Source organism: Mus musculus, chromosome X (genome assembly GCF_000001635.26).
Source record: "Mus musculus strain C57BL/6J chromosome X, GRCm38.p6 C57BL/6J".
Classification (NCBI taxonomy): Eukaryota; Metazoa; Chordata; class Mammalia; order Rodentia; family Muridae; genus Mus; species Mus musculus.
Genome location: NC_000086.7, coordinates 147,781,920 through 147,854,008, shown reverse-complemented (window position 1 = coordinate 147,854,008; position 72,089 = coordinate 147,781,920). Strand labels below are relative to the sequence as shown.

At 40.1% G+C, this 72,089-nt stretch overlaps 1 protein-coding gene and 1 pseudogene across 3 annotated transcripts; one reads left to right on the top strand and one right to left on the bottom strand.

The window, feature by feature from the left end:
• Gm6464 (predicted gene 6464) lies at positions 9,225–10,809 on the top strand (annotated as a pseudogene).
• Positions 20,893–64,356, bottom strand: Gm15128 (predicted gene 15128). 3 transcript variants are annotated; one of them, XR_878275.1, is made up of 8 exons: positions 64,266–64,356; positions 47,158–47,283; positions 46,359–46,438; positions 41,731–42,689; positions 28,798–28,879; positions 27,942–27,991; positions 24,739–24,881; positions 21,152–21,190 (listed from the first exon to the last, which is right to left on the bottom strand). XR_878275.1 is itself a non-coding variant. In XM_006529005.2 (7 exons), exons 1-7 carry the CDS (start codon positions 64,279–64,281, stop codon positions 21,154–21,156), a joined length of 1,350 nt encoding a protein of 449 aa, XP_006529068.1. In that variant the 5' UTR covers positions 64,282–64,356; the 3' UTR covers positions 20,893–21,153. The 3 variants fall into 3 exon arrangements, 1 of the variants encoding a protein (XP_006529068.1); XR_878276.1 differs by lacking the exon at positions 21,152–21,190 and adding an exon at positions 24,168–24,274; XM_006529005.2 differs by lacking the exon at positions 24,739–24,881 and having other exon boundaries at positions 20,893–21,190.
• Between the last annotated feature and the right edge of the window lie 7,733 nt (positions 64,357–72,089).

Genomic DNA, 72,089 nt, shown 5'->3' with positions numbered 1-72,089 from the left:
GAGATTACCAGATGGCGAAAGGTAAACGTAAGAATCTTACTAACAGAAACCAGGACTACTCACCATCATCAGAATCCAGCACTCCCACTTCGCCCAGTCCAGGGCACCCCAACACACCTGAAAAGCTAGACCTGGATTTAAAAGCATATCTCATGATGATGGTAGAGGACATTAAGAAGGACTTAAATAACTCACTTAAAGAAATACAGGAGAACACTGCTAAACAAGTAGAAGACATTAAAGAGGAAACACAAAAATCCCTTAAAGAATTAAAGGAAAACATAACCAAACAGGTAGAAGACATTAAAGAGGAAACACAAAAATCCGTTAAAGAATTGCAGGAAAACACAACCAAACAGGTGATGGAATTGAATAAAACCATCCAAGACCTAAAAAGGGAAGTAGACACAATAAAGAAAACCCAAAGTGAGGCAACACTGGAGATAGAAACACTAGGAAAGAAATCTGGAACCATAGATGCGAGCATCAGCAACAGAATACAAGAAATGGAAGAGAGAATCTCAGGTGCAAAAGATTCCATAGAGAACATCGACACAACAGTCAAAGAAAATATAAAATGCAAAAGGATCCTAACTCAAAACATCCAGGAAATCCAGGACACAATGAGAAGACCGAACCTACGGATAATAGGAGTGGATGAGAATGAAGATTTTCAACTCAAAGGACCAGCAAACATCTTCAACAAGATTATTGAAGAAAACTTCCCAAATCTAAAGAAAGAGATACCCATGAACATACAAGAAACCTACAGAACTCCAAATAGACTGGACCAGAAAAGAAATTCCTCCCGACACATAATAATCAGAACAACAAATGCACTAAATAAAGATAGGATACTAAAAGCAGTAAGGGAAAAAGGTCAAGTAACATATAAAGGCAAGCCTATCAGAATTACACCAGATTTTTCACCAGAGACTATGAAAGCCAGAAGAGCCTGGACAGATGTTATACAGACACTAAGAGAACACAAATTCTAGCCCAGGCTATATACCCAGCCAAACTCTCAATTACCATAGATGGAGAAAACGAAGTATTCCACAACAAAACTAAATTCACCCATTATCTCTCCACAAATCCAGCCCTTCAAAGGATAATAACAGAAAAAAAAACCAATACAAGGACGGGAACCACGCCCTAGAAAAAACAAGAAGATAATCCCTCAACAAAACTAAAAGAAGACAGCCACAAGAACAGAATGCCAACTTTAACAACAAAAACAACAGGAAGCAACAATTACTTTTCCTTAATATCTCTTAATATCAATGGTCTCAACTCCCCAATAAAAAGACATAGACTAACAGACTGGCTACACAAACAGGACCCAACATTCTGCTGCTTACAGGAAACCCATCTCAGGGAAAAAGACAGACACTACCTCAGAGTGAAAGGCTGGAAAACAATTTTCCAAGCAAATGGTCTGAAAAACAAGCTGGAGTAGCCATTTTAATATCGGATAAAATCGACTTCCAACCCAAAGTTTTTAAAAAAGACAAGGAGGGACACTTCATACTCATCAAAGGTAAAATCCTCTGAGAGGAACTCTCAATTCTGAATATCTACGCTCCAAATGCAAGGGCAGCCACATTCATTAAAGACACTTTAGTAAAGCTCAAAGCACACGTTGCACATCACACAATAATAGTGGGAGACTTCAACACACCACTTTCATCAATGGACAGATCGGGGAAACAGAAACTAAACAGGGACACACTGAAACTAACAGAAGTGATGAAACAAATGGATCTGACAGATATCTACAGAACATTTTATCCTAAAACAAAAGGATATATCTTCTTCTCAGCACCTCATGGTACCTTCTCCAAAATTGACCACATAATAGGTCACAAAACAGGCCTCAACAGATTCAAAAATATTGAAATTGTCCCATGTATCCTATCAGATCACTATGCACTAAGGGTGATCTTCAATAACAACATAAATAATGGAAAGCCAACATTCACATGGAAACTGAACAACACTCTTCTCAATGATACCTTGGTCAAGGAAGGAATAAAGAAAGAAATTAAAGACTTTTTAGAGTTTAATGAAAATGAAGCCACAACGTACCCAAACCTATGGGACACAATGAAAGCATTTCTAAGAGGGAAACTCATAGCTCTGAGTGCCTCCAAGAAAAAACGGGAGAGAACACATACTAGCAGCTTGACAACACATCTAAAAGCTCTAGAAAAAAAGGAAGCAAATTCACCCAAGAGGAGTAGACGGCAGGAAATAATCAAACTCAGGGGTGAAATCAACCAAGTGGAAACAAGAAGAACTATTCAAAGAATTAACCAAACGAGGAGTTGGTTCTTTGAAAAAATCAACAAGATAGATAAACCCTTAGCTAGACTCACTAAAGGGCACAGGGACAAAATCCTAATTAACAAAATCATAAATGAAAAGGGAGACATAACAACAGATCCTGAAGAAATCCAAAACACCATCAGATCCTTCTACAAAAGGCTATACTCAACAAAACTGGAAAACCTGGAGGAAATGGACAAATTTCTGGACAGATGCCAGGTACCAAAGTTGAATCAGGATCAAGTTGACCATCTAAACAGTCCCATATCACCTAAAGAAATAGAAGCAGTTATTAATAGTCTCCCAGCCAAAAAAAGCCCAGGACCAGACGGGTTTAGTGCAGAGTTTATCAGACCTTCAAAGAAGATCTAATTCCAGTTCTGCACAAACTATTTCACAAAATAGAAGTAGAAGGTACTCTACCCAACTCATTTTATGAAGCCACTATTACTCTGATACCTAAACCACAGAAAGACCCAACAAAGATAGAGAACTTCAGACCAATTTCTCTTATGAATATCGATGCAAAAATCCTCAATAAAATTCTCGCTAACCGAATCCAAGAACACATTAAAGCAATCATCCATCCTGACCAAGTAGGTTTTATTCCAGGGATGCAGGGATGGTTTAATATATGAAAATCCATCAATGTAATCCATTATATAAACAAACTCAAAGACAAAAACCACATGATCATCTCGTTAGGTGCAGAAAAAGCATTTGACAAGATCCAACACCCATTCATGATAAAAGTGTTGGAAAGATCAGGAATTCAAGGCCCATACCTAAACATGATAAAAGCAATCTACAGCAAACCAGTAGCCAACATCAAAGTAAATGGAGAGAAGCTGGAAGCAATCCCACTAAAATCAGGGACTAGACAAGGCTGCCCACTTTCTCCCTACCTTTTCAACATAGTACTTGAAGTATTAGCCAGAGCAATTCGACAACAAAAGGAGATCAAGGGGATACAAATTGGAAAAGAGGAAGTCAAAATATCACTTTTTTCAGATGATATGATAGTATATATAAGTGACCCTAAAAATTCTACCAAAGAACTCCTAAACCTGATAAACAGCTTCGGTGAAGTAGCTGGGTATGAAATTAACTCAAACAAGTCAATGGCCTTTCTCTATACAAAGAATAAACAGGCTGAGAAAGAAATTAGGGAAACAACACCCTTCTCAATAGTCACAAATAATATAAAATATCTTGGCATGACTCTAACTAAGGAAGTGAAAGATCTGTATGATAAAAACTTCAAATCTCTGAAGAAAGAAATTAAAGAAGATCTCAGAAGATGGAAAGATCTCCCATGCTCATGGATTGGCAGGATCAACATTGTAAAAATCTTGCCAAAAGCAATCTACAGATTCAATGCAATCCCCATCAAAATTCCAACTCAAGTCTTCAACGAATTAGAAGGAGCAATTTGCAAATTCATCTGGAATAACAAAAAACCTAGGATAGCAAAAAGTCTTCTCAAGGATAAAAGAACCTCTGGTGGAATCACCATGCCTGACCTAAAGCTTTACTACAGAGCAATTGTGATAAAAACTGCATGGTACTGGTATAGAGACAGACCAGTAGACCAATGTAATAGAATTGAAGACCCAGAAATGAACCCACACAACTATGGTCACTTGATTTTCGACAAGGGAGCTAAAACCATCCAGTGGAAGAAAGACAGCATTTTCAACAATTGGTGCTGGCACAACTGGTTGTTATCATGTAGAAGAATGCGAATCGATCCATACTTATCTCTTTGTACTAAGGTCAAATCTAAGTGGATCAAGGAACTTCACATAAAACCAGAGACACTGAAACTTATAGAGGAGGAAGTGGGAAAAAGCCTTGAAGATATGGGCACAGGGGAAAAATTCCTGAACAGAACAGCAATGGCTTGTGCTGTAAGATCGAGAATTGACAAATGGGACCTAATGAAACTACAAAGTTTCTGCAAGGCAAAAGACACCGTCAATAAGACAAAAAGACCACCAACAGATTGGAAAAGGATCTTTACCTATCCTAAATCAGATAGGGGACTAATATCCAACATATATAAAGAACTCAAGAAGGTGGACTTCAGAAAATCAAATAACCCCATTAAAAAATGGGGCTCAGAACTGAACAAAGAATTCTCACCTGAGGAATACCGAATGGCAGAGAAGCACCTGAAAAAATGTTCAACATCCTTAATCATCAGGGAAATGCAAATCAAAACAACCCTGAGATTCCACCTCACACCAGTCAGAATGTCTAAGATCAAAAATTCAGGTGACAGCAGATGCTGGCGTGGATGTGGAGAAAGAGGAACACTCCTCCATTGTTGGTGGGATTGCAGGCTTGTACAACCACTCTGGAAATCAGTCTGGCGGTTCCTCAAAAAAGTGGAATTAGTACTACCGGAGGATCCAGCAATACCTCTTCTGGGCATATATCCAGAAGATGCCCCAACTGGTAAGAAGGACACAGGCTCCACTATGTTCATAGCAGCCTTATTTATAATATCCAGAAGCTGGAAAGAACCCTGATGCCCCTCAACAGAGGAATGGATACAGAAAATGTGGTACATCTACACAATGGAGTACTACTCAGCTATTAAAAAGAATGAATTTATGAAATTCCTAGCCAAATGGATGGACCTGGAGGGCATCATCCTGAGTGAGGTAACACATTCACAAAGGAACTCACACAATATGTACTCACTGATAAGTGGATATTAGCCCAAAACCTAGGATACCCAAGATATAAGATACAATTTCCTAAACACATGAAACTCAAGAAAAATGAAGACTGAAGTGTGGACACTATGCCCCTCCTTAGAAGTGGGAACAAAACACCCTTGGAAGGAGTTACAGAGAGAAAGTTTGGAGCTGAGATGAAAGGATGGTCCATGTAGAGGCTTCCATATCCAGGGATCCACCCCATAATCAGCATCCAAACGCTGACACCATTGCATACACTAGCAAGATTTTATCGAAAGGACCCAGATGTAGCTGTCTCTTGTTAGACTATGCCAGGGCCTAGCAAACACAGAACTGGATGCTCACAGTCAGCTAACGGATGGATCACAGGGCTCCCAATGGAGGAGCTAGAGAAAGTAGCCAAGGAGCTAAAGGGATCTGCAACCCTATAGGCGGAACAACATTATGAACTAACCATTACCCCGAAGCTCTTGACTCTAGCTGCATATGTATCAAAAGATGGCCTAGTCGGCCATCACTGGAAAGAGAGGCCCATTGGACACGCAAACTTTATGTGCCCCAGTACAGGGGAACGCCAGGGCCAAAAAGGGGGAGTGGGTGGGTAGGGAATTGGGGGTGGGTGGGTATGGGGGACTTTTGGTATAGCAATGGAAATGGAAATGAGCTAAATACCTAATAAAAAATGGAAAAAAATAAATATCAATAAAGAAGAACATGACATTTGGTGGGAAATGGGAGTAAGGGTTTATTTAATAAACTCTATCACCTAAAAATAAAATTAAAATATTTTACAAATTAAAAAAAAAAAAGAAATACAAGAGAATACAGGTAAACAGCTAGAATCCCTTAAAGAGGAATCACAAAAATCCTTTAAAGAGTTACAGTAAAATACAATCAAACAGGTGAAGGAAATGACCAAAACAATCCAGGATGTAAAAACAGAACAAGAAACAATAAAGAAATCACAAAGGGAGACAATCTTGGAGTTAGAAAACCTAGGAAAGAGATCAGGAGTCATAGATACAAGCATCATCAACAGAATACAAAAGATAGAAGAAAGAATCACAGGTGCAGAAGATACCACAGAAACCATTGACACAACAGTCAAAGTAAACGCAAAAAGCAAAAGGCTCCTAACACAAAACATCCAGGAAATCCATGATACAAGAAGAGGACGAAAGCTAAGTATAATAGGTATAGAAGACAGCAAAGATTCCAACTTAAAGTGCTGGTAAATATCTTCCACAAAATTATAGAAGAAAGCTTCCCTAACCTAAAGAAAGAGATGCCCATGTACATACAAGAAGTTTACAGAATTCCAAATAGACTGGGCCAGAAAAGAAATTCCTGCCATTACATTATAATCAAAACACCAAATGCACTAAACAACAAAAGAATTTTAAAAGCAGTAAGGGAAAAAGGTCAAGTAACATATAAAGGCAGACCTATCAGAATTACACCAGACTTCTCACCAGAGACTATGAAAGCCAGAAGATCCTGGGCAGATGTCATATAGACCCTAAGAGACCACAAGACCCAGAAAACTCTTAAATATCATAGAAGGAGAAAACAAGATATTCCATGACAAAACCAAATTTACACAATATCTTTCCACAACTCCAGCCCTACAAAGGATAATAGATGGAAAACACCAACACAAGGAGTGAATGTACACCCTAGGATAAGTAAGAAAATAATCTTTCAACAAACTCACACAGACATAGTGCCACCTCTAACAACAAAAATAATAGGAAGTAACAATCACTTTTCCTTAATATCTCTTAATATGAAAATTAATATTACCAACATATCCTAATCAATTGAAATTCAAAAATATGTGGAATTAGAAATTAGTTGGATATCACCCAGTGGTTTCTCTAATTTGGTAAATGGAGAAATAGGTCCAACACTGTACAATCCATATACACTTTCTGCTTGTTTGTAAGTGACAGTATCTTGCTGTGTGCTACATAATGGTCTTGAAATCATGCTTCTCCTATCTCAGCCTCTTTATTAGTAGCATTGTTTATTTGAGGTTTTCCCACTATACTATGGTTTTCAGAACAGATTACTTATTTCAAACTTATTCACACAGCCAAAAGAAACAGACAATTAATTTGGAAGGGGGCTTGTAAGAGAAAAGCAAAGAGTGAGACATGATTTGCTTGATATTTATAATTATTGTATCAATTTTGAAGAAGAGGACTTTATAAGTTACTCTTATTCTGAAATGAATGCTTTTCAAAATCATCACAGCCAATGAAGCAGAATCTTACCCTCACCTAATGTGTGTGCCACTCTCCAAGCAGAACATTGTTCATTGAAACAGTTAATGGATGACTTCATACATAGACCATCTTAATACACATGCCATTTCTTAAATGAATGTAACATATTCTCTGTGGGCTGAGAATAACAAAAATCATTCAAGTCAAATAGCCTTGACCATAGCAGAAAATCTATCCCAAAATCATGCCTACAATTCATTCCTCGGCACAGCAGAAGTCTCAGCTCTTAGCTTAGCTGCTATGGAGGTAAAATCCTTTGGTGATATGAGGGACATTCAGGTACAGCCTATTACAATGAACTCCAATGTCCAAAAATTGTTCTTATTTTGGGTTTGAACCACAATAAGAGCAAAGATTTTAAGCTCTACTAAAAACAAAACAAAACAAACAAAAAAAACTTTATCTATGTATGTTCATTAAAAATTGTGATGTATTATTTTAAAATATCATACAGTTAATATATTTGACATTATTTAAAATTTATATTGAGAAAATATGTATTTTCAGTATTTTTGTAGACAAGCATCCAGAAAAGACTGTTCAATTGATTGTTTTATATGAAATAAATTTTATAATACTCATTTTTCTTGTCCTAATACTTTATAAATTTTAAAGAATATGATAAAAAATGAAAGGTATAGCAGGTATTGAATGGGCAGTCCCTGGGAGGAGTTGGGGTCCAAAAGGGAAAAAAGAATGTGATATAATGTCTATTTACTCAAAATATGTTTTTAAATGTTAACAAATTCAGATGAATTGAAATTATGTATATTTTCTCATTACAAATCAATAAAAGTTAAATTAAAAAAGAATCTCTTTCCTTTACACCTTCTTTAATACACTATCACCAAGCAGTACATTCAGCCTTTCTTATGTCTCTATAGAATAATTTTCTGAGTACAAAGACAAGCATGTATTTTTAGTGTACCCTGTACACATAGTCCTAAAAGTAAGGGCAGTTTTGAAATCTCTTGGCTTTGTAAGATGAAAGTAAGATAAGGTTGCCCATGTCCTAAAACGTCAGACCTTAGTGTTTAGGAAATACAATAGCAGAGAAGGGGAAACTTAGAGATGTGGTAGAAATCTGCCACATTGATTTACCTATATGAACCAGGATGCCATGTAGTTGACATACTGGATGATCTTGAAGTTTTCTAAGATTTTCAATGCATTTTGTCCTTTAGGTGATAGGTTTAGGTGATAGGAATTTTAGAACAGTATAATTGTTTTAGATGAATTTATAATGGTGGTTACATCTCATAACACTTTTATCAAAAGCCATAGAATGTATAATGAGAAGCACCCCTATTTTTGATTCAAAGTTTTGGGTGACGATGGTCTGTCAGTGTCTGGTCTCAGATTTGGAGAGTGGGGAAGACTGCATATGGAACATTGGGCTTTATGGGAAATGATGGTAGCTGAGAACTTAAAACTATTGTCAAAAACAAATGTTTTATGCTGACTCCAGGGACGGACTGGCTCAGGGCAGTGAGGGAATGAAGTCAAGAAAAACGGCAACAGAAAGCTGCAATGGAACAGTCTGCCTCTCTACCTGGGAAACCACAGTTCCCTGCGAGCGCAACATGTTTATTATATGGTCTCCAGAAGCCATTTCCCTGTCAAAGCCACAGAGAAGCCATTTCTCCCAAATCCATCAGATGCTGTGAAGCCTATATGGCCACATTTACCCCCCAGAGAAGTAGCTGGAGGCACCTAGAGAGACACTGTTGAGTTCAAAGGTCATGCTTCCGGTGCTTCCGGTCCCCATAGTACAAAGTGGCCGCATATCCTTGCCCCCACCGCCCCCCAAGTAGCTGGAGGCACCTAGAGACACTGTCAAGTCCAAAGGTCACGCTTCCCGGTGCTTCCGGTCCCCACAGTACACAGTGGCCACATGTTCCCCGAGAAGTAGCTGGAGGCACCTAGAGACAGTGTAGCGTTCACAGGTCACACTTCCGCTGCTTCCGGTCCCCACAGTACTTAAAGACCCATCAGTGGCAGGTGGCGTCACTCGTATCCTGAGCCTTGAAGGTGAAATGGCAGCGGCAGGTGGAGGCGTCAAGTCTGTGGCTGGTGAGGACTTGGCTGTGCCTTTCGACCCTGAGGGTAGCAGGGGCCCAGACATAGAACTTGGACATGGTAGACCCATGACGAGAAGCCAGAGAGGAGTCAGCCAGACCCCGAAAGGCCAGAAAGGGGGCCAAGGTGGCCAAGGCGGGAAAGGCAACAAAGGCCACAGCGGGCCCCCGCCTGAAACCCAGAGCAGTAGCAAGGGGAAGCAGCCCAGCCAAAACCTAAGGGCAGAGCATGCAGGCGGGCCCCCGCTTCCAGGAGCCCAAGCAGCGCCTACTCGGTCTCAGCCCCAGCCATCGTCCTCTGGGAGCTCTGGGCTGAGCAGCAGCCGCCATTTTGAACGTCCTGTGGGGAACCTAGAAGCCCCGGAGAGCACCCTCAGTAGCGCCACCACCACCGCCGCCTCCACCTCGCTGGGCTTTGTGGCTTTCCACCAAGCCCTTTGCACTGGCACTGGTCCTCGCAGCCATGTCCCCGTGTCCAGCCGTGCTGGGAGGGACCCGTCCACCCCTGCTGGCCGAGGAGGGCCACAGGCCAGGGCGCACGACGAAGAAGATGACAGTGATGGCGATGACAGTGAAGACCCCAGAGGTAGCAGCAGCACCGAAGGACTGGTTCTCCGCTCCCGAATCGTCCCTCATCCAAGCAGTGCAGCAGAGGTGGTCTTCCTTGAAGCTTGCCCTGAAACCCAGCGTGCCAGCTGGAATTTACATCCTCGACCCACTGCACGGGTTCCTGTTGCTCACAGCGGTAGCACAAGGTCCAGTTCCCAGAGAGGCAGCAGCCATGCCACCCCGAGCCGAGGCCGAAGCACAAGGTCCAGTTCCCAGAGAGGCAGCAGCCATGCCACCCTGAGCCGAGGCCGAAGCACAAGCTCCAGTTCCCAGAGAGGCAGCAGCCGTACCACCCCGAGCCGAGGCCGAAGCACAAGGTCCAGTTCCCAGAGAGGCAGCAGCAGTGCCACCCCTAGCCGAGGCCGAGGCCGAGGCAGAAGCACGAGGTCCAGTTTCCAGATCAGGTCCAGCCTGATCCGAGTGAGCCAGTCCTCCTGCAATAGGCCCGCAGTTCCAAGGAGAGCCTCCTGAGCAACCAGTCTCTCCTCCTCAGAGGCGCCCAGTTCATATGCGAGCCTCTTCCTCTTTCCCTCCTTGTAGTCTAGATCCCTTCCCTGGGCAGTATTATAAAGATGCCAGTTCGTCCTCCTCACAGTTCTCCTGTGTTTCAAGTTCCCATTCTTTCCCAAATAAGTCACAGATCGAGGATCCTCACCTGCATTAAGCTCTGTCTTGGGTCCTAGTCCTAACACCCTTTGGCAGGCCTTGATACCTGACCTGGATTACCTTGATTCTTCCTCTTCTGGAGAGTCAGAGGAAGAAATATAGGATGTTCCTCACTCTCTTACAGAGGAGGACATGTAGAGGATGCCCCTTATTCCCATACTCCGCCCTGGCTGTAATTCATTGTGAGGGTTCACACAGTCTCTTAAAAGGAATTGGCACTTACCCACTATTGGCTGTGCAATTATCTGGGAGGTTTCTAGAGTTTCTACCTATTCACCAGTAGTATGAGCAGTTTTGAAGTCCCCTGTTATTCTCACCACAACTATCTAGCACTTATAAGGTCTTTGATTCCCTTCAGTACCCCATTTTATCTTTAAAACAGCCTGGGTTGTTTGTTTGTTTTTTGGTTTGGGTGGCTTTTTTATTCCAAGTTGCTTTTCTGTAATTAAGTACTTTAATAAAATAAGTTCTATTTTAAAAACAAAACAAAACATGTTTATTATATAGATTTGAACAAGGAGGCAGAAATATTATATACAGATAAACAAGAAGACAGGATTTATAGGTTCAAGGAGATAGGTTTAGCTAAGGTAGGTAGGAGCTGTCTCTATAGGGGAGCTACATCTGGAGAGCTATGATGGACATATTTTGCATATGTTATCGACATTCATTCTCAGCCCCTTTATGCATTCCAGATAAGCTACATCTTCAGCCCAATGTGAGTCCAAGTTAATGTGTTACCTTTCTTTTCACTCTTGCTTTTTTTAAAACAGTATTTGATACACTACTTAGTTATAATACATAATGTATGACAGGATATTATTTACAGATTTAATATGTTTGTTCTTTCCTCCATGCTGGAACACATATTCTGTGGAGCCAAGATCTTTATTTTGTTGATTGATGTAGGCGAAGTGGTCAGTACAGCCATAGACACATGCAAAGCATTTAGTACATAATTTTTGGATGGATGGGTGGGTGGGTGGGTGGATGGGTGGGTGGATAGATGGGTAGGTGGGTGGATGGGTGGGTAAGTGAACACATGGCAAACAGTGGCTTGTCTTTGGGTTAATGGTTAAGTCCACAACGAAATGGAGAGAGCTGGTGGTGAGTAGCTGACAGAGGAGCCACATTTATCTGAGACCCTAGGTCTATCAGAGAACATAAGGGCTGAATTTGAAGAGGGGTTCATTTACCCCAACAGGATTTCAATACATTCAAATCTGACCTGTGTAGAAAAAAATATGTCTCATATGAAGGAGGGAAGGGGCCTGCTGGACTTTTGAGCTGACAATAATAGTCCCCTACAAACATATCTCTAGTAGATGTTGCTTGATCAAGACGGCAATGCTGTTCCCACTTGTGTAAAGGCAATGGAACCCGGGTCTTCTCTGAATGCCAGGGTATTGAGGTAGGATAGCAGGAAGGAGGATGGGATGGGGGGTCTGAAGGGGAAAGCGGGAAAGGGGATAACATTTGAAATGTAAGTTAAAAAATATCCAATTGTGGGAACTAAAAAAGGGGGCCCTGGGGAAGAGGTGGAAGGGGGGAAGGCCCACTCTCCGCCAGAGTTCCACCTATGCTCTGGACAGACAGGTGTGGGAAGGCTGCCTGACTATTTCCACTCAGCCCCTGGTGGGCATACAAGCCTCTGACCCATTTTCCGGAGGTGGTCAAGGGGCAGCTCAACCTAGGAGCCCCTGGGCTACTTTCCTAAAGCCTCGGGGTTATGGGAGAGAGGGATGAGGGAAGAGAGGTTCTCACACCCATGAGAGTGAGCACAGCGAATTTTGACTGGAACACAGGAAGGCCTTCCATCAGAAGATTAGAAATGGCTCATTAGGAGAACAGAAGTGGATGCTCACAGTCATCTATGGAATGGAACACAGGGCCCCCAATGGAGGAACTAGAGAAATTACTCAAGGAGCTGAAGGGGTCTGCAACCCTATAGGTGGAATAACAATATGAACTATCCAGTACCCCCAGAGCTCCTATCTCTAGCTGCATATGTAACCAGAAGATGGCCTAGTCAGCCATCATTGGGAGGAGAGGCCCCTTGGTATTGCAAACTTTATATGCCCCAGTACAGGGGAATGCCAGGGCCAAGAAGTGGGAGTGTGTGGGTAGGGGAACACGGCAGAGGGAGGGTATAGGGGAATTTCGGGATAGCATTTGAAATGTAATGAAGAAACTATCTAATAAAAAAAGAGGATTAGATAGAGAACACAAAGTAAGGATAACCCTCTTCCATTTCTAAAGAGAAGAAAAAGTAGATACATTTAAATGTTCTTTGGAATTATTCAAAGCTCAGATATTTTCTTACCTTAATTTCACATCAACTAAACTTATAGCTGCTTTGATGACTATAGAAGTATGCTTTCCACTTTCAGTATTTACGAATCAGAAAGCAAGCAAATAGACTTTATTGTCAATCACCAAGGAGAAACTTTACTACTCTGCCAAATCCATATTTCAAAAAAAAAAAAAAAAAAGATTTTTGCTGCTGATTCTATCCAAACCTGAATTGTCCTTTAGACAGCTGAAGTAATTTTCTAATAAATATATTGCCTCAAAAAAAAAAAAAAAAAAGGAGAAAGCCTATCCCATCCTCCCATCCTCCAAGTGCAGTGGGCCTTGATGAGCAGAGATATTCTATGGTTTTAGAGTTTTGATAGAGAAATGCAGGGAGAGAGAGAGAGAGAGAGAGAGAGAGAGAGAGAGAGAGAGAGAGAGAACGAGCAAGCTAGAGAAAAGGGAATAAGAGGGAGAGAGGAGAGGAGAGGAGAGGGGGACAGGGAGGGTAGGGGAAGGGGAGGAAAGAGGAGGTGGAAGGGGAGGGGGGAATAGGAGGGGAGGGGAGGGGGGAAGGGAAGGGGAGAGGAGAGGAGACATAGAGGAGAGGAGACATAGAGGAGAGGAGAGGAGAGGAGAGGAGACATAGAGGAGAGGAGAGGAGACATAGAGGAGAGGAGAGGAGAGGAGAGGAGAGGAGAGGAGAGGAGAGGAGAGGAGAGGAGAGGAGAGGAGAGGAGAGGAGAGGAGAGGAGAGGAGAGAAGAAGACAGAGGAGAGAGGAGTGAGAGGGTGAGAGTGAGAAGTAAGAGAGAGGTGAGTAAGAGAGCAAGGAGGGGCTGAACAGCCCCTTTTATTGTCTTTACTGTTGCTAGGTAATTGGGGAGGAGTTTAACCTGAATGTCAGAAGCTTGGGCCATTGCCTACATGACTTCTAGCCATGCTTCTCTTGTGGGGTCTGTGGTGGGCAGTAACTTAGGCAGGGGCAGGAGTTCCAGGAACATGAGGGAATGCCTACCTTGTCATGTAGATGAATTATCATGCTTCTGGGGTTCAGACCTCAGTTCAACTGGAGACCAGCCTGTCTGTGCATAGCCTAATGCACCACATCCAATAAAAACTAAAAATACAAACAAAAAAAAAATCAGCAAATGCTCTTAACTGCAGAACCATTTCTCGAGCTAGCCCCCCCCCCAACATTATATTTAAAAAACATACTTTGTAGAACAAATTTTCACCCTGGTAAAATTCCTGCTATCCATTTAAAAGGCACAAGAACAACTTTGGAATAATTTTTAAAAAAGGGAGGAATGGTTTATTTGGTAACAAGGAATACAAAGAAATTCTTTTTTTTTTTTTTGAGGTTTGCAATCACATATGATTTATTTAGTCAATTTTTTCCATTTTTTATTAGGTATTTAGCTCATTTACATTTCCAATGCTAAACCAAAAGTCCCCCATACCCACCCACCCCAACTCCCCTACCCACCCACTCCCCCTTTTTGGCCCTGGCGTTCCCCTGTACTGGGGCATATGAAGTTTGCAGTGATGGCCGACTAGTCCATCTTTTGATACATATGCAGCTAGAGACAAGAGCTCCGGGGTACTGCTTAGTTCATATTGTTGTTCCACCTATAGGGTTGCAGTTCCCTTTAGTTCCTTGGGTGTGTTCTCTAATTCCTCCATTGCGGGCCCTGCGGTCCATTCAATAGCTGACTGTGAGCATCCACTTCTGTGTTTGCTAGGCCCTGGCATAGTCTCACAAGAGACAGCTATATCTGGGTCCTTTCAGTAAAATCTTGCTAGTGTATGCAATGGTGTCAGCGTTTGGAAGCTGATCATGGGATGGATCTCTGGATATGGCAATCACTAGATGGTCCATCCTTTCGTCACAGTTCCAAGTTTTGTCTCTGTAACTCCTTCCATGGGTGTTTTGTTTCCTATTCCAAGAAGGGGCAAAGTGTCCACACTTTGGTCTTCGTTCTCTTGAATTTAATGTGGTTAGCAAATTATATCTTATATCTTGGGTATCCTAAGTTTCTGGGCTAATATCCACTTATCCGTGAGTATATATTATGAGAGTTCCTTTGTGATTGGGTTACCTTACTCAGGATGATGAACTCCAGGTCCATCCATTTGGCTAGGAATTTCATAAATTCATTCTTTTTAATAGCTGAGTAGTACTCCATTTTGTAAATGTACCACATTTTCTGTATCCATTCCTCTGTTGAGGGGCATCTGGGTTCTTTCCAGCATCTGACTATTATAAATAAGGCTGCGATGAACATAGTGGAGCATGTGTCCTTCTTACTGGTTGGGGCATCTTCTGGATATATGCCCAGAAGAGGTATTGCTGGATCTTCCGGTAGTACTATGTCCAATTTTCTGAGGAACCGCCAGACTGATTTCCAGAGTGGTTGTATAAGCTTGCAATCCCACCAACAATGGAGGAGAGTTCCTCTTTCTCCACATCCTCGCCAGCATCTACTGTCACCTGAATTTTTCATCTTAGCCATTCTGACTGGTGTGAGGTAGAATCTCAGGGTTGTTTTGATTTGCATTTCCCTGATGATTAAGGATGTTGAACATTTTTTCAGGTGCTTCTCTGCCATTCGGTATTCCTCGGGTGAGAAATCTTTGTTCATTTCTGAGCCCCATTTTTAATGGGGTTATTTGATTTTATGGAGTCTACCTTCTTGAGTTCTTTATATATATTGGATATTAGTCCCCTGTCCGATTTGGGATAGGTGAAGATCCTTTCCCAATCTGTTGGTGGTCTTTTTGTCTTATTGACGGTGTCTTTTGCCTTGCAGAAGCTTTGCAATTTTATGAGGTCCCATTTATCAATTCTCGATCTTACAGCACAAGCCATTGCTGTTCTATTCAGGAATTTTTCCCCTGTACCCATATCTTTGAGGCTTTTCCCCACTTTCTCCTCTATAAGTTTCAGTGTCTCTGGTTTTATGTGGAGTTCCTTAATCCACTTAGATTTGACCTTAGTACAAGGAGATAGAAATGGATCAATTCGCAATCTTCTACATGATAACAGCCAGTTGTGCCAGCACCATTTGTTGAAAATGCTGTCTTTTTTCCACTGGATGATTTTACCTCCCTTGTCAAAGATCAAGTGAGCATAGATGTGTGGGTTCATCTCTGGGCCTTCAATTCTGTTCCATTGGTCTACTTGTCTGTCTCTATACCAGAACTATGCAGTTTTTATCACAATTGCTCTGTAGTACAGCTTTAGGTCGGGTATGGTGATTGCACCAGAGGTTCTTTTATCCTTGAGAATAGTTTTTGCTATACTAGGTTTTTTGTTATTCCAGATGAATCTGCCGATTGCCCTTTCTAATTCGTTGAAGGATTGAGTTGGAATTTTGATGGGGATTGCATTGAATCTGTAGATTGCTTTTGGCAAGATAGCCATTTTTACTATATTGATCCTGCCCATCCATGAGCATGGGAGATCTTTCCATCTTCTGAGATCTTCTTTAATTTCTTTCTTCAGAGATATGAAGTTCTTGTCATACAGATCTTTCACTTACTTAGTTAGAGTCACACCTAGGTATTTTATATTATTTGTGGCTATTGAGAAGGGTGTTGTTTCCCTAATTTCTTTCTCAGCCTGTTTGTCCTTTGTGTAGAGAAAGGCCATTGACTTGTTTGAGTTAATTTTATATCGAGCTACTTCATTGAAGCTGTTTATCAGGCTTAGGAGTTCTCTGGTGGAATTTTTAGGGTCATGTATATATACTATCATATCATCTGCAAAAAGTGATATTTTGACTTCTTCCTTTCCAATTTTTATCCCCTTGATCTCCTTTTGTTGTCTAATTGCTCTGGCTAGGATTTCAAGTACAATGTTGAATAGGTAGGGAGTAGTGGACAGACTTGTCTAGTCCCTGATTTTAGTGGGATTGCTTCAAGCTTCTCACCATTTAATTTGATGCTGGCTACTGGTTTGCTGTAGATTGCTTTTATCATGTTTAGGTATGGGCCTTGAATTCCTGATCTTTCCAATACTTTTATCATGAATGGGTGTTGGATTTTGTCAAATGCTTTATCAGCATCTAAGGAGATGATCATGTGGTTTTTGTCTTTGAGTTTGTTTATATACTGGATTACGTTGATGGATTTCCATATATTGAACCATCCCTGCATCCCTGGGATGAAACCTACTTGGTCAGGATGGATGATTGTTTTGATGTGTTCTTGGATTTGGTTAGCAAGAACTTTATTGAGGATTTTTGCATCAATATTCATAAGGGATATTGGTCTGAAGTTCTCTATCTTTTTGGGGTCTTTTTGTGGTTTAGGTATCAGAGTAATTGTGGCTTCTAAGAATGAGTTGGGTAGAGTACCTTCTGTTTCTATTTTGTGGAATAGTTTGTGAAGAACTGAGATTAGGTCTTCTTTGAAGGTCTGATAGAACTCTGCACTAAACCAAGCTGGTCCTGGACTTTTTTTGGTTGGGAGACTATTAATGACTGCTTTTATTTCTTTGGGGGATATTGGGCTGTTTAGATCATTAATCTGATCTTGATTCAACTTTGGTACCTGGTATCTGTCTAGAAACTTCTCCATTTCCTCCAGGTTCTCCAGTTTTGTTGAGTATAGCCTTTTGTAGAAGGATCTGATGGTGTTTTGGATTTCTTCAGGATCTGTTGTTATGTCTCCCTTTTCATTTCTGATTTTGTTAATTAGAATGCTTTCCCTGTGCCCTCTAGTGAGTCTGGCTAAGGGTTTGTCTATCTTGTTGATTTTCTCAAAGAACCAGCTCCTTGATTGGTTGAATCTCTGAATAGTTCTTCTTGTTTCCACTTGGTTAATTTCACACCTCAGTTTGATTATTTCCTGCAATCTACTCCTCTTGGGTGAATTTGCTTCCTTTTCTTCTAGACCTTTTAGGTGTTTTGTCAAGCTGCTACTGTGTGCTCTCTCTAGTTTCTTTTTGGAGGCACTCAGAGCTATGAGTTTTCCTCTTAGAAATGCTTTCATTGTGTCCCATAAGTTTGGGTATGAAGTGGCTTCATTTTCGTTGAACTCTAAGAAGTCCTTAATTTCTTTCCTTATTCCTTCCTTGACCAAGGTATCATTGAGAAGAGTGTTGTTCAGTTTCCACGTGAATGTTGGCTTTCTACTATTTATTTTGTTATTGAAGATCAGCCTTAGTGCATGGTGATCTGATAGGATGCATGGGACAATTTCAATATTTTTGAATCTGTTGAGGCCTGTTTTGTGACCTATTATGTGGTCAATTTTGGAGAAGGTAACATGAGGTGCTGGGAAGAAGGTATATCCTTTTGTTTTAGGATAAAATGTTCTGTAGATATCTGTCAGATCCATTTGTTTCATAACTTCTGTTAGTTTCACTGTGTCCCTGTTTAGTTTCTGTTTCCATGATCTGTCCCTTGGTGAAAGTGCTGTGTTGAAGTCTCCCACTATTTTTGTGTGAGGTGCAATGTGTGCGGATGCTCACAGTCATCTATAGGATGGAACACAGGGCCCCCAATGGAGGAGGTAAAGAAGGTACACATTGAACTGAAGGGGTCTGCAAACCTATAGGTGTAAGAACAGTATGAACTTAACAGTACCCCAGAGCTCGTGTCTCTAGCTGCATATGTAGCAGATGGCCAAGTCGGCCATCATTGGGAAGAGAGGCCCCTAGGTCTTGGAAACTTTATATACCCCAGTACAGGGAAACACCAGGGGCAAGATGTGGGAGTTGGTGGGTAGGGAAGCAGGGTGGGGGAGGGTATAGGGAACTGTCTGGATAGCATTTGAAATGTAAATAAAGAAAATATTTAATAAAATAAACAAAACAGAAAAGAAAGAAATCAAGAAAGAAAGAAAGAAATCAAGAAATCAAGAAAGAAAGAAAGAAAGAAAGAAAGAAAGAAAGAAAGAAAGAAAGAAAGGCAATAACCCTATGTTCCTCCCTTTTTCAAGAGCTGAACAAATAAAAGGGAACACAATGACAGAAAAAAAAATAGAAAATACATACAAATATTTCACAATTGATAATATTTTTTAAAGGGTGAATACACATTTGCTCTCAAAGTAATTGGCCATATAAATGATATTAGGGCAGGGCAGGGCAGGGCAGGGCAGGGCAGGGCAGGGCAGGGCAGGGCAGGGCAGGGCAGGGCAGGGCAGGGCAAGCCAGAGCCAAGCACATCTACATTCCGTGGATCTTGGAGGCTGAGGCAGGATAACCACAAACTTGAGGACTGCCTCAATGATCGCTACATTTTTCAGTCCAATAATATAAATAATTTTAAGCCATTGTTGTTAATTTTGTTAAGGAAACAGTGCCAAAGTATAGACTTGAATTGTTCTCATGTCACTACACTGTATCTAATTATCCACAGAGAAGCCACTCAATGTGAGGACAAGACTTCCTTTGTTATTCTTAAAAGTACTGGCTCCTTATTTATATTCATGTCACTGTGCTAAAAAAAAGAAAAAGAAAAAGGAAAAAAAAAAAACAGAAAAAGCCGCACTTGGTGCTGCATGCCCTTAATCCCAGCACTTGGGAGGCAGAGGCAGGTGGATTTCTGAGTTCAAGACCAGCCTGGTCTATAGAATGAGTTCCAGGACAGCCACAGCTATTCAGAGAAACCCTGTCACGAAAAAACAAACAAACAAACAAACAAAAACAAACAAACAAACAACCGGATAAAAGCAACTTATGGAAGAAAGAAAGGGGTATTGTAGTTCACTTTTAAGGTTACAGAGTGTCAGGGTGATGAAATCAGAGCAATGGAACCTTAGGACAGGCATGAAAGCTTGTATTCATGCACTTTATCCTTTTCACACAGTAAAATCACAGCCCAGGGAATGCCACTCATACTGAGTGGCTCTTCCTACCTTAATGGACATACACAAGACCAACCTCGAGAAGCACATACCCTCTCCCAGTTGACTCTAGAGCTCATCAATAACTGAGATGAACCATCATACACACCTTCAAAAGAAATAAAATTACAGCGTCACTATTTGGAATGTATAGCTGGGAGCTGAGGTCCAAATCATATTTTCATGATTCATCCATGGCAAGATTATTATTAATTTCTCCAATTATTTATAGTCAGGAAAGGAATGGCATTTGTATTTAAATGTTTTTTGAGCTGGAGAGAGAGCACAATAGTAAAGAATTACCTGCCATGCTTAAGGCCCTGGTTCTTTATAAATTTCATTTATTTTTTTTAATTTTTTTAATTATATATTTTCTTCATTTACATTTCAAATGCTATTAGCTCATTGGTAGAGTGCTTTTCTAGCAAAAGCCAGGCCCTGGGTTCAGTCCTCAGCTCTGGGGAAAAAAAGACAAAATAACAAAAAGACCCTCCCCAAAAAAGGTAAATTACATTTTCTTTAGTGTTTATGTTGTGTGATCATATGTGTGTGTGTGTGTGTGTGTGTACACATGAAGAATGTTAGAGGACAATTTGTAGGAAAGAGTTCTCAGATTTGGGCAGGTTTGGTGTCATCAGTGTTATCTCACTGACCCTAAGGCCTGCCTGGGCTCCAGTCCTAGAACTGAAACAAACAAACAAACAAACACACACACAAACAAAGAAATAACAATGTTCACAACTCTTTATTGAATTTCATGTGTTTGCAACTCCAACAATAAAAGAAGTTACATGTAGAATTTTGACAAAAGTAAGAAAAAATTAAGTTGCCTTTCATGTTACAGTAAAATGGAAAAGAAAAAAAAAGCTTACTAGTGTAATACTCATACAGTTGAAGTCACTCACATGGATTGCTTTTGTGCATAAAATCTTCTTATCACTTGTATAGGTTCCAGAGCTTAAGGATTATGGTAAATTTCACAGTTTCTCTAACATTGAAAAAAAATCCCATGTATTCTGAAAATAGCTGATTTCTTAAAACAACCCCATTGAAACCAGCATTCATCTTGCTCATCTCCTTGTTCTTTTATGCAAACAGTGCTAAACACTTTTTCTTCAAATAGCTTAGTATGAACAGAATCCTGACATTTAATCCTAAGAAAGTACATTAACAAGAACAGTCCAAACTCGAACATTATATGAATGTACGTATGCTCTCAAGTGTGGTTCAGTGCAATTAGCTAGCTGCCAACGCCCGAAGGAAAAGGCAGTTTAGTCTTCAGGTCTTCTCATTCTACTATTGTTCATCCTGGTTTCTCGAAGATTCCTTAGTATAGTGTATCTAGCATGGAGCGACAGGTTAGTCTGTGAAAGAGAGAAAAATTCTTTAAGTTGGGGAGCTTAACAATTTAGCATAACTCCTGAAATTTGATTATTAAAAATAGACTAGAGAGCACAGTCTAGCCCACAATGAAATCCAGTACTTGGATTTGGAGGCAGGAGGGCCAGGTATTCAGTCATCCTTGCTACAATACTGAATTAGATAGAGCTCAGCCTGGGCTACCTGTGACTCAAAATTCTAAAAAAGAAAAGAAAAGAAAAAAGAAAAATGAACAAAGGAAGCAATTGAGCAGGCAGGGAGGCAGGCAGGCCTGTTGGTATTCACCTATAAATGCAGGTAATGGAAGTTTGAAATCTGATTGGGCTAAAAAGGGAGTTCAAGGTACCAGAAAAAGACAAAAGGAGCATACTGAGATGGTTTGAGAAGACTCTGGGCGGGGCTGATGTCTGTTTAAGTTTGGAGAATGTACACCAGCTCTCCTCGAGACTCCAGAATCACCAGTGGTTTGCCCAGTCCTTGGTCTACCCCTGAGGTCACTATGTACTTCACCCACAATAAACAGCAAAATCCTAGACCTTTAATAGAAGAACATATTACTACAAAGACCAAGCAATCGTATCTTTCACTGTAGAACAAATGGCAGGCTTAATTCTACATGCTCAAATTAAAATGACTGCCCTATATTCAGGATTTACAATCTATTATGTGAGAGCAATCCTAGATACCAATGTCTTCCTATTGGTCTTACTGTACAGCTGAGGAGAGTACCTCTAAGGCTGCCTTTAGTCATACTTCATTCCAGCTTCATCTTATATACATGACCACAAAGCCAAGGTTTTTCCTCATCATTCAGACATTCCCTTTTCATCTTAAAACCCAAGTTAGAAAGGGTTAGCATTGTTGTGAGATTGAGGTAGTTTGTATGTTTTCTGTTTTCCACTTATGAAACACACACACACACACACACACACACACACACACTTTATTTTTTCTGTTTTTATAAGAAAGAACATTTATATAAGAGTTTAGGATGTCCTTGGTCTCATGATTCTCTGCACTAGTCTGCCTTACTTATGTGTTACGTACGTCTTCCCCTAATATAATCAGAATCCTGATGGATTAGTATACTTTTCTTACGTCAGCTCATTGCTCAATGAAGAATGTTAGAAGGTTCTTTTAATTTCAATCCCTTTTAAAAGTCTTTTGCCATGTATTAATTTGCTTCTTTGCTCTAGTACATAGTCTACTAAACATGCTTGCTTTCTTTTGTGAGAATCACTCTAAGCCTGTATGCAGCTGAGCATTTAAGTATAAAGGATTATGGGCTAAATTTGTGTTTCAACAGAGGTTTGTTTGAAAATCAGTCTGGAGAGGGGGCTCAGCAGGTAGTTACCTGAGGTTATTTCCAGGCGCTTACATTAGGTAGCTCACATGTGGCTGCAGCTGCAGTTCCAGGGATCAGGAAGACATGTGGACATGCACATATACACATCCATGCTCACAGTGTGAGAGGGAGGATGATAGTGTAGACAGATAGATAAACAGGTAGCTGGATATATAGACAGACATACTGACTGACTGACTGAGAAAGAAACAGAGACAGACTCAGAGACAGATGCACAAAGACAGACAGCCAGACAAAGATAATTATAAACACACATAAAATAGGTTGGCTTATTTTTCCTAACATTTCTGTCTCTCACAAAGGCAGATAATGGGAAAAGATTTCATGTGTATTAAGGGGTTCTCATGTTTCCTATATGTAAAAGATAAAATTATTGATTTCAAGTTGACCTGAAATGAACATGGCTTCTTTAATATCTAATGAGTAAGCAATTCTGCCATTTCGTCATAAGTACCCGGTTAGTCTGCACTACAACATCGAAGTTTAGTCTCACTCTTTTTGGGTGACATGTTAGAGTCTTAATTGTGGTGTATTTACCATCAACAAATTCAGCATCAACTTCAGGTCTCCAGCAACTGTCAATTAAGGCACAATAATTAGTAAGTCACTATAGTGGCCTCCTATCAGATAAGCAACTTTAGGGCCTTCAACTTTGTGTCTGAAGGCCTCAGAAAAAAAAAGAGGTCTAAAAGGAGAAGGTGCAGTCAATTAATATCTATGCTCCCTGTAGAACCCATATTCTGAGTCATGGAGTATGTCTGCAGGCTTTTCTCTGCTGTTGAGAAAACTCAGGCCTCCAATGCATTAACTGTGTGCTTTACCACTGAATTATACTCCTAACGCTAGGTATTATTATCAATTTACTTTACATCTTTAGGTGAGTTTTCACCTGTTAGATAGGAATCCAGTTCTACTCCTTTTTATGTGTAGTATATTTTGGAACAAAAGTAATCTAAACGTCCATAGGATGAAAATAGATTTGTGAGTGTCTTGGACTAGGATGCAGAGAACATGGGGCAAGAAAGGTCTGCATGAAGAGTGTCTCAGTCGGAGCATGGCAATTTGGAGGCAAACAGTGAAAATGTTCAAAAATTACATCAGGATGAAGACTGCACACCTCATAATCTACTAAAAGCCACAGAACTGTGTAGTCTAACTACATAATATAAAAATTGTAGCTTAGTAAAATTCATCAAAGCTGTGCCTTATAATTTTACTTCTTGGTAGGTGGAGGCAGTGTCTTAGTCAGAGTTTCTATTCCTGCATAAACATCATGAACAAGAAGCAAGTTGAGGTGAAAAAGGTTCATTTGGCTTACACTTCCATACTGCTGTTCATCACCAAGGAAGTTAGGACTGGAACTCAAGCAGGTCAGGAAGCAGGAGCTGATGCAGAGGCGATGGAGAAAATTCTTTACTGGCTTGCCTCCTCTGGCTTGCTCAGGCTGCTCTCTTATAGAACCCAAGACTACAAGCCCATAGATGGTCCCACCCACAACGGGCCTTTCCCCCTTGATCACTAATTGAGAAAATGCCTTACAGTTGGATCTCATGGAGGCATTTCCTCAACTGAAGCTCCTTTCTCTGTGATAACTCCAGCTGTGTCAACTTAACAAAAAACTAGCCAGTACAGTCAGATTGATCAGGAGCTCATGAATATCCTTGGAAACAGTGTTTGAGGACAGCGTAGTCTATGAAACCCTCTCAAAAAAAAAAAAAAAAAAGAACAAAAATAAGAACAACAACAACAACAACAACAAAACACCAACCAACCAACCAACCAAACCAAAGAAACAAAGCAGTTGCTTGCTGTTATGTACAACTATACCTAACTACTTTTCTGAGTCCTAACTTCAAAAGTGTTAACGTTTCCTTTCCTCATTTATATTACTTTTTAAATAGTGCTTAAACTCCTAAGCCTGTTCAGAGAGTCTGGCCACTCTTATTCTTTCTCCGCATACTTCCCCACACAGCTGATGAGTATGTAGGCTTTCTTGGACCCTATGTTAAAAGTCAGGAGGACTTCCTTTCTTTTGCTTCTCCATCTCCCTCCTCCTGGCAGCTGCTGATTTTTGCAACTCATCTGCCCTGTCTCTATGTCATTTTTCTAACTCATAAAATGATTCTCAAAGTTAAGCAAAAAGGAAGAAAATTACAAAAATGTTACCTGGAGTGTTGAGAGTGCAGAGAAGTGGTAGAGCACTTGCTAGCTTGTGTGAAACCGGAGTCCCATTCTTAGCATCATAAATACTCCAATGAACATGGGACCAAAAATTGAAAGTAGGAGCACATATCTAGAATCCCCTAAACCTGGAGATTGATGCAGAAGGATTTGCATTTAATGGCAGCCTGATTAGATAGAAGGTTGAAGCCATCCTATAATATCACGACCTTGAGGTCTCTCACCCAATAAAAAGACAATGGAAAAAATGTGGTAGCACATACCAAGAATCCCTCAAACCAAGATTTGGGGCAGGAGGATCTTGACTTTAAAGGTAGCCTGGTTATACAGGAATTAGTACAAAAGCCAGTCCGGCTTCCTTTGATATTTGTTGCAAAAGGCCTCAGGTATGGCTGCTAGTGGGTCTGGTTTATGCTTTGTTATAATAGGGCTTCATGTCAGTAATCAGTACAGAAAAAAAAATTGAGACATTGTCTCATGTATCCAAGGCTGGAATTAATATCATTATATACATGAAGATGGCTTTGAACTTTGGATACTATTGCCTCTACCTCCTGAGTCCTGTGGTTGTAGACATAGACCAGTAAACCTGCTATTATGCATTTCTGGGTAACGAACCAAGGGATACATAGACATTAAAAAACTGGACTATTTCCCAGTCTAAGAAGGAAGATTTTACTGGGGAGTTAAATTAATCCCAGGGAAAAGATTTATCATATACAGTCTCACTTTGCCATAAAACAACAAATGTCCAAAGGCTGTGTTGCTTTTGGAATAGTTATTTTAGTTGTTATAGTCAGTAGTTCTGCATAACCAAGTTACTTTCTGTATTGTTATAAATACTGTTACTTTTAGGCCTTGAGTGGACTAAACAGTGTTTGAGGAGGGGATGAAAGTTCAATGTTAGTTCAATGTTAGTAATATTTATAAATTAGATCAATATTACATTCCTTCCTCCCCTTCCTTTACCTCTCCCTCCATCCTTGCCTCCCTCCCTTGCTTTTGCAGTGCTAGTCATGGAACTCAGCACTAAAAAATTCTACACAGGCTCTCTACTGACTACTTTCATATTAGTTTCCTTATAAAAATTTCCCTCCCTCCCTCCCTCCCTCCCTCCCTCCCTCCCTCCCTCCCTCCCTTCCTTCCTTCCTTCCTTCCTTCCTTCCTCAATATATCACCAAGCTGTAGTGGTAGTACATGCCTTTAACCCAAGCACATGGGAGGTAGAGACAGGCATATCTTTGAATTCATAGCCAGGCTGGCCTACAGAGTGAATTCTAGGACAGTCAAGCCTACATAGAGAAACCCTACCTCAAAACTAAATAAAAGAAAACAAAGCAACATACCAAAGAAAAAACCCACCGAACCCTTCCCCCAAATCAAAAGCCAAAGGAAAACAATACAACAATATATTCCTGGGTTAGCCTAATACAATCTATAGGACAAAGATAGAAGTGGAAGTCAGGAAGGACAGTAAGAAGGTTGCAATTTCAGCAGAAATATGTCTTAGTTTTGTTGAAGACAGAACTGGTCTCTTACAGGAGGGAGAGAGAGGTAGTTCAGGTTTTGGTTTTAAAAGAACGGACTCTGACAAGCAGCAAGATTCTGCCAAGAGCTAGAATGATCTAGGAAGTAGATACTTCCCCATAACCTTCTAGCAAGAGGGAACTCAGGGCAAAACTACAATTTCAGGCATGTGTGTCTCTAGCAGACAGCAGCCAACAAACCTGGACATGCAACCTACCAAGCTGGGAGATGATGAATGGGTCTTGTACTAAAGTGTTAAGTGAGGTAATGGTAGATGCCAGGCAGGCATGTTTTGCGGCATACTCCTCATGTGTGGGGGTGGTGAGAGGGCTACTAATGTTTTATCTCTTTAAATAACTCGAGCTTTCAAATCTGGTTGTTGAGCTACTGGTTGAGCTTAAGCCTTTAGAGAAATTTTTAGTCTGTGACTCATTTACTTCAGTTGACCCTGGGAACATTTTTTTTTTATATTGTACTAAATTCTCCACCTAGCGACATTTTGACAGCATTTTCATTTTGTGTTTTAACATATGATACATCATGATCTTTGATTGAGCATGTTTTCTAATATGTTAGGCTCTTAAAACTGCAGGTCTGAGAATGTTTTTTCTGGAGACCAAGAACATCAGAAGAGATTTATATTTCCTGGTTTCTTAGTATCTCTTAGTCCTGCCTAGAAGCTCTGCAGGAAGAAGTGACTTGAGACTGTGAGGATGTGCCAGACACCTCATATTGGGTGCCCTACTGGACTTACAGTTGTATTTCCCTACTTATACCTCACACCATCTTTTGTCCTAAGTTCTTAAACTAGTCCCCAGACTACCATTTCAATGGTCCTGTGTCGCTGGATGCACACCCTTCCTCTATAGGAACCATGCATTCTTCTAAGCTGGCCACAATAAAATGCTTCATCCTAACCCTCCCCTGCCACCCCAAGGCCCAGGAATTTCATTTTTCAAATCTGCAAGACAAGATCTAGAAATCACCTGTCTTTGGAGGATACTGAGTTTTCTTACCTGTCTAAAGCTGAGTTCACCAAGAACTGAGAAAGGCTGCACTCCCAAAGACACGACAAACATTTCCTCTATAACTTACCTGTCTGAATAATCAACCCCTTTCCACTCTTGCTCCCTGGTTGTGATTATCCTTTCCCTACTCACCAAGACTGAATCTACTGTCTACAGCTATAGAAACTGTTTAAGCAACAAATGGTAATGAGCATTCTAGCACTGTAAGAATCATACCTTCTCTGTAATTGTAGGTGTGGAAAGGCAATATGGACAGTAAAATACCCATATATATTTATAGAAACACAAACTGTGTTTGAATATATCTTCAAGCTTTTATTAATTGTATGATTTGGGTGAAGTTAAAAGCCAAAACAACACAAAAGAAAACACCCCCTTCCTCGGCTGGAGTAGAGTTCATGCACAGTTCCGTGATATATCTTTTCACTCAGTGTGTGCACGTGATGCTACAATTCGTTCCCAGTAGTGCCAGAAACAAGCAACAACCAGCACTAGTTCCTCAGTTTCAATGTATCCTTCTGTAATATGGAAATGGTAGTATCTACCCACAAAGGCCATGTGCTGATTTAATATTCAAGGCCCTTTTTAAATATTTTTTCCTCTAAGCACTATACAAAGTCTGTGTAAAGTTACCTGTCAAAACTTTCATCACTCTCTTCAGCACTGCTGTAGCCGTCTTCTAGCTAAATGGAAAACATTGAGATAAACGATTGAAAATACATCCTTACTCAGTACGAGGTGATTTTTAAAAAATTCTCAATAGCAAGTCTTAGCATTTAAACAATATTCCCTTCTTTCCTTGGTTGTTAATATTCTTAACTATGGGCTTGGCTATTTTGTAAAGCTTCTGTATCTTGGTTAACCACAACAATACCCAAATTTCACCCCTATAACTAAAGTAAGTTGCTTTTCTATATTCCTGTCTCTCTTATTATTTCTACTCCCCAGTAATGGCTAGTCAAGTCATAATGATCCTCTGGCATTCTGTAACTTAACATTGACTGGCTAGTCTTGCAATGGCCAAGATCCCATCAAAAGGGAAAATTTTCTGTCCCCTTCTCCCTTTCCCACCCTCTAACTACTCTTGTTTCTAAGAGGGCTTCTGGCTCTCTAATGTCTTGAACTAGAAATCTCCTCACTACACATCCTTTCCCAAATAAAGCCTGTGCTATTATAGAGTCCCTTGCTCCTGTATTTCACTTTTATTCTTACTGATCTTACAAGTGTAACATTCAATTTCTGATATTGTACACACATGCAAGAACATCCAAGGCAGTGTGCCCTTAGAGATAAATCAGTCTAAGACTGCTTAACATGTCAGAAAACTGTAGCCCAGAAGGTGACATCCCCAAGTCACAATCATGAATACAAATAAATACTAAAATTTTGACGAAGGAAAGAAGATCCAAAAGAAGAGCCTAGTTGAAAGAAAATAATACATGGAACCTCATAGAATTTTGAGGTAGAAAATAGAAAGTATTGTACTTACCCCTACATTCAGTTCAACTGTCTCATTTCTTCGATGTTCCTGTACCCATAAATAGTCAGTCCTTTCTCTTATTGCAGACGATCTGGTATATGTCATAAAGGGTGAAAAATTAGAAAAAAAAATTAAAAACGCCTATTACTAACAGATTTCACATATGCAAATGATTTATTTAATTTCATGTATACATCATATCTGTGCTGATGGATATTCCTCTAGATACATGCAGAGTCAAGAAGAGGGCAGCATGTTTCCTCCATTATCACTTTCCAACTTGTAGGTGGGTTTCTCCTTGACAGTATACCTTGCATTTTCTTGGCTAGTTCGGAAGCTAGGAAGGCCCAGTGACTATCCTGTCTTCCCCATTTCAGCAATTGGGCTAGAGGTTTGTGTAGCATCACTGATTCATTGTGTGGATGATGGGACTTGAACTCTAGTCTCCATGCTAGTACATCAAGTGCTCTAACTCCTAAGTTGCCTCTCTAGACCCCTGTTTAAAACTTCTGCATTACAAATTATTTATCTTTAGAGTATTAATATGTAATCAGTTATAGCTGTATGCTACATTTATGAATTGTGCAAGCAAATGGATGAATACACTAAGAAATATTAGTTTGTGGATTATCTGAACCTGTAGATGTGATTGTATAACCTCAGAAACCATGAAAGTACAAGGGAACATAGTGGGAGTAGGAACTCTAGAGAGCAGTGAAATAGGACAAGGGTGCTATGAAGGGATAATAAGAAAACAGGGTTGAGATTTAACTGAAAAGGAGGAAGGAAACACAGATCAAGAAGTAAGGAACCCTAAATAACACCAAGAATGGTTAACCAAAACATCAATTTTGTTTACTTAACATACATATGTTGTGTCTGAACCTGTGCTCTGAGCAGAACATGGACACTAACTCCATACCGAGTCACACAACATCCAAAAGAAGGTCAATTCCCAGGTGTTCTAACACACATATGATCATAGGAATTCAGGAGCTAGGTCACACCAGGATTTCAGGATCCCAAAGGCAGCTTGACTCCCAGGAGCTCTGACACACCCACAATCAAAAGAACTCAGGAGCTTGGTCACGCCAGGATTTCAGGATCCCTGAAGCACCTTGATTCCTAGGATCTATGACATCCCCAGGATCTCAGGATCTCAGGATCTCAGGATCTCAGGGTCTCAGGGTCTCAGGATACCAGGATACCAGGATACTAGAGACAGCAAGAATCTGAGGAGTTCTGACACAACCGGGAACACAGAAGGGACAGGCTCCTGTCCCAGAGAGAGCAAGGGCAGGTAGCACTAGAGATAACCAGAGGCAAGCATAAGATCATAAGCAATAGAAACCAAGGTTACTTGACATCATCAGAACCCAACTCTCCCAACACAGCAAGTCCTGGAAACACTATCATACCAGAAAAGCAAGATTCAGATCTAAAAATCACTTCTCATGATGATGAAAAAGGACTTTAAGAAGGATATAAATTAACAGCCTTAAAGAAACACAGGAGAACACAGGTAATCAGGTAGAAGCCCTTAAAGAGGAAAGACAAAAATCCCATACAGAATTACAGGAAAACACAACCAAACAGGAGAAGGAATTGAACAAGGCCATCCAGGATCTAAAAATGAAAACAGAAACAATAAAGAAAACACAAAGGGAGGAAATGCTGGAGATAGAACACCTAGGAAAGACATTAGGAGTCATAAACACAAGTGTCAGCAAGAGATAGAAGAGAGAATGTCAGTTGCATTAAATACCATAGAAAACATTAACACTGTCAAAGAAAATGCAAAATGCAAAAATCTCCTAACTCCAAACATACAGGAAATCCAGAACACAATGAGAAGACCAAACCTAAGGATAATAGGTATAGAAGAGAGCAAAGATTCCCATCATTGTAAATACCTTCTACAAAACTATAGAAGAAAACTACCCTAACCTAAAGAAAGAGATGGCCATGAACATAAAAGTTGCCTACAGAACTCCAAATAGATTGGACCAGAAAAGAAATTCCTCTGGTCACATAATAATCAAAATACCAAATGCACAAAACAAAGAAAGAATATTACAAGCAGTAAGGGAAAATATCAAGTAACATAAAAGGCAGATGTAATAAGAATTACACCAGACTTCTCGCCAGAGACTATGAAAGCCAGAAGATCCTGGGCAGATGTCATATAGAACCTAAGAGATCACAATGTCAGTCCAGGCTACTATACCCTGCAAAACTCTCAATTACCATAGATGAGGAAATCAAATTATTTAAATGGCAAAAACAAATTTACACAGTATCTTTCCACAAATCTAGCCTTACAAAGGATAATATATGGAAAACTCCAACACAAGGAGGGAAACTACACTCTTAGCCACATAAGCATAATTCCAATTCTAACTACTAAAATGACAGGAAGCAACAATCACTTTTCCTTACTAACTCCTTACATCAATGTACCTAATTCCTCATTAAAAACATAGACTAAGAGACTCCATAAGTAAATAGGTCCCACCATTTTGCTTCATAAAGAAATCACAACTCAGTGACAAAGAAAAACTCTACTCAGAGTTAAAGGCTGAAAAGAAATTTCCAACTAAATGGTCCCAAGAAAAAAGCTGGAGTAGCCATTCTAATACTGAATACAATTGACTTTCAACAAAAAGTTATCAAAAAAGATAAGGACACTTCATACTCATCAAAGGAAAAATCTACCAAGATGAACTCTCAATTCTGAACATCTATGCTTCAAATTCAAGGGCTTCCACATTCATTAAGAAATTTTAGGATCTTGGTTATGGGATTCCACAGAAAGTAGTCTGCACAGGTTAGAGTGTGGAATACAGAAGCTAACAGCTTCTGAGACAGATGAGAGCCACAGAACTTCTGAGGCAGCACCATTTTCAGGCTCCAGACATCCGGCCAATTCCTGGCCAGAGGACAGGTGTCCGCCAGGCCTGGGAGGCCTTTCCCTCAGGATCCGTGGAAGCCATCTTGGTTCCGGGACTCTGAAGAAAGTAGTCTGTACAGGTGAGAGTGTGGACTACTGAAACTAACAGCTTCTGTGACAGGCCAAAGCAACACAGCTTCTGGGAAAGGTCCTGTTTTGGGCCTTCATCTTCAGCCAAGAGGAGGTCCAAACACCAGATAACAGTGGACTTTCCCTGTAAGAGGAGAGCTTCCCTGCAAAGACTGCTCTGACCACTGAAACTCAGAGGAGAGAGCTAGTCTCCCAGGTCTGCTGATAGAGGGTAACAGAATCACCAGAGGAACAATCTCTAAATGGCAAAAGGTAAACATAAGAATCTTACTAAAAGAAACCAAGACCACTCACCATCATCAGAACCCAGCACTCCCACTTCGCCCAGTCCAGGGCACCCCAACACACCAGAAAAGCTAGACCGAGATTAAAAGCATATCTCATGATGATGGTAAAGGACATCAAGAAGGACTTTAATAACTCACTTAAAGAAATACAGGAGAACACTGTTAAACAGGTAGAAGACATAAAAGAGGAATCACAAAAATCCCTTAAAGAATTGCATGAAAACACAACCAAACAGGTGATGGAATTGAATAAAACCATCCAAGACCTAAAAAGGGAAGTAGACACAATAAAGAAAACCCAAAGTGAGGTAACACTGGAGATAGAAACCCTAGGAATGAAATCTGAACCATAGATGCGAGCATCAGCAACAGAATACAAGAGATGGAAGAGAGAATCTCAGGTGCAGAAGATTCCATAGAGAACACCGGCACAACAATCAAAGAAAATGGAAAATGCAAAAAGATCCTAACTCAAAACATCCAGGAAATCCAGGACAAAATGAGAAGACCAAACGTACAGATAATAGGAGTGGATGAGAATGAAGATTTTCAACTTAAAGGACTGGCAAATATCTTCAACAAAATTATAGAAAAAAACTTCCCAAATCTAAAGAAATAGATCCCCATGAACATACATGAAGCCTGCAGAACGCCAAATAGACTGGACCAGAAAAGAAATTCCTCCTGACACATAATAATCAGAACAACAAATGCACTAAATAAAGATAGAATACTAAAAGCAGTAAGGGAAAAGGTCAAGTAAAATATAAAGATGGGCCTATCAGAATTACACCAGATTTTTCACCAGAGACTATGAAAGCCAGAAGAGCCTGGACAGATGTTATACAGACACTAAGAGAACACAATTTCCAGCCCAGGCTACTATGCCCATCCAAATTCTCAATTACCATAGATAGAGAAACCAAAGTATTCCAAGACAAAACAAAATTCACACATTACCTTTCCACTAATCCATCCCTTCAAAGGATAATAAGAGAAAAAAAAACAATACAAGGAAGGAAACCACGCCCTAGAAAAAGCAAGAAGGTCAACAAACCTAAAAGAAGACAGCCACAAGAACAGAATGCTAACTTTAACAAAAAAAATAATAGGAAGCAACAATTACTTTTCCTTAACATCTCTTAATATCAATGGACTCAACTCCCCAATAAAAAGACATAGATTAACAAACTGGCTACACAAACAAGACCCAACATTTTGCTGCTTACAGGAAAGTCATCTCAGGGAAAAAGATAGACACTACCTCATAATGAAAGGCTTGAAAATCAATTTTCCAAGCAAAAGGTATGAAGAAACAAGTTGGAGTAGTCATTCTAATATCTAATAAAATCAACTTCCAACCCAAAGTTATCAAAAAAGACAAGGAGGGACACTTCATACTCATCAAAGTTAAATTCCTCCAAGAGGAACTCGCAATTCTGAATATCTATGCTCCAAATGCAAGGGCAGCCACATTCATTAAAGACACCTCAGTAAAGCTCAAAGCACACATTGCACATCACACAATAATAGTGGGAGACTTCAACACACCACTTTCACCAATGGACAGATCATGGAAACAGAAACTAAACAGGGACACAGTGAAACTAACAGAAGTTATGAAACAAATGGACCTGACAGATATCTACAGAACATTTTATCCTAAAACAAAAGGATATACCTTCTTCTCAGCACCTCACGGGACCTTCTCCAAAATTGACCATATAATTGGTCACAAAACAGGCCTCAACAGATACAAAAATATTGAAATTGTCCCATGTATCCTATCAGACCACCATGGCCTAAGACTGATCTTCAATAACAACATAAATAACGGAAAGCCAACATTCACGTGGAAACTGAACAACACTCTTCTCAATGATACCTTGGTCAAAGAAGAAATAAAGAAAGAAATTAAAGACTTTTTAGAGTTTAATGAAAATGAAGCCACAACGTACCCAAACCTATGGGACACAATGAAAGCATTTCTAAGAGGGAAATTCATAGCTCTGAGTGCCTCCAAGAAGAAACGGGAGAGAGCACATACTAGCAGCTTGACAACACATCTAAAAGCTCTAGAAAAAAAGGAAGCAAATTCACCCAAGAGGAGTAGATGGCAGGAAATAATCAAACTCAGGGGTGAAATCAACCAAGTGGAAACAAGAAGAACTATTAAAAGAATTAACCAAACGAGGAGTTGGTTCTTTGAGAAAATCAACAAGATAGATAAACCCTTAGCTAGACTCACTAAAGGGCACAGGGACAAAATCCTAATTAACAAAATCATAAATGAAAAGGGAGACATAACAACAGATTCTGAAGAAATCCAAAACACCATCAGATCCTTCTACAAAAGGCTATACTCAACAAAACTGGAAAACCTGGACGAAATGGACAAATTTCTGGACAGACACCAGGTACCAAAGTTGAATCATGATCAAGTTGACCATCTAAACAGTCCCATATCACCTAAAGAAATAGAAGTAGTTATTAATAGTCTCCCAGCCAAAAAAAGCCCAGGACCAGACGGGTTTAGTGCAGAGTTCTATCAGACCTTCAAAGAAGATCTAATTCCAGTTCTGCACAAACTATTTCACAAAATAGAAGTAGAAGGTACTCTACCCAAATCATTTTATGAAGCCACTATTACTCTGATACCTAAACCACAGAAAGACCCAACAAAGATAGAGAACTTCAGACCAATTTCTCTTATGAATATCGATGAAAAAATCCTCAATAAAATTCTCGCTAACCGAATCCAAGAACACATTAAAGCAATCATCCATCCTGACCAAGTAGGTTTTATTCCAGGGATGCAGGGATGGTTTAATATACGAAAATCCATCAATGTAATCCATTATATAAACAAACTCAAAGACAAAAACCACATGATCATCTCGTTAGGTGCAGAAAAAGCATTTGACAAGATCCAACACCCATTCATGATAAAAGTGTTGGAAAGATCAGGAATTCAAGGCCCATACCTAAACATGATAAAAGCAATCTACAGCAAACCAGTAGCCAACATCAAAGTAAATGGAGAGAAGCTGGAAGCAATCCCACTAAAATCAGGGACTAGACAAGGCTGCCCACTTTCTCCCTACCTTTTCAACATAGTACTTGAAGTATTAGCCAGAGCAATTCGACAACAAAAGGAGATCAAGGGGATACAAATTGGAAAAGAGGAAGTCAAAATATCACTTTTTGCAGATGATATGATAGTATATATAAGTGACCCTAAAAATTCTACCAGAGAACTCCTAAACCTGATAAACAGTTTCGGTGAAGTAGCTGGATATAAAATAAACTCAAACAAGTCAATGGCCTTTCTCTATACAAAGAATAAACAGACTGAGAAAGAAATTAGGGAAACAACACCCTTCTCAATAATCACAAATAATATAAAATATCTTGGCGTGACTCTAACTAAGGAAGTGAAAGATCTGTATGATAAAAACTTCAAATCTCTGAAGAAAGAAATTAAAGAAGATCTCAGAAGATGGAAAGATCTCCCATGCTCATGGATTGGCAGGATCAACATTGTAAAAATGGCTATCTTGCCAAAAGCAATCTACAGATTCAATGCAATCCCCATCAAAATTCCAACTCAATTCTTCAACAAATTAGAAGGAGCAATTTGCAAAATCATCTGGAATAACAAAAAACCTAGGATAGCAAAAAGTCTTCTCAAGGATAAAAGAACCTCTGGTGGAATCACCATGCCTGACCTAAAGCTTTACTACAGAGCAATTGTGATAAAAACTGCATGGTACTGGTATAGAGACAGACAAGTAGACCAATGGAATAGAATTGAAGACCCAGAAATGAACCCACACACCTATGGTCACTTGATTTTCGACAAGGGAGCTAAAACCATCCAGTGGAAGAAAGACAGCATTTTCAACAATTGGTGCTGGCACAACTGTTTGTTATCGTGTAGAAGAATGCGAATCGATCCATACTCATCTCCTTGTACTAAGGTCAAATCTAAGTGGATCAAGGAACTTCACATAAAACCAGAGACACTGAAACTTATAGAGGAGAAAGTGGGGAAAAGCCTTGAAGATATGGGCACAGGGGAAAAATTCCTGAATAGAACAGCAATGGCTTGTACTGTAAGATCGAGAATTGACAAATGGGGCCTAATGAAACTCCAAAGTTTCTGCAAGGCAACAGACAACGTCAATAAGACAAAAAGACCACCAACAGATTGAAAAAGGATCATTACCTATCCTAAATCAGATAGGGGACTAATATCCAACATATATAAAGAACTCAAGAAGGTGGACTTCAGAAAATCAAATAACCCCATTAAAAAATGGGGCTCAGAACTGAACAAAGAATTCTCACCTGAGGAATACCGAATGGCAGAGAAGCACCTGAAAAAATGTTCAACATCCTTAATCATCAGGGAAATGCAAATCAAAACAACCCTGAGATTCCACCTCACACCAGTCAGAATGTCTAAGATCAAAAATTCAGGTGACAGCAGATGCTGGCATGGATGTGGAGAAAGAGGAACACTCCTCCATTGTTGGTGGGATTGCAGGCTTGTACAACAACTCTGGAAATCAGTCTGGCGGTTCCTCAGAAAATTGGACATAGTACTACCGGAGGATCAAGCAATACCTCTCCTGGGCATATATCCAGAAGATGCCCCAACCGATAAGAAGGACACATGCTCCACTATGTTCATAGCAGCCTTATTTATAATAGCCAGAAGCTGGAAAGAACCCAGATGCCCCTCAACAGAGGAATGAATACAGAAAATGTGGTACATCTACACAATGGAGTACTACTCAGCTATTAAATAAATGAATTTATGAAATTCCTAGCCAAATGGATGGACCTGGAGGGCATCATCCTGAGTGAGGTAATACTTTCACAAAGAAACTCACACAATATGTACTCACTGATAAGTGGATATTATCCCCAAACCTAGGATACCCAAGATACAAGATACAATTTACTAAACACATGAAACTCAAGAAGAATGAAGACTGAAGTATGGACACTATGTCCCTCCTTAGAATTGGGAACAAAACACCCATGGAAGGAGTTACAGAGACAAAGTTTGGAGCTGAGATGAAAGGATGAACCATGTAGAGACTGCCATATCCAGGGATCCACCCTATAATCAGCATCCAAACGTTGACACCATTGCATACACTAGAAAGATTTTATTGAAAGGACCCAGATGTAGCTGTCTCTTGTGAGACTATGCCGGGGCCTAGCAAACACAGAAGTGGATGCTCACAGTCAGCTAATGGATGGATCACAGGGCTCCCAATGGAGGAGCTAGAGAAAGTAGCCAAGGAGCTAAAGGGATCTGCAACCCTATAGGTGGAACATTATGAACTAACCAGTACCCCGGAGCTCTTGACTCTAGCTGCATATATATCAAAAGATGGCCTAGTCGGCCATCACTGGAAAGAGAGGCCCATTGGACTTACAAAGTTTATATGCCCCAGTACAGGGGAACGCCAGGGCCAAAAAGTGGGAGTGGGTGGGCAGGGGAGTGGGGGTGGGTGGGTATGGGAGACTTTTGGTATAACATTGGAAATGTAAATGAGCTAAATACCTAATAAAAAATGGAAAAAAAAGCCAACTTTCACGTGGAAACTGAACAACACTCTTCTCAATGATACCTTGGTCAAGGAAGGGATAAAGAAAGTAATTATGGACTTTTTGGAGTATAATGAAAATGAAGTCACAACATACCCAAACTTATGGAACACAATGAAAGCATTTCTAAGAGGAAAACTTATAGCTCTCCCACAATACCTCTCCTTGGCATATATGCAGAAGATGTTCCAACCGGTAAGAAGGACACATGGTCCACTATGTTCATAGCAGCCTTACTTATAATAGACAGAAGCTGGAAAGAACCTAGATGCCCCTCAACAGAGGAATGGATACTGAAAATGTGGTACATTAACACAATGGAGTACTACTCAGCTATTAAAAAGAACGAATTTATGAAACTCCTAGGGAAATGGATGGACCTGGAGGGCATCATTGTGAGTGAGATAACTCAATCGCAAAAGAACTCACATGATATATACTCACTGATAAGTGGATATTAGCCCAGAAACTTAGAATACCCAAGATATAAGATACAATTTGCAAAACACATGAAGCTTGGGGAGAACGAAGACTAAGGTGTGGATACTTTGCCCCTTCTTGGAATTGGGAGCAAGGCACCGATAGAAGTAGCTACAGAGAAAGATTTTGGAGCTGAGACGAAAGAAGGATGCACCATCTAGAGGTCGCCATACCCGGGGATCCATCCCATAATCAGCCTCCAAACGCTGACACCATTGCATACAATAGCAAGATTTTGCTGAAAGGACCCTGATATAGCTGTCTCTTGTGAGAATATTCTGGGGCCTACAAAAACACAGAAGTGGATGCTCACAGTCACCTACTGGATGGATCACAGGGCCCCCAATAGAGGAGCTGGAGGAAGTACCCAGGAAGCTGGGGGATCTGCAACACTATAGGTGGAACAACATATGAACTAACCAGAACCCCTCAGAGCTCGTGTCTCTAGCTGCATATGTATCAGAAGATGGCCTGGTTGGCCATCCGTGGAAAGAGAGGCCCATTGGTCCTGCAGACTTTATATGCTTCAGTACAGGGGAGTGCCAGGGCCAAGAGGTGGGAGTGGGTGGGTGTGGGAGGGTGTGGGGGACTTTTGGGATAGCATTGGAAATGTAAATGAAATAAATACCCAATAATAAAAAATAAATAAAATAAAATATTATGTATACTGATGAGCTGGAAAAAAATAAATTCCATAAGTGAAAGTATGACTCTACACAGTGCATGCCAATAGCCATAATATTCCTTATATTTTGAAAGTTTGAAGAAGTATGTAAATACTAGAAACTCACAATTGAAGGTATACTACTCAGTCAGCTTTAAAAATGTGCAACATTAAGGAGGTAAGAGAAAAATCAATAAGGAAGTTGTCTCAGTCCCTAAATTCCTTCATTGTGTCATTGTAGATAGTCCCTATTTAGACTTCTATGTAAACAAACCATGAAAATATTTTGCTGTTTGTATCAGACACTATCCTCTTATCAAAATGTTTTGAAGATATTTTAATGCTGGTATTCCATGATAACATTATTTAAAAATATTGATATCCATGTTAGTAACAATTGATAGTACTTTCTTAGGGTCATGGTATATTAGGTTTTGAGTCCTTATTCTAGAGGTAACTGTGAAATTACCATGTGAAAAAGAAAGAAAGAAAGAAAGAAAGAAAGAAAGAAAGAAGGAAGGAAGGAAGGAAGGAAGGAAGGAAGGAAGGAAGGAAGGAAAGAAAGAGAGAGAGAGAGAGAAAGAAAGAAAGAAAAAGAGACAAAACAACAGAAACTGTAAAAATCGAAAAAATAATCAGATCCTACTACAAAAGCCTATATACAACTAAATTGGAAAATCTGGATGAAATGGAAAATATTCTAAGCAGATACAATGTGACAAATCTAACCCATCTACACAGCCCCATAACCCCTTAAGAAACAGAAGCAGTCATTAAAAGGATGTGGAGAAAGAGGAACTCTCCTCCATTTTTGGTGGGATTGCAAGCTGATACAACCACGGTGGAAACCAGTCTGGCAGTTCCTTAGAAAAATGGGACATAGTAGTTACTACCTGAGGATCCAGCTATACCGCTCCTGGGAATATACCAAAAAGGTGTTCTAACATATAACAAGGACACTTGCTCCACCATATTCTTAGAAGCCATATTTATAATAGCCAGAAGCTGAAAAGAACCCACATGTCCTTCAACAGAGGAATGAATACAGACATTGTGGTACATCTACACAATACTACTCTGGGTATTAAAAACAATGACTTCATGAAATTCTTAGGCAAATGTTTGGAACTAAAAAAAAAAAAATAATCCTGAGTGAGTTAGTAACACAACCACTAAAAGAACACATATGGTATACACTTACTGATAATACCCAAGATATAATTCATGTTCGTATTACCCAAGATATAATTCACAGACTACATGAACCTCAAGAAGCAGGAAGACAAAAGTGTGGATACTTCGCTCCTTAGAAGGTGGAACAAAATACCCATGGGAGTAGTTACATACACAAAGTGTGGAGCTGATGGAAAGGCTATCCAGCGACTGCCCCACCTGGGGATCCATCCCAAATACAGTTACCAAATCTAGACACTATTTCAGGATGCCAAGAAGTGCTTGCTGACAGGAGCCAGATATAGCTGTCTCCTGAGAGGCTCTGCCAGTGCCTGACAAATACAGAGGGGGATGCTCACAGCCAACCATGGGACTGAGCATAGGTTCCCCAATGGAGGAGATAGATAAAGTACGGAAGGAGTTGAATGGGGTTGCAGCCCCATAGGAGGAACAACAATATGAACCAACCAGATCCTCCAGAGCTCCCGGGGACTAAACCACCAAACAAAGAGTACACATGGTGGGAAGCATGGCTCTAGCTGCATATGAAGCCGAGGATGGCCTTGTTGGACATCAGTGGTAGGCCTTTGGTCCTGTGAAGTCTCGATGGCCCAGTGTAGGGTAATTGGAGGGCAGGTAAGTGGGAGTGGGTGGATGGGTGGGGGAATACTATCATAGAAGCAGGGGAGGGTGGATAGGATGGGGGTTCTGGGGGTGATTGGGAATGGGGACATTTAAAATGTACATAAAGAAAATATCCAGTAAGAAATTAAAAATATTAATAAAATACTTATGTCATATATGTGCATATTCAAACTACGTGCCAGCTCTCAGCACAAAGATCATAGACTACCTAACATAAACCCTGTGCTAGGTACAGGAAACCTGCTCTTCAAGTGTTAGACACAGCAATAGAAGAGACTCCCAAAATAATATTGGCTACTGCTGTTGCCCTGTTTGCTTCACATAATTTGAAGGCAAGTTTCTACAGCTAAAGACAGCATACACTTTGGAGAGTGGATTTGGAGAAACTGCTGTAAGATATACTTGTTGGGCTTAGACATAAATCACTTGACTAATGTGTACAGGCTCTATCACAATTTGCACAACAACATACAACCTCACACACATACAAACATGCACTCTCTCTCACACAGATACATACACACACATACATGAAAACACACAAAGAAGGAGAGATAATTTGTCTGATGAAGCCTTTAAGGCTCCTAAGGAAGGAAATAAAGGAAAGAAACAGGTTGATTACCATTAGTTATATCCTATCATATCAATTTCGTACAATTTGTTGGTATATTTTCTTGCTTACTAGCTTGAAAGATGCAAAAGGAGTAGCTACTCTGAGTCGTGCATAGGCCTAGTAAGAAAGGCCAGAAACTGGGAAACAATCTTAGGCCATCGCATATGCATGTGAGTTGATATCATGAGCCACAAAATTGTTCCCATACACTCCTGAATTGTACCAGTGTCTGAAAGACTATCCTTTCAGGGATCATTTCTATAGTTTGTTACCAGACAAGTTTCTCCTACTGTGTGCAGCAGTGTCTGAATTGGGAAAATACTAATTTAGTTATTAAGACACAGAAATTCTTATACTTTTCTATATCATTCCAAACATTGTACTAACATTGATAAAGTACTGATTTTGTTTCTACCTGTCAATTTCTGGCTCAGATCCTGGTGGTGATGCATCCCTTGGTCCATTTCTTCCTCTTGGACCATGGTATCTTTCTCTTTCATGAAGCATCCATGACTGGATGCTACTAGATCTCAATGAGGTGTGATAACGATCTCTCCGTGACCGGATGTTATGAGCTCTCCATGACTGATCATTATGGCCTCTCTGTGACTGGTTGTCATGACCTCTCTGTGACTGGTTGTCATGACCTCTACGTGACTGGTTGTCATGACCTCTCTGTGACTGGTTGTCATGACCTCTCTGTGACTGGTTGTTCTGACCTCTCCATGACTGGTTAAGATCTCTCCATGACTGGTTGTTATCAGATCTCCATGACTGGTTGTTATGAGCTCTCCTTGCATGGCCGTGATAAGCTCTCCCTGAGTGGTCATGATGAGATCTGCCATCATGGTTGTGATGAGCTAATCCTGATTGGTTATCATGAGCTCTCCCTCTTTGGACTTGATTATCTCTCTCTGTGTGGCCAGGATGAGCTATCCCTGAGTTGTTAGGAAGAACTCTCTCTGTATGGGTAAGATGATATCTATCTGAGTGGCCATGTTGAAGCCTAACTGCATGGTTTTGATGTGGTCTACCTGAGTAGTCATGAAGTGGTCTACCTGAGAGGTCAGGATGTGGTCTCACTGAGAGTTGATTGTGTGGTCTATTTGAGAGGTCATGTTGTGGTCTATCTGTATAGTTATTAGTTCTACCTGAGTAGACATGAGATCTCTCTGACTGAACAGGAGCTCTCCTGAATCGATTACGTGATCTTCTGGAATCGTGGCCATGAGATCTGCCAATGTGGTGGTCATGAGATTGGGAGAGGCCATGTAAACTCCTGAAGAACAATTGGATTCTTTCTTGTTGTAGCTGTCTCTCTTCTGATTGGTTTCCATTCCTCCTTGTTAGACTTTCTAGGTTGACTTGTCTTGTCTGCAAAAGATCCCAGTTATATAATATAAATGAGACAGTCTATGATTAGATTAAGCCATAAGTGTATTTTTAAAGCCCCTCCTTCCTTTCTTCCTTCCTCTATTCCTCCCCTACTTTGCTTTTTGAGAGGTCCTAATTATATTGTTTAGGTTAGCCTGAAACACGTGATTTTCACGAAGTTTGGATTTATAGGCTTGTGCCACCACATCAGCTTCTCAAGACTATTTCTATCAGTGATTTTATCCTAGAATGAATGACAATACTTTTATTTAATAGTTTACGGAGCTATCCTATATACCATGTCACTTTCACAAGGAAAATTACTTGTATGTATCATAAAAATAATGAAAATTAGCTGTCTTGTGTATTTTACCAACTAAACCATTTGACATCGTACTTGAGAGTAAAGAGATATTTTGGGGGGAACTTGCAGAATTTCATGATAGCCAGTAACTTACTACATATACAACTGTGATCTTGAACTTCTAAACTCCTCCATCAACCTCTTCAACACTAGGATTAAAGACACTTGCCACTACAAATGGTACTATATGGCAATGAGGTTTGAACTCAGGGTTTTATGCATGCTAGCTAAGTACCCTACCAACTGAGCTACATCTACATTTAAGAATGTTCTGTAATACAACTCCTTAAGATCAAAGAAAAATAGTCGAAATTATTCTACTGAGTATTTCTCTACCCAGTGGTCATTAAAAATTTATATTTGAATGTAAACAAATATTTAATTCTAGGGAGAAAAAATAAGTGAGTGGAATAGAAATGCTATAAAGGTAGCAAAGAGTTGGCTTGGTACAATTCAAATAAATGGATCTGGTAATAGCTTAGCTTTATTTTCATTCTTTTTATCTCTTTAACCAAAGAGGTATAATAGTGAGTCACTCGAAAGGAGACAGTAAAAACTTTGACAGTGTCTATGATAATCCTTAAGAGTAAGTGAGCAACATTATACAGACAGTACTAAAAAAGGTAGCTTTACACTAGTATATTTTGCTTAGAAAGCAAAAGACCCCTATATTTGGTATTTCCATGTCCTGCTACAACACTTCTGAATGGTCAAAGTAACTGACATTAGGAAGAAGGTGCTACAACAAGGACTATTTAAATGCAAACTTGCATACTATTGTAAAATAATCATTTGTGTAAGGAATATTTTCTGTATTGGGATTGTAGCTCAGTTGTCCAGAACATACTCAGCATGAGCAGGGCTGTGGTTCTCATAAGAAATCATTTACATGAAATTAGGTACTACATGATTTGTAAACTTAAGGAAAGAAATACTAATTTTCTTTTAATAGTGAAAACTATTGTGTATTTTGTCCATGATATGTGTGGGTGTGTATGCTGTGGTGTGCATGCAGAAGTCAGAAGGCAACCTTGCATGAACCTACTTTCTCCATCCACTTCTACAAGCATCCCAGAGATCCAACTTAATTGGCTAGGCTTTTGTGACAAGAATCTCTCAAAATATTTTTATATAGTCAGGGTGTAATATCTCTTGCCTATATTCCCAGTACTTGTCTCAATGCTATCAGAAATTGGTTTGCATGAATGGTCCACTATCCCCACTTTGGTTTTCTTTACTTTTCTCAGTGATTTCTGGTATGAAATTCTTGAATGGTTCAAAACTATTTGCAATGGATAGATGATTTCAATTTCAATATACTTTAAAATATTTTCAGTTGGGAGTATCTTGGACGACAGCAAAAGGGAACATATTTTTTCTTTCTTTCTATATTTATCACTTGTACCCCAAACTTTGGACAGGGGATCTAGTTAAATTGGTAGAGTCCTTGTCTATCATACATATCTCCCTTGACTTAAGCCTATACATTCCATAAAACTAGGCGAAGTGTCTATAATTCCAGAAGATAGAAAGGAGAGAATCTTGAGTTAATGTCATCCATATATAGGCAATCTGGCTTTCATGAAATATCATTTCAAACAAACAAAGACAAAAATCAAAAACCCTTTAAGGAATCTAGGATGTTGCTCATTGGTTGAATACTTGCTTAGCATGTGCAAACTACTGGGTGCATTCCATGAAAATAAACAAACAAAACAAACAAAGAAAAACCCAAACCTAAACCAAATAAAACCAAACCAGAAGTAGTATCACAAATATCATCCTGCAAGATCTAGACCTCTTTTGGTCAAATTCAATTCTTCAAAACAGAAGGAAGTATTTCATCTCTGCAATACAGAATGGAGACTATGCTAAAAAATGTAACCTATTCCTTCACAAAATAATTTTCCCTGAATTACCACTGTGTGTGTGTTTGTGTGTGTGTGTGTGTGTGAGTGTGTGTGTGTGACAGAGAGAGAGAGAGAGAGAGAGAGAGAGAGAGAGAGAGAGAGAGAGAGAGAGAGAGAGAGAGAAAGTGTGAGTACACATAATTTTGAGCTTCAAGGAGCTTGAGTGAAGGTGTCATCAGGTGTCCTGCTCTTACTTTCCAAATTACTACCTTGAGATAGGGCCTCTTACAGTACTTGGAGCTAAGTCACAGCTAGTCAGATCCTATATCCATTCCAACAACACTGGGATTACAGGTGTACCCTTGACCAAGACCAAGTTCTGCTTTTTGTGTGGGTTCCATGTCCCCATTCTCCTTTGCAAGTGCTCTTACCCTGCAGACAATTTTCCCGTTCAACCACTGTTTAACACCAGATGCTTATATAACAGCTTAAGAATAACTAGTTCTTACTGTTAAGCTGAACTACTGATACATATCAAAATTCTTGTCCCATGACCCAGTTACCTATGCCAGTTTAGAAGTACAGGGAAGTATAAATTTTTCCTCTGGAAAGTTCCAGAATGTGTTTCATATCCCATTTCACTTAATTTCTATCTTCACGTGATTTTTTAATGTGTATAGGTTTGTGTGTGTGTGTGTGTGTGTGTGTGTGTGTGTGTGTGTGTGTGTTTATGTGTGTGTTTTATGTGAGATTATGCCCCATGTGTGTGGTGCTTACAGAAACCAGAGGAGGGGTTAAAGCCCTTGAAACTGCATTTAAGTTATAGGACCACTGATGTGGGTGTTGAGAGCTGAACTTGGGTCATCTGGAACACTAGCAAGCACTTTTAAATACTAGGGTATCTCTCTACTCCAGATTTCTGGTTCATACCATTAGTTTTTGAGGGTAGTAAACTATTTTTACACTATAGCTTAAGATAAAAATTTATATGAGGACAAAATGAGAATAATATTTACAATTAATGACAATCACAAACTATCTATTTTTGTACCTTATAAATTCAAAATTCCCAATGATTAAAATAAAAAATAAAATGTTTCCTGAAATAGTTGAAGGGGCCTTCCTCCTGCTGCAATACACTGCCCACCCCATGATGATCAAGGTTTCTGACCCTCTTCCTTTTGTACACTGCCTTGATCATAGTGTTTTTTTACAAAGAAAAGTAATTATGATACCTAACATATAACACCTTCTTTTAGTTTCATCACTGGAAGACTGAGACAGGACGAACATCAGAAATTCTTTACCAACCTAGGCTACATAGTAAGTGATATACTACCTTGTACTATGGAACTTGTAAGACCTTGTCTTCAAAGAAACAAACACACTCATCTCTAAAAGAACTATGTTACATCTCAGACTCTTGATTTCTGTTAACCCTTAGTGTTCACTTACCAGATGAAGTAGAGGATGATTTGCTGAAAATCTTTGTCTGAAAAAATGGCCATTTCTTCCCCTACTGTCACGTCTGTGTCCTGTGTATTATTTTGAGAAAAATTATTTTCCATATTTTCAGCAGTGAATTCAGTATCTTTTAGAAACAGTTTTTAAAAGATAGGCCTTGTTTTGAAAAATGACTTAGTATTTCAACATTCTAACGTTGTCTGCTTGTCTCACTGAATGCTATACAAGAGTGATTGTCCATTCTATCTATACTCAGCATTTCAAAGTGGCAGTCTTCAGTTTATGTGGAATTCAACATTTGGTTGTATATGGTACCAAACTGGAAACCTATCTAGAAATAATATAAAGACTACGACAACATAAAAATTCTGTTACAATATGTTCCCTACTCCAAACAATACTGTTAGGTTTAAAGAAGACATTCTTCCCATTCAACCTTATTCCATTCACTCAGTGACATTGTTTTCTAACAAAATGTCTTTGCTATAGTGATTAGGCTATTGATCATGCACTTAACACTCCTGTATTGCCTCCCAGTAGTGGATCAACCTGGCAAATTTAAAACAATTACCGCCATTGTTAATTTCTACCCCTGCTCTCCATTAGAAAAGCAGCTCTTATAAATGAAACATATTTTTTTTCATCTGAACTGGAATTAAACTCTTACCAACCTTGTACAAGTCCATGTCTGAAAAATATGAAGCATGTAACATAATATAACATTAGAACAGTGCAAGTTCAAAAATCTGCCTGCTCGTTTTTACCACCTGTGCTGTTCAGTGTACTTTACCTCTCCCTCGCGGATGTCCAGGGAAAAATGCTTGCCCTCTGGAGCTTTCTGACTGTATGTCATTCTCCTCATTGTATTCTTCTTCAGAATTAGCAGCTTCTAGATATCTCAGCTGTCTAATTTCGTCTGTACAAGATATTACAGAAAAATTAAAGAAATGAGAAGTCAAATGACAATAACGTCTTCTTAGCCAGAAATTGACATCATATTTCATCATATTATGGAATATATAGAACTGTTAATCCTTTAAAAATCCTAACACTATAGTAAAAGAAAGAATAATTTGTAACAAACTTGCACAACGATAGCAAGATTAAGAGGTTTTATTGTTTCTCTTTACACCACACACACACACACACACACACACAAACACACACACACACACACACACACACACACATTAGCAGGTGTGTTAGAAAGAAATGTTAAGTCTCTTCTCCTGGAGCTGGAGCTAGAGTTAGAGTTGCAGGCAGGCATGAAGCAACCAGCTTATATGTAGGAATTGAACTCTGATCCTCTGAAAGAAAAAATACTCTTGAAAAAAAAGTTAAATGTTTCTTAAAATTTAATTCTTGGAGAATTTCATACAATCTATTTTGATCATAATCACCCTCCTCATCCCAGATCTAACTCTTCTTCCTTACCCATTCAACTGTGAATCCACCTATTTTTAAAACTCATTAAGTCCAATCTATGTTGCCTATATACTCTTGGATATGCAGCTATCCACTTGAGTGTGGGTAACATGCTAGCATCACAACGTTAAAGAATACAGACTATTCCCATCTAAGCAGCTAACAGTTGCCAGGAGAAATTTCCCAGCTCTCCTCAACATGCCAGGAGCTTGTTTGACTTGAGGTACTGGTTGTTCTAGCACTACAATTTCTCCATCTCCATGAGAGTCAACAAGCTATTTCAAAGTATTTATCAGTTTCCACACTAATCTTAAATTTGAATAAGAGCTGATATTTTATTTGGTCAATTGACAATGATCCTGTGAAAGGCATCCCTACAACACAGAAACCTTTGAGAAACATCAAACATATTTAGCAATAATCAGCAATTCTACATGTTACTGAATCAACTAGGGCAATTCAGCAGCTTTTCTATATACCATCAATAAACATACAGATAATAAAAATGTGGTATATGTACATTATGCAATATTATTCAGTTGTAAAGAAAAATGATATCATGGAAACTTTGCAGGCAAATAGATGAAGGTAAAAGAGATCATTGTGAGTAAAGTAACTCAGACTCAGAAAGATTAATGTTTCATATTCTCACTTTCTGTCTCTTCTGAGGTTCCTAACTATAAATATGCAGATATGAATATATATCCTAGAGTAACTACAGAGACTTAGGAAGGCAAAAGTCATCCCTCCAATAGTAGGAGCATGGAGAAGCTAAAGAGAGGAGGCTGTTAGTATCATAGAAATGATCTGATCAGGGAAATTCAAAACAGATCTCTAATTACTGAAAATGAGTGAGGTAAATATAGAAGGGGTACAATAACATTAGAGATGTTTAGAAGAAGCACGAGGAATAACTTGAAACTATGTAAAGAAACACTTATGACAATATAATTCTCTGATATATATATATATATATATATACACACAGACATACATATATACATATATATAGACATACATATATAAATATATATATACACAGACATACATATATATGTGTGTATATATATATATATATATATAATTTAAATGACACATTTTCATCTAGTTGAAAATGCTACTTGTAAGAGCCAAAGACAAGCAAGCAAATTCACTAACTCCCACTGAGAGAACCCCTTTTTTGAGGTCTTTGTCAGGGTTGTTCAAGAAACTCCCAAAATATTTCAAGCTGTTTCTATTGCCCTTGATTGCGATTGGGAGTGTAAGGAAAGTCCATATTGGAGAAGTGAACATGCACATTAGATGCTGGCCCAGAGACCTCTGAGTTGGAACTGACCTGAAAGCCTCCTCCCTGAGAACTTGCACTCATGGTACTATAAGGACATACAGGTTTCCAATGGATGGAAGCAACCAACACTCCTACCCACTTATGATACCTAAATTCCAGACCAATCAGCATTGCATAATAGCACTGGCAGTATAGTTTTAGCACCAATCCTTGCAGTAATCAACTGCTCTTTAACTGGACTTAAAGACTCATTCAACAGGTGGGAAATCACGGTTGGTACGTTAAACTAGCCAAGTACCCAGGTCTAATGAAGCCATGGATTGTGAAGAAGAATGTACAAATACTACATTACTTAACCAGACAAATAATTTCTTTTTCAACGTTTTTTATATACCCCCAGAGAAATAGAGTCTGTTGCAAAGAGAGGACAAAAACTTCTCTTTGTACCAGATTGAAACAATTACAGAAAACTAGAAGTAATCCAAGAATTTCTTGATCCCAGTCTAATGCATTAATACACCAATAAAACAAAGTGCCTACTTGAATATTATGCAACTTCAGGCAAGAGAAGGATGAATGGTTTTTAGAGCCAGAGGTATAATGAGTTTGCTCTCATAATGTATCTCCCCGGAATGCCAGAAGTGAAATTCATAGTCTCACCAACCTGACTTATAGGAGACCTGAACAAGAGTGTCGCCAATGGACATGCTAATGTGGACATTGAACACTCAAGAGAGCTTAACACTACCTAAAGAACTTTAGGCAACTGAAGAACACTGAGAGGAAGACAAAGTCTCCTCCCCAGGGAAGAGCACACCAATTGTTTACCACAAAGCAAATGGTCAGCCCTAAAAACATAAACATAGAAGATATATTAAATAGACTTTTCATGTTTCATTTATATTTTAGGAATACACATTAACACATATACATACCTGTGATGGGGTAGGGAAAGAAGGAGTTTAGTGACAACTATTTAATGAATAAAGAGTACAATATACTTGGAAACAGCAAAGAGGAGTAATATGGTAGGTTTGGTAGGAAGAAAGGGAAGGGAGAAATAGTGTAATTATAATGTCGAAAACTGTTAAAATATATGGAAAATATTAATCTGAAGCAAACAAATGTACAATCTAAACTGATGGATGATCCTGGCATTACCAGTGATAAGCACAATCTCAGCACTTAGAAGGGTAAGGCACATGGGCTTCTACACATCAAATTATCTCAAAAATGTGAAAGAAAAATAAATAAATTCAGCAATATTTCAATTGAAATGAAAGGAAAATGATTATTAAAAATGGTATCTACGTTCCCATATTAGAAATGTCTGATGACTAAAAAGAAATATTTAAAATTGATTCTTGAAAATATATCAAGTATTTTAACAGTGACATCCCTTTAATTTTTATAAAATGGTTTATTTATTTTTTAGATCCTGCTAGCTAGACAATAAAATAGAAGGGGACAGAAATACTTCTGTTTTTTTTCTTATAGCTTCTGTTTGATGGCAGGATCCATATGTCACAGTTGGTAAACACTTGCCATGCAAGTTTTAGGACCTGAACTGGAACCTCACAACCTTCCCTTTTGTGAGGACCTGTGAGATGGTTTAGTGTGTAAATACAGTTCTTGCCATGCCTGACCCTTGTGACCTCCGTGTTGAAAGGAGAGGAGCAGCTACTCTAAGTCAAACTCTGACTACCACAGGTACACTGTAACATGACACACAAGCCCTGAACACACACAAAGCAAATTAACAGAAAACTTGAAAATGTTTGAACCAAAGGGTATATAAATTATGAACTTTTAGAAGGAAAAAAGACAGGAGAAGCCCTGGGACTTACTGGACAGTCAATCTAGCCTAATCAATAAATTACAAGTCTCAGGGAGAGACTTCTTTCAAAACAACAACAACAACAAAAACAAAAAACAAAACACACAGGAAGATGGCTCCTGGGGAATAAGACTCAAATTTGACCTCTAGGGTATTTTCAATCTTGTACAAGAATTCCTACACATGTAACAGCTACCGTGTACACACAAACATGCTTACACACATGTATATATACACCTGCAAATGAACTTGTCTACACACACACATACAACAATTTGTTAGGAAAAGTGCAAAAGAAAATTTCTCACATTATGCAGTTTGTATTTGATTACTACAGTAAATGAAATTGATATGAAATTGAAATAGTTTTTTTTAACAGAAAACTTTTTTTCTCAAATGTATCCATGTGGCCTGTGAAAATTACTGTATATTATTTGTGACCCAGGAACAGCACACAACTCATTTCATAGGAGATAAAGGTAACACAAAGCACCAACTTCCTGGTTTGGTGGCTTACAGTAACAAATTCTGACACTAGAGGGCAGAAACGAGAAAAGGAAAACAAGGGGCAGCCGGTGCTATGCAGACAGATCCTGTCTAACTAAAAATAGGAGAAGATACAGGATCAGAGATCAAGTCCAAGTAGATCAAGGACCTTCACATGAAACCAGATACACTGATAGAAGAAAAGTTAGGAAAGAGCCTCTAACACATCTGCACAGGGGAAAATTTCCTGAACAGAACACTAATGGCTCAGGCTCTAAGATCAACAATTGAAAATGTGACTTTATAAAATTGAAAAGCTTCTGAAAGGCAAAGGACACTGTTAAAAGGAGAAAACGGGAACCAACAGATTGGCCAAAGATCTTCATCAACCCTACATTCTATAGAGTGCTAATAACCAAAATATACAAAGAATTCAAGAAGTTAGACTCTAGAGAACCAAATAACCTTATTAAAAATGGGGTACAGATCTTCTGTATTCATTTCTTTGTTGAGGGAAATCTGGGCAGTTTCCAGCTTCTGGCTACTATAAATATAGCTGCAATGAACATAGTGGAGCATGTGTCCGTATGACATGTGGCAGCACCTTCTGTGTATATGGCCAGGAGTGGTATAGCTGGATCTTCATTACTATGTCCTATTTTCTGAGGTCCTGCAAGACTGATTTCCATATGGGTGGTACTAGCTTGCAATCCCACCAGCAATGAAGGAGTGTTCTTCTATCTCCACATCCTCACCCACATCTGCTGTTAGCTTAGCGTTTTTATTATTGGATATTTTCTTCATTTACATTTCAAAAGTTTTCTCTTCTCCTGGTTTCCCCTCCAAAAAACACCATCCCCCTACTCAGCAACCCACCCACTCCCACTTTCTGGCCCTGGCATTCCCCCAAACTGGGGCATAGAGCCTTCAAAGGATAAAGGGCCTATCCTCCCATTGATGGACATCCTACTAGCCCATCCTCTGCTGCACATGCAGGTCAGCTGAGTTTTTGATCTTAGCAATTCTGACTGGTGTGAGGTGGAATATCATGGTCTTTTTGATTTGCATTTCCCTGATATCTAAGAATGTTGAGATTTTCTTTAGGTGTTTCTTAGAGCCATTTGAGATTCCTCAGTTGAAAACTCCTTGTTTAGAGCTGTATCCCATTTTTTATTGGATATTTTCTTTATTTACATTTCAAATATTTTCCCCTTTCTGGGTCTGTCTCCCCTTCTGAAATGCTCTATCCCATCTCCACTCTCCCTGCATCTATGAGGGTGCTCACCCACCCACCTGACCACTCCCTTCTTCCTGCTCTGGCATTTCCTTACACAAGGGCAATGAACAGCCTCAGGCCCAAAGACCTCTCATCCTTCTCTGCCTCATATGTGACCAGCAACATGGGTTCCTCCATGTGTATTCTTTGCTTGGTGGTCTACTTCCTGGGAGCTTCGGGGGGGGGGGGAGGTAGTCTGGTCTGTTCACACTGTTATTCCCTCTATGGGGCTGAAAAACCCCTCAGCTCCTTGAATCACTTCTCCAATTCCTCCATCAGGGAACCCCAAACTCAGTCCAATGGCTGGCTGTGAGCATCTACCTCTGTATCTGTCAGGCTCTGGCACAGTCTTTCTGGAGACAGCCATATCAAGTTAACATCAGCAAGCACTTCCCAACATCCAAGCTGTCTTGGATGCAAGCTGCTTTTCATGGTGGTTGGTTGTGCTGAGGATCAAACTCAGTACTTTGTGCATGCTGGTCAAGCATTCTGCCAACTAAGCTGGACCCTACTTCTTAACAAACACAGTTTACAAATACAGGCCTTTGACAGTTCTCCTGTTTTTATTTTATTTTATTCATTTCATTTTATTTTTATTGTCCCTTTCATGCATCCCCCTTCCCTGTTACCCCTCCACAAACTCCACCTCCCCCCTCTCCCCACTCTCCTTTGACTTGATGAGGTGCTCCTCCAGCTACTCACCCACTCCCACCTCACAGATCTAGCTTCCCACTACACTGGGGCATCAAGCCTCCACAGGACCAATGGCTTCCTTTCCCATTGATATCAGATAAGCCCACCCTATGCTACATATGTACCTAGTGTCATGGATCCTACAAACGCTGTCCCCAAATCACCATAGCCACAGCATCCAAAGGAGCACAGATTTGGATTGGCAAAATGTTTTACAAGCCATACTATGGTCATTTAAAAAGAAAAGCAAAAGCAAAACCAAAGAACCCTGTTTTTAAAAGTGTATGTTTTGTACATCATTGAGACCAGGTATCACTTTGCAGCTCAGATTTTACTCAAAATTATATAAACCTGTTTCACCTGCCCCAGTCTTCTGGCTACAGGGTGAGCCTCCACGTCCAGTCTTTTATGAAGAGCCTGAAAACAATCTCTCTGTGGACCTGGAGTAGGAAACTGAGGGTCTTGTGAATACAACATTCAGACCTACACCAACTAAGTTCCATTACTGGAAGGGGATTATAAGCATGTACCATTATATTGAATGCAGGTATTTATCTGTGTTAGGCATGTACAGTACAAGGTTAACTACATCTCCAGGTGTGTGCTCTCCATTTTTATACAGGAATGATCCCATACAACATTTATTAAAAACTCAAGCAAAGAAATTTTAGACTTTGGGCCCTCGTTGGCTTGTAAATTGTATTAATATTTTTATCTGAAAGCATTAATTTTGTGAGAGCATTATTCAATAATTACAAAATATTAATACAAGACAAGTTTTCTACACACTGAATCACAACTGAGAAAGTACTTTATACAGTGGACACTCTAAAGAATGTGACAGAGGAGATGGGGGAAAATTCATGAGTCTCGCTCCAGTGCATGAGAGACCCTGGGTGTCATCACCTGTGATGGGTAGAGACAAGTTAAGTGACAGGTTCCTCTCACTCTCTGAGATTCAATCTATACTTACTTCCAGAAGCCTTTAAAATGGGGATTGTACAGATTTCCTTAATGGCTTTCTTAACTAGATAATTGGAAATTTAAGAAGAGAGCATTGCTCACATATTAGAGTGCCAAGTGTTAAATTAATAGTGTACACTCCATAAATCTTTGTGTGACTATAGTTGAGGACATCTGTTAGGCTGTCTTGGAAATTCAAGAGAATATCACAGAACTCTGAACCAGGCCTTTTTTTTTTTTTTTTTTTTGTCTTACTGTCTAAAAGATAGACATGGCGAACAGAGAGCCACAATTTTAGGCATTTGTTTGCTTTTAAATCCAATTCTGGTATATTTAACATCTTTTACCTTAGTAAGATTTATAATGTAGTTTGGGATATTAATATTAATGACAAGTATAAAAATGACATCTTGACCTTTTATATATTCATTTTGTAATTATTTGTATGTGCTTATCTATATGGCCATGTACTTGCATGTGTGTTCTGAAAAGCAGAGTATGGACTTGGATACCAGGGACCTGTAGTTAGTCATGTTTTAGATCTCTTGGCCCCAGAACCCATTACCATAATAAAAGGGGAAACTGGGGTTGAAGGGTGCTCAATTGGCAGTCTGAAAGGAAAGATCCTTTCTAAACGAAAAAAAAAAAAACCCAAAAAACAAAACAAAACAAAACAAAAAACAGAAAAAAAACAAAAAAACACCCAACTCAGTTACTACCTCTTCATCTATACATACCATCCCCAAGGCCCAACTTTAGACTCTCATATTGGCTTGGTACACCACAAAGAACATCAGACTGAAAGTTCTGCCATTAGTTAAGGAAATTAATACACTAATATTGCAGGCCAGAAAGTGACCCTTTATTCGCTTCCTCCTCAAACAACTTCTAATAATGATTTCTAAGAACAATCAAGGAAACCAACGAAATTAATGCTCACTCTTTCTCTCACTTCAAATATAGATATTTAAATTTTTACTTTTATGCACATGGCTTTGGAGACAAGATTATCTGCTTTTGGTCACCCCTTATCAGACTTTCTTTTCCTATCTCTGGTCTGGTGCTGTTTTCTGTAATCTGAATCCTCTATACCATATATTTTTAAACTTTGGGTTTTTTGTTTGTTTGTTTGTTTGTTTGTTTTCAGAGACAGGATCTATCTGAGTGACACCCCAGTCTGGGCTCAAATACATAAATATTTAATTGTCTCTACCTCACACGTGATGAGACTTAAGTCATGTGTTATCAGGCCCTGCAACCTCTCCCCATTTCTTTCACTCTTTCTGTGTCTTCCTGTTTCCAGCTCTGGGTATAAGTATATTCTCTATTCTGTGCTTCCAGTCAGTTACTCCTTTCTCAACAGTGTGCTGATCCACTTGTTCCTGCAGCCGAGGTTGCTTGTTAAACAGTTTATGCCATATTCAAAAATATACTCTCACAGACAGACTCTCACAGTCACAAAAACACCCAGAAACACAGTTGCACACACTCACAGACACACACAGACTCAGGCACACAGACACAGAAACTCACACAGACACACACACCCCATACACACACACACACACACACACACACACACACACACACACATACATTTTCACTGTTACTTTGAAGCCCTTGTTAATGATAACAAAGTGCTGCTTAGTGATTATGTTCAGGGAGTGAAAGAAGGAAAGGACTGGGCAGGGAGGGGCTGCAGTATTAAGCTGTGGCTTGTGGGATAATTGAAGTCTATATCCAGGCATGGGCAATAGTGATTTATACAAACAATCAAGGACACCCATCCAACAAATTTTCATGCTCTACTCTTTCTGGCGTTTTAATTTGAGGATCCCTGGAAAGCTAGCCTAACATCCACGAATGAAGCCCATCCCACACCCTCCCAGCCACATCCCCCTAAATGAAATCCTCTGTTATACCCTTCTGGCATTCTAATTCCCAGATTCCTAGAAGGCGATCCCTAGGCTCTAGGTATGTGATCCTGGAGGTGGGAATTCTGCAAGCCCCCTGTCCTCACTCAAAAATAAGGGCCGTTTTACTGTCGCCCCATCCAATAACCATCAATCGCCAGGATGATTAAAGTTTCCCTTCTAGAATAGATACTTTGATGGGGTAGAGGGGCACTGTGCCAAAACGTCTAAAAGCCCCTCCTCGAATGAGGAAGTCAGGAGAGACAGAGCCCGAGCCCTCTCGGGAATTCTCCACACCTCCAGGCGCCATTTTGAGCAGCCCGGATTATGCAGAGGTCTCCTAGTCAACATCCTTTTCTGACAAGTGGGAACCCTGAGCAAGGAGAGGGGTCGCGCTGCTACTCTCAAACTAGAGAGAACTGGTTACCTTCACGGTTCACCATCAGGTTGCCACCTCCTGTGAGAGTCCCAGCACCTCAAAGCCCAGAGATCCACTTGCTGAGGTGTGTCTTCCCCGGACCAGCCTGAGGCTCTCAACAGTTTCCTAAAGGCATCCTCCAATCACTGTGCTTCCTGCACTGTTGCAGAGGCTCAGTGGCCAGACTTCAGCCTATGCATAAATTATGTGAAATATATAACCTGAAAGTAAGAATGCTTTTCCCCCCAACAACTGGTCCCTTGATTTTCTGTGTACCCAGCTTGATGACTTGCTGGCTGGATTAGAAATCAAAATGGAAATTATTTTCCTGCCTTTTTTTTCTTTGTTAAAAGAACTGGAGACATATAACAAGTGTTAAACTCTTTCCATGGAGGCGTTAGGACATGAATTAGATGCCCAGATTCCCTGCAGAAACCACACACTCAAGGGCCAGTGAAATGGCTCAGTGAGTCACTGTAGTTGCTGTCTTTTTGCACAACCTAAGTTGGATCCCTGGGAATGCCATGGTGAAAATAATGAAACAACTACTGCACCTTATGCTCTAATTCACACATATATGCACCATAGCATGCCACATGACATCTGACTCCATACCAAAAGAAACAATATATGGAAATAATATGTGGAGCACCATGATTTAAAACAGTAATCCCTCCTGTGTGAAGGCAGAGCTCAGAGAATCCCTAGGATGTTATTGTGGACAACTACCTTGGCCTGACTGCTAAGCCCCAGGTCCCTCTGAGAGACTGATCTCAGCAGACAAGAGGAGGATTCCTGATGAACAAGTGTCAGAGGTACCAGTTAGCCTCCACATGGAATTAGACACACCTAACAGCACTATTGTTACATACAGTAAATAAAAATGTGTACCTGTTCACATAGTAACAGAAGCACACAGAGATGTAGCCACACCTTCATCATCATATACACACACAAGAGATTCTGGCACAGAAGAAAAGAAAAAATAGATTATTTGCACAGTGAGCATGTAATTATTCCTTAACCTCTTGCTCTGGGATCATTTTAAACCTCAAAATGTTTGCTCCTGTTTCTCCATGAGGCCATTCAAAGGTACTTAGTAACTGATTTTCTCTGTAGCTCTGGAATATAATACAATCCACTTTATGGAAAGACAAACTCAAAGCAAAGTGAACAACAAACCTGGTGTGGTGGCTGACACTAAAATCTTGCTCTAGCGGAAGACCACAGCAATGTAAGACAGAAAGGGCCATCCTGTGCTGTGTATCAAAAATCTACCAATATACATAAAAATCACCCAAGGTCATAACTTGTTCAGAAGTCCGGAGGGTTGCTTTAACATAGAGTGCTTGACTAGATTGCACCAAACACTGAATTTGATACCCAGGGCAACATCCGATACAGACAGACTATACCAGTCTTGAATTCAGTTTATGGCTTGCTTCATGACTCAATGGAAGATAACCATGTTAAAAAAATATAACATGTTAAATTAAAAAATTAATATTTTACTTTAGGCACATGGCTTTGGAGACAAGACTACCTGCTGTTTTTCAAACCCTAGTTTTTCAGACCTTCTTTCCCATGCCTGCCCTGGTTCTGTTTTCTCTAATCTGAATCCTCTATATCATTTTTTTTTAATCTTTGGTTTTGTTTTAGGAGAAAGGGTCTTTCTGTATGAAAGCTCAGTCTGGGCTCATATCCACAAATATGCCCTTGCCTCTGCCTCACCACTGCTAAGACTCAGGTCATGTGCTACCATGCCCTTTAACCTCTCATTTCTTTCACTCCTTCTGTGTCTTCCTGTTTCCCTCTCTGGGTCTAACTGTTTTTTTAATTCTGTGATTCCAGTCAGTTAATCCCTTCTAAACAATGTGCAGACAACCCTGTAACCCGCACCCTATGTAACTTGTTAAATATTTTATGCCATATTCACATTCATAGTCTCACAGACAGACTCACACAGACACAAACACACCCAGAGACAGTCGCACACACTCACAGACACACACACACAGAATATACAGACCCTCAAACACACAGACACACAGACACAGGCACACACACACACACACACACACACACACTTTCACTGTTGCTTTGAAGCCCTTGTTAATGCCAACAAATTGCTTCTTAGTGGATAGCCAGGGAATGTTCAGGGAGTGAAAGAAGGAAAGGACTGGGCAGGGAGGGGCTGCAGGATTAAGCTGTGGCTTGTGGGATAACTGAAGTCTATATGCAGGCATGGGACAATAGTGATTTATACAAACAATCAAGGAAACCCATCCAACAAATGTTCATGCTCCATTTAATTTGAGGATCCCTAGAAAGCTAGCCTTAAATCCAGGAATGAAGCCCATCACACATGCACACAGCCACACCCCCTAAAAAATCGTGTGCTGTACCCGTCTGGCATTCTAATTCCCAGATTCCTAGAAGACTAACACTAGGCTTTAGTTATGTGATACTGTAGGTGGGAACTCACCAAGGCCCTTGTGATTACTCATAAATAAGGGCCATTTTACTGTTGCCCCATCCAATAACAATCAATAGCTAGGATATTAAAGTTTCCCTTCTAGAATAGATACTTTGATGGGGTAGAGGGGCACTGTGCCAGAACGGCTAAAAGCCCCTCCTCAAATGAGGAAGACAGGAGAGAGAGTGCCCTAGCCCTCTCTGGAAATCTCCACACCTCCAGATGCCATTTTGAGACACCTGGGTTATGCAGAGGTCTCCCAGTAAACATCCTTTTCTGACCAGTGGGAACCTTGAGCAGGGAGACAGGTCGCCCTGCTACTCTCAAAGTAGAGAGAACTGGTTACCTTCAGGGTTCACCATCAGGTTGACACATCCTGTGGGAGTACCAACCACCTCAAAGCACAGAGATCCACATGCTGAGGTGTGTCTTCCCCGGACCAACCCGAGTCTCTCAACACTTCCCTAAATGCGTCTTCCAATCACTGTCCTTCCTGCACAGTTGCAGAGGCTCAGGGGCCAGAGTTCAGCCTATGCCAGGCCACACCACGCCTCCAAACTCAAGTGAGGTGTGGGGAAAGCAGCTATCTTCACATGCCTGCTACTCTGCACCTGAGGGGCATTTTCAAATAGTTCAACCAATGGGATGAAAAACCTTGAAGAACTTCATCATGCCACAAGCTTTTCTACCAGCTCCTTAAATGTATTCTCTGTTGTATACTAGGGAAATCCAGATCATTACTAACGGGCTCTAAATAGTTCTGTTCACACTGATCTCAACTTGTTTTATTTCTTTTCATTTTGATTTCTCAGTTCATCTTTTTGGTTATTTTGCCTCCGTGTTGCCTGTGACTCAAGTGTGTTCCTGATGCCTGTGCAATCCAGAAGAGGGCTCAGTTCTCCTGGAATTCATGGTTGTGAGCAATGTGCTGTGAATCAATCCGTGTTGTTTGAAGAAAGAGCCCACCCAATATTCTTAACTATATGGTGTCAGAGGTGAGGAAAAAAATATGATAGAAAGAAAGTTGAAATTTTAAGACCTGTAAGTCATGCAAAGAACTCAGAAATTGCTAGTATTTTTTGAGCCTAGAGCCTGGCTGGTGGTGAGAAAAAAAGAAAAACCAACCCGGATATGCCTCTTAGTTAAAACATTCCTGGGAACAGCTTAACCTTAAATATAAAGAGGAATGTGAGGAAATACAGGTCTATCTAAACTGAGTCAACTACTCACAGAACTCTGACAACATGCACGTACATGTAATTTTTCTGCTGATGTTTGAATAAGCCAATAGTGTGCCACTATGCTGAATTCCACACCCCTAAGCGCCTTACCCCATGAAAACCCCGAGCTTTTGAGCCTCGTGGACAACATCCTTTATCTCCTGTGTGAGGATTCATGTTGGTCCAGAACTCTGTAATTAAACTACCTTGTCTAATTACATCAAGATGGTCCTTTGTGATTTTTTGGATGCATGCTGAATGGGGAATTGAGTGAGGGTTTCCCCACTAGGTTCTATCAGGATATGATTCAAGGGTTCCTAAAGGAGTATAGAATGCAGACTATGGTTTTATAATTGGAAAGGGTAACTAAGACCAAATCTTGAAGGATTTTTAAACTTAAATGTACTTCCCATTCAAATTGGAAGGAAATTATACATTTGTAGTACATGTTTTATCTACATTTCTGATATATTCCTGTCTGGTCCTGAAATTGTGCTGTAGCTGAAGTGTCCATGTAAATAACTCTTATCTTCCTGACCTAGCCTCATTACATTTGATTACCTACAGATATTCTAAGATATTATTATGTTTCTAGTCCATTATTCTTGACATCAAACTCAGATTCTCATGCTTGCAAGCATGCACTATGTCCCAGAACTCAGCCTAGCCAGCAGTCATTTAATGTTCCAGTGGATTACATGAGCCTGGTTTTGAAGATTAAAAAAAAAAAACAGTTTGTCTATTTTGAAGAATACTCCAGGTAGGACTGTGTACATGCAAAATCCCAGCACTGTTAAAAGCAGAAGAATGGGGAATTTACTGCCACCCAAAGTAAAAATGGTTGTTTCCAGCCAGCAGGCTTTAAAAGAAACACTTTTGTAAAAACCAAACCAAACAAATGAAATTATCACATCCCTGAATGAGCATTGTCTGACAGATTATATCTACAATTTCATGTCTTAAACTGCAGAAGAAGAAAGATTGCATTGGAATGCCAGTTCAGTGAACACTGGATTTTAGGACAGACCATTGACCACAATATTGTTTCAAGACAGGTTGCCCCTACACTATGAAGTTTCACAGAAAAAAATCAAGAGGTAAATAAACGAAGTTATGAATACACAAACACATAAACAAATGCAGCATAATATCAACTGAAAGGTCAGAAAATCGTAATAGGATAAGTTTTCTTTGCTTCCAAACTCTAAATGTACCGACGATAAATGCATATGTTATTTGAAAGTAAGAATGTTTCCTCCACCCACCCACCCACAAGTGGTTCCTTGATTTTCTGTGTAAGCAGCTTGATATCTTGATGGCTGGATTAGAAATCAGAATGGGAATAATTTTTCTGTCTTTCTTTTTTTTTTGTTAAAAGATCTTGTCTTTTTTTTTTTTTTTTTTTTTGTCTGTTACACAAACTGGAGAAATATAGCAGTTGGTAAACTCTTTCCATGGATTCCTTAGGACCTGAATTAGATGCCCAGATTCCCTGAAAAACCACACTCTCAAGGGCCAGTGAAATGCCTCAGTGAGTCACTGTAGTTGCTCTTTTTCTGGGCAAACTATGTTGGATCCCTAGGAATGGCATTGTGAAAAGAATGAACAAACTCCTGCACCTTATGCTCTAATCCACACATATATGCACCATAGCATGCCACATGGCATCTGACTTCATACCAAAAGAAACAAAATATAGAAATAATATGTGGAGCACCATGATTTATAACAGTAATCCCTAGTGTGTAAAGGCCGAGCTCAGAGAATCCCTAGGATGTTGTAGTGGACAACTACACTGGCCTGACTCCTAAGCCCCAGATACCTATGAGAGTCTGGTCAGAAGACAGGAGGAGTATTCCTGATGAACAAGAGTCAGAGGTAACAACCTCCACATGGAAGTAGACACACCTAACAGCACAAATACACAAATATGTGCACCTGTTCACATACCAACAAAAGCACACAAATATGTAACAACGCCTTTACCATCATACACACAAAAGCGATTCTGGCAGAGAAGAAAGGAAATATTATGTTAGGTGTGCAGTGAGCATGCAATTATTCCTTAACCTCTTGCTCTGGGATCATTTTAGACCTCAAACCGCTTGCTGCTGTTTCTCCATGAAGCCAGTCAAAGGTACTTCATAACTGATTTTATCTGTAGCTCAGGAAATGAATACAATCGGTTTTTTGGAAGGACAAACCAAAAGCAGAGTGAACAACAAACCAGGTGTGGTGGCTGACACTAAAATCTTGCACTGGCAGCAGACCCCAGCAATGTAAGACAAAGAAGGCCAGCCTGTGCTGTGTATCCAGAATCTGCCGACATATATAAAAACCACTCAAGGTCTTAACTTGTTCAGAAGACGGGAAAGTTACTTTTCATAGAGTGCTTGACTAGATTGCACCAAAGCACTGAATTTGATACCCAGGGCAGCATCTGATTCAGACAGACTGTACCAGCCTTGAATTCAAGTTATCCCATGCTTCAAGACCCAATGGAAGATATCCTGCAGTGAGACCTTGTTACAAAACAATACCTTGGTAAGTAAAAAATTTAAATTTTAATTTAGGCACATGGCTTTGGAGACAAGATTACTTGCTGTTTGTCAGACCCTAGTCAGACATTTTCTCTTGAATGTTCTGGTTCTGATTTCTCTAATCTGAATCTGCTATATAATTTCTTTTTTAATCTTGTTTTGTTTTAGGAGAAAGGGTCTGTCTGTATGACAGATCAGTCTGGGCTCACATCCAGAAATATGCACTTGCCTCTGCCTCACCACTACTAAGACTGAAGTCATGGGCTACCATGCCCTGCAACTTCTCCCCACTTCTTTTACTCCTTCTGTGTCTTCCTGTCTCTAGCTCTGGATCTGACTGTATTCTTAATTCTGTGCTTCCAGTCACTTACTCCCTTCTCAACAGTGTGCAGACATTCCTGTAACCTGCAGTCTATGTAACTTGTTAAACATTTTATGCCATATTCACATACATACTCTCATAGACAGACTCACACAGACAGAAACACACCCAGAGACAACCCCCACACACACACAGAATACAAAGACCCTCAGACACACAGACACTGACACAGACAGACAGACAGACAGACAGACAGACAGACAGACACACACACACACACACACACACACACACACATTTTCACGGTTACTTTGAAGCCCTTGTTAATGATAACAAAGTGCTGCTTAGTGAGAATGTTCAGGGAGTAAAAGAAGGAAAGGACTGGGCAGGGAGGGGCTGCAGTATTAAGCTGTGGCTTGTGGGATAATTGAAGTCTATATGCACGCATGGAACAATAGTGATTTATACAAACAATCAAGGACACCCATCCAACAAATTTTCATGCTCTACTTTTTCTGGCGTTTTAATTTGAGGATCCCTGGAAAGCTAGCCTAACATCCACGAATGAAGCCCATCCCACACCCTCCCAGCCACATCCCCCTAAATGAAATCCTCTGTTATACCCTTCTGGCATTCTAATTCCCAGATTCCTAGAAGGCGATCCCTAGGCTCTAGGTATGTGATCCTGGAGGTGGGAACTCTGCAAGCCTCCTGTCCTCACTTGAAAATAAGGGCCGTTTTACTGTAGCCCCATCTAATAACCATCGATCACCAGGATGTTTAAAGTTTCCCTTCTAGAATAGAGGAGTTGATGGGGTAGAGGGGCACTGTGCCAAAACATCTAAAAGCCCCTCCTCGAATGAGGAAGTCAGGAGAGACAGAGCCCTAGCCCTCTAGGGAATTCTCCACACCTCCAGGCGCCATTTTGAGCCGCCTGGATTATGCAGAGGTCTCCCAGTCAACAACCTTTTCTGACCAGTGGGAACCCTGAGCAGGGAGAGGGGTCACGCTGCTACTCTCAAACTAGAGAGAACTGGTTACCTTCACGGTTCGCCATCAGGTTGCCACCTCCTGTGGGAGTCCCAGCCACCTCAAAGCCCTGAGATCCACTTGCTGAGCTGTGTCTTTCACGGACCAGCCTGAGGCTCTCAACACTTCCCTAAAGGCGTCCTCCAATCACTATCCTTCCTGCACTGTTGCAGAGGCTCAGTGGCCAGATTTCAGCCTATGCCAGGCCACACCACGCCTCCAATCCCAAGTGAGGGGCGGGGAAAGCAGCTATCTTCACATGCCTGCTACTCTGCTCCCGAGGGGCATTTTCACAGAGTTCCACAGCTGGCCTGGATAACTTCAAAGAACTTCATCATGCCACAAGCTTTCCTACCAGCTACTTAAATCTAATCTCTGTTGTATACTAGGGAAATCCTGATCATTATTAACGGGCTCTAAATAATTCTGTTCACACTAATCTCAAAGTGTTTTATTTCTTTTCATTTTGATTTTTCAGTACATCTTTTTGGTTATTTTCCTCTGAGTTGCCTGTGACTCAAGTGTGTGCCAGATACCTTATCAGTCCAGAAGAGGGCTCGATTCTCCTGGAATCGATGGCTGTGAGCAATGTGCTGGAAATCAATCCCTGTTGTTTGAGGAAATGTTCTTAACTATATGGTGTCAGAGGTGAGAAAAAAATAGGATACAACTCAGGAGTCCAAAAGGAGCATAGAATGCAGATTATGGTTTTATAATTGGAAAGGGTAATTTAGACCAAATCCGAAAGAATTGTTAAACTTAAATGGTGTCAGAGGTGAGAAAAAAATATGACTGAAAGAAAGATGAAATTTCAAGACCTGTAAGTCATACAACGAACTCAGAAATTGCTCATTATTTCCAACCTAGAGGCTGCCTGGGGCTGAGGAAAAAGAAAACCAAAACCAGGTATGCCCCGTAGTTAAAACAATCCTGGGAACAGCTTAACCTTAGAGATAAAGAGGAATGTTCGGACATAACAGGTCTATCTAAACTGAGTCACCTACTCAAAGAACTCTGACAATCCTGCACTTACATGTAATTCTTCTGCTGATGTTTGAATAAGCCAATAGTGTGTCGATATGCTGAATTCCAGACCCCTAAGCCCCTTACCCCATGAAAACCCTAGCTTTTGAGTATCCTGGTCGACATCCTTTATCTCCTGTGTGGGATGCATGTGGGTCCAGAGCTCTGTAATTAAACTACCTAGTCTAATTACAGCAAGATTGTCCTTCTTGATTTTTCTGGGGTGCACACCAAATCGGGGAATTGAGAGGGGGTATCCAAACTAGGTTCTATCAGGATATGACTCAGGGGTTCCTAAAGGAGTATAGAATGCAGACTATGGTTTTATAATTGGAAAGGATAATTAAGACCAAATCTTGAAGGATTTTTAAACTTAAATGTACTTCCCATTCAAATTGGAAGGAAATTATACATTTGAAGTACATGTTTTATCTACATTTCTGATATATTCCTGTCTGGTCCTGAAATTGTGCTGTAGCTGAAAAGTCCATGTAAATAACTCTTATCTTCTTGACCTAGCCTTATTACATTTGATTACCTACACATATTGGAGGATATTATTAGGCTTCCAGTCCATTTTACTGGGCATCAAACTCATATTCTCATGCTTACAAGCATACACTATGTCCCAGAACTCAGCCTAGCCAGCAGTCATTTAATGTTCCAGTGGATTACATGAGCCTGGTATTGAAGTTTTTAAAAAACAGTTTGTCTATTTTGAAGAATACTCCAGGTAGGACTGTGTATATGCAAAATCCCAGCATTGTTAAAAGCAGAATAATGGGGCATTTCTTGTCATCCTCAGCCACAATGGGTGTCTCCAGCCAGCAAGGCTTTAAAGGAAACACTTTCCTAAAAACCAATCCAAACAAATGAAATTATCACATCCCTGAATGAACATTACCTGGCAGATTATATCTACAATTTCATGTCTAAAACTGCAGAAGCAGAAGGATTGCATTGGAATTCAGGCTCAGTGAATAAATGGATTTTGGACAGGCTTTTGACCAAAGTATTGTTTCAAGACAGGTTGCCCCTTCACTCTGTAGCTTCATATAAAAAATTAAGAGGTAAATAAAGGAAGCAATGAACACACAAACACATAAACAAATGCAGCACAATTTCAACTGAAAGGTCAGAAAATGTTAATAGGGTAAGTGTTCTTTGCTCCCAAACTCTCAATGTACCAATGAAAGATGCATAAATTACGTGAAATGTGTAACCTGAAAGTAAGAATGCTTTTCCCCCCAACAACTGGTCCCTTGATTTTCTGTGTACCCAGCTTGATGTGTTGTTGGCTGGATTAGAAATCAAAATGGGAATAATTTTCCTGGCTTTGTTTTCTCTCTCAAAAGAACTGGAGACATATAACAGCTGTTAAACTCTTTCCTTAGATGCCTTAGGACCTGAATTAGATGCCCAGATTCCCTGCAGAAACCATACATACATACACCATACTCAAGGACCAGTGAAATGGCTCAGTGAGTCACTGTAGTTGCTCACTTACTGGGCAACCTATGTTGGATCCCTGGGAATGGCATTTTGAAAATAATGAAGCAACTCCTTCACCTTATGCGCTAATCCACACATATATGCACCATAGCATGCCACATGACATCTGAATCAATCACAAAAGAAACAATATATGGAAATAATATGTGGAGCATCGTGATTTATATCAGTATTCCCTCATGTGGGAAGGCAGAGCTCAGAGAATCCCTGGGATATTGTAGTGGACACCTACCCTGGCCTGACTGCTAAGCCCCAGGTCCCTATTAGAGACTGATCTCAGCAGACATGAGGAGGATTCCTGATGAACAAGTGTCAGTGGTAACAGTAAGCGTCCACATGGAAATAGAGAAACCTAACTGCACTCCTACACACACATGTGCACCTGTTCACATACTAACAGAAGCACACAGAGATGTAGCCATACCTTCACCATTATACACACACACACACACACAAGAGATTCTGGCAGAGAAGGAAAGAAAAATTAGGTTATTTGCACAGTGAGCACGTAATTATTCCTCAACCTCTTGCTCTGGGATCATTTTAGACCTCAAACTGTTTGCTCCTGTTTCTCCAAGAGGCCAGTCAAAGGTATGTAGTAACTGATTTTCTCTGTGGCTCAGGAATAGACTACAATCCGTTTTATGGAAGGACAAACCAAAAGCATAGTGAACAACAAACCGGGTGTGGCGATGACACTATATCTTGCACTAGCTGCAGACCACAGCAATGTAAGACAAAGAGGGCCAGCCTGTGCTGTGTATCCAGAATCTGCCGACATATATAAAAACCACTCAAGGTCTTAACTTGTTCAGAAGACAGGAGGCTTACTTTTCATACAGTGCTTGACTAGATTGCACCAAAGCACTGAATTTGATACCCAGGGCAGCACCTGATCCAGACAGACTGTACCAGCCTTGAATTCAGATTATCCCATGATTCATGACCCAGTGGATGATAACCTTGTTAAAAGAAACCATACCATGTTAAGTAAAAAAATTTAAAATTTTACTTTAGGCACATGGCTTTGGAGACATGACTACCTGCTGTTTTTCAGACCCTAGTTTTTCAGACCTTCTTTCCCATGCCTGCCCTGGTTCTGTTTTCTCTAATCTGAATCCTCTGTATCATTTTTTTTTAATCTTTGGTTTTGTTTTAGGAGAAAGTGTATTTCTGTATGAAAGATCAGTCTGGGCTCACATCCACAAATATGCTCTTGCCTCTGCCTCACCACTGCTAAGAATCAAGTCATGTGCGACCATGCCCTGCAACCTCTCATTTCTTTCACTCCTTCTGTGTCTTCCTGTTTCCAGCTCTGGGTCTAACTGTTTTTTTAATTCTGTGCTTCTCGTCAGTTACTCCCTTCTCACCAATGTGCAGACACTCCTGTAACCTGCACCCTATGTAACTTGTTAAATATTTTATGCCATATTCACATTCATACTCTCACAGACAGACTCACACAGACACAAACACACCCAGAGACAGTTGCACAAACTCACAGACACACACACACAGAATACACATACCCTCAGACAAACAGACACACAGACACAGGCACGCAAAAACACACACACACACACACACATACACACACACACACACACTTTCACTGTTGCTTTGAAGCCCTTGTTAAAGCCAACAAATTGCTTCTTAGTGGATAGCCAGGGAATGTTCAGGGAGTGAAAGAAGGAAAGGACTGGGCAAGGAGGGGCTGCAGGATTAAGCTGTGGCTTGTGGGATAACTGAAGTCTATATCCAGGCATGGGACAATAGTGATTTATACAATCAATCAAGGAAACCCATCCAACAAATGTTCATGCTCCATTTAATTTGAGGATCCCTGGAAAGCTAGCCTTACATCCACGAATGAAGCCTATCACACATGCTCACAGCCACGCCCCCTAAAAAATCGCGTGCTGTACCCTTCTGGCATTCTAATTCCTAGATTTTTAGAAGACTAACACTAGCCTTTAGTTATGTGATACTGGAGGTATCACATATGTTATATGATACTGGAGGTATCACCAAGCCCCTTGTGCTTACTCAAAAATAAGGGCCATTTTACTGTTGCCCCATCCAATAACCATCAATAGCTAGGATATTAAAGTTTCCCTTCAAGAATAGATACTTTGATGGGGTAGAGGGGCACTGTGCCAGAACGGCTAAAAGCCCCTCCTCAAATGAGGAAGACAGGAGAGACAGTACCCTAACCCTCTCTGGAAATCTCCACACCTCCAGATGCCATTTTGAGGCACCTGGGTTATGCAAAGGTTTCCCAGTCAACATCCTTTTCTGACCAGTGGGAACCCTGAGCAGGGAGAGGGGTCGTGCTGCTACTCTCAAACTAGAGAGAACTGGTAACCTTCAGGGTTCACCATCAGGTTGAAACATCCTGTGGGAGTCCCAGCCACCTCAAAGCACAGAGATCCACATGCTGAGGTGTGTCTTCCCCGGACCAACCCGAGGCTCTCAACACTTTCATAAATGCGTCCTCCAATCACTGTCCTTCCTGCACAGTTACAGAGCATCAGGGGCCAGAGTTCAGCCTATGCCAGGATACACCACGCCTCCAAACTCAAGTGAGGGGCGGGGAAAGCAGCTATCTTCACATGCCTGCTACTCTGCTCCAGAGGGGCATTTTCACAAAGTTCAACCGCTGGGATGGAAAACCTGGAAGAACTTCATCATGCCACAAGCTTTTCTACCAGCTCCTTAAATGTATTCTCTGTTGTATACTAGGGAAATCCAGATCATTACTAACGGGCTCTAAATAGTTCTGTTCACACTGATCTCAACTTGTTTTATTTCTTTTCATTTTGATTTCTCAGTTCATCTTTTTGGTTATTTTGCCTCCGTGTTGCCTGTGACTCAAGTGTGTTCCTGATGCCTGTGCAATCCAGAAGAGGGCTCAGTTCTCCTGGAATTCATGGTTGTGAGCAATGTGCTGTGAATCAATCCGTGTTGTTTGAAGAAACAGCCAACCCAATATTCTTAACTATATGGTGTCAGAGGTGAGGAAAAAATATGATAGAAAGAAAGATGAAATTTTAAGACTGTAAGTCATGCAAAGAACTCAGAAATTGCTAGTACTTTGTGAGCCTAGAGGCTGCCTGGTGGTGAGAAAAAAAGAAAAACCAACCCGGATATGCCCCTTAGTTAAAACATTCCTGGGAACAGCTTAACCTTAAATATAAAGAGGAATGTGAGGACATACAGGTCTATCTAAACTGAGTCAACTACTCATAGATCTCTGACACCATGCACGTACATGTAATTTTTCTGCTGATGTTTGAATAAGCCAATAGTGTGCCGCTATGCTGAATTCCACACCCCTAAGCCCCTTACCCCTTGAAAACCCCGAGCTTTTGAGACTTGTGGACAACAACCTTTATCTACAGTGTGGGTTTTCATGTTGGTCCAGAACTCTGTAATTAAACTACCTTGTCTAATTACATCAAGATGGTCCTTCGTGATTTTTTGGATGCATGCTGAATGGGGAATTGAGTGAGGGTTTCCCCACTAGGTTCTATCAGGATATGACTCAAGGGTTCCTAAAGGAGTATAGAATGCAGACTATGGTTTTATAATTGGAAAGGATAATTAAGACCAAATCTTGAAGGATTTTTAAACTTAAATGTACTTCCCATTCAAATTGGAAGGAAATTATACATTTGTAGTACATGTTTTATCTACATTTCTGATATATTCCTGTCTGGTCCTGAAATTGTACTGTAGCTGAAGAGTCCATGTAAATTACTCTTATCTTCTTGACCTAGCCTTATTACATTTGATTACCTACACATATTTGAGGATATTCTTAGGCTTCAAGTCCATTTTCCTGAGCATCAAACTCAGATTCTCATGCTTACAAGCATACACTATGTCCCAGAACTCAGCCTAGCCAGCAGTCATTTAATGTTCCAGTGGATTACATGAGCCTGGTATTGAAGTTTTAAAAAACAGTTTGTCTATTTTGAAGAATACTCCAGGTAGGACTGTGTATATGCAAAATCCCAGCACTGTAAAAAGCAGAATAATGGGGCATTTCCTGTCATCCTCAGCCACAATGGGTGTCTCCAGCCAGCAGGCTTTAAAGGAAACACTTTCCTAAAAACCAATCCAAACAAATGAAATTATCACATCCCTGAATGAGCATTACCTGGCAGATTATATCTACAATTTCATGTCTAAAACTGCAGAAGCAGAAGGATTGCATTGGAATTCAGGCTCAGTGAATACTGGATTTTAGGACAGGCTTTTAACCAAAGTATTGTTTGAAGACAGGTTGCCCCTTCACTCTGTAGCTTCATATAAAAAATTAAGAGGTAAATAAACGAAGCAATGAACACACAAACACATAAACAAATGCAGCACAATTTCAACTGAAAGGTCAGAAAATGGTAATAGGGTAAGTGTTCTTTGCTCCCAAACTCTCAATGTACCAATGAAAGATGCATAAATTACGTGAAATGTGTAACCTGAAAGTAAGAATGCTTTCCCCTCAACAACTGGTCCCTTGATTTTCTGTGTACCCAGCTTGATGTGTTGTTGGCTGGATTAGAAATCAAAATGGTAATAATTTTCCTGGCTTTGTTTTCTCTGTCAATAGAACTGGAGACATATAACAGCTGTTAAACTCTTTCCTTAGATGCCTTAGGACCTGAATTAGATGCCCAGATTCCCTGCAGAAACCACACACTCAAGGACCAGTGAAATGGCTCAGTGAGTCACTGTAGTTGCTCACTTACTGGGCAACCTATGTTGGATCCCAGGGAATGGCATTTTGAAAATAATGAAGCAACTCCTTCACCTTATGGGCTAATCCACACATATATGCACCAGAGCATGCCACATGACATCTGAATCAATCACAAAAGAAACAATATATGGAAATAATATGTGGAGCATCATGATTTATAACAGTATTCCCTCATGTGGGAAGGCAGAGCTCAGAGAATCCCTGGGATATTGTAGTGGACACCTACCCTGGCCTGACTGCTAAGCCCCAGGTCCCTATTAGAGACTCATCTCAGCAGACATGAGGAGGATTCCTGATGAACAAGTGTCAGTGGTAACAGTAAGCGTCCACATGGAAACAGAGAAACCTAACTGCACTCCTACACACACATGTGCACCTGTTCACATACTAACAGAAGCACACCGAGATATAGCCATACCTTCACCATCATACACACACACACACACACAAGAGATTCTGGCAGAGAAGAAAAGAAAAATTAGGTTATTTGCACAGTGAGCATGTAATTATTCCTCAACCTCTTGCTCTGGGATCATTTT

What these genes read in the sequence shown, in the direction of transcription:
- Gm15128 (XM_006529005.2), bottom strand. An exon ending in TCTGAGCCAGAAATTGACAG is followed by an intron (nt 28,880 to 41,730) that starts GTAGAAACAAAA and finishes GACATATACCAG; the next exon opens with ATCGTCTGCAATAAGAGAAA. An exon ending in AGTGATGAAAGTTTTGACAG is followed by an intron (nt 21,191 to 27,941) that starts GTAACTTTACAC and finishes TCTCTTTCACAG; the next exon opens with ACTAACCTGTCGCTCCATGC.